We start from the raw sequence: 72,089 nt of genomic DNA on the forward strand, positions 1-72,089 counted from the left end.
AATCCATGATCATGCTTTGGAGGTATATCATTACTAGTTAAACCTCAGTGGGTTAAGCAGACATAATCCAGCACATAAAATCATAAGGGAACTACTGGTAACTCTAGACCATTTCCAATATGTTAATTAATTAGAGAGACAACTGAATAGTAACAAACCTTTGTATAATTCAGCCCTTATATCAATCTAAATGATATTGATTGAACCATCCTATGAGTGGTGAGGAAAAGCAACCCTAGCTAAAGTAATATGGTGTTAAATTACCTATAGAGCCTATACCCATATTTCCAACTAACTTGTGAATTACTTGATAATCACAAGTAAAACCCTAAACCATACCTCAAATCTAGTTTGTGTATCACTTGGGTGATCACAATTAAAACCTAAGCCATAATTGAGTTCCAAACCTTGTGCCATTAGGTGAATAGAATTAGAGTCCTAGAATTGCTCACTAGTTATATCTCATGCTTCAATTATTGAATATAAGAAACACCTAGTGCTAAACCCTATAATTAAACCATGGTGGAGATCAACCACTTATCCTTATAACCAAGACCAAACCATGATGAGAGTAGTACCTACTCTAGATATTTCAAGGTGTTATTAAAATATAATACTAGAGCTCACCTTGAAATAGGGATATGATAAACATTACAAGACCTTAATAAAAGGGCGATCACATAAAATCATATGTAAATTAACAAATTCTCAAATAAGAAACCAGTCCTAATAACAATCTCTAAAATACTTGGAGTAGAAATCCTCAACTCTAATAATTCAAACAGATTTGATTCCACAAGAAAAAGGGAAATTAAAATGAGTGCATAAAATCATGCTTAATGGAAATTGCAACAAAACTTAATATGTTAAATATTTATTTAGAACTACAAGACCATGTAATTACCATTGCTATCTTATTAGGTAACAGTATAACGTAACCACCTATGCCCTCCCACAGCGATTTGGCGCTTTGAACCGTCGGATTAAGTTATTCAACGCGCCAGATCATCTCAGGTCGCTCAAACGTCGCTGGAAAAAAAGTCCCACCGTTAATTCGCGTCAAAAGGCAGCCCAACATTATATGGGCCGCTTCTCTGCAAACCGACCTGGGAGTTATGTGGTGAACTGGGCCGGAAATTCCTTCAAACGGGCCGATTGGTCACCATCTGTTGCACTTCAGTCCTTGCCGGTAGTTGTGGTGCGACAGGACACAGGAGGAGCGAAGCGTCGGTACTGCTGCCAGGTTACGCGATGCGGGCGATTGAAACCGGCATTGAATTAACCTCTCTCATGGGGCGATGGCGATTGTACACCCAAAACCCTAGCTCCCTCTCTCGGTCGATGGCGAGGCGGCGGAATCGGCGGAGGCGGTGTGTGTGAGGAGGCTCCTGGCAGCCGAGGAGGTGTGCGCGGGTAGGTAGTCAAATCCTATCTCCGCATACCCAGGTTCGAACATGGCGGCGATGGGGAGGACCACGGTGAGGCTGCAGTACGGCCACGACTTCATCTCGGTAAGCAGTTATGTACAGTAACACGAATATTCCATGGATTTGAATCCCCGCCCCCATTTTTCCTTTCTGTAGCAGCAAAAAAAATTCCTAGGTAACCGGCCTCATGTGTTGGTGCTGAACAGGCTGACAGGTATGGTCTACTTGTTCCATCCCACGGTTTGATCTTCAGGTTAGATCTGGTCACGAAAGTGTCAATGATGTCTATGTATAATGTATTGTTTGGCAGATATAAGAAACAAGCTAAGAGGGGCTCAATTATTTAAATGATACTCCATGTTTGATATTTTAAGAAAAATCATCCACCGACAATTTTAAGCTAACTCCAGGAGAGGCCGCTTTGTCTAGAGGTCACTGAACTTGGTGTCCATAGAGAAGCCTGCTGGCTTCGTGGCCTCTTTTCGACAGTGGGCAAGTGCAAAAGAGGATAACGAAGAAGCAGCCGCAACTGCAGCTCCCACGCAAGAGAACACGAACCTGCCTCGCTGGTCCCGACTGTTTATTTACCTTTCTTTATTTCTGTGTATTGTTTTTCTTCTAGAAAATTGTGAAAGTTTGTCTTTGGCAGGAATACAACAGAGTGATACCATCAAACTATTGTGGAGCTGATTTGATTATGTTGCCTTCTCACCTATCAGAAGGCCACCTATAAGAATGTTCCAAGCTTTCAATTTAAAGAATGTTCAAAGGAATGCAGAGGACTAATTCTTATTCATACTATGCAGATAGATTTTTTGATCTATGTATTGTTGGTTCCAGAAGTATTTTGCACAATTCTAAGATATCCTTTGTATGGCTACTGTCAATGATCCGACTATCCTATAAGCTTATTTGCAATGGCATGTTTACCATGAGCGATGAATGACTGTCTTCTTCAGTGAAAAACTGTACCAAAAGAAAGAGGTATGTGCAGAATGTTGCTTATTCTTAGCATTTATTTAGTTGTTAGTGCATTGAATTCCTACATCAAGGTGCTTGTTCTCATGCATGTGAGCTATTGACTTCCGAATTCAGTTCAGATATTGGGTGAATATTGGTCCAAGAACTGTTATTTCGGGTTCACTACAAAAGGTTATTTTCAAATGCTTCTGTTTTGTTCATATTAGTACAAATTTATGATGTTTTATGGTTGCTTATATTGTATTTTTTTCAGGAGCTACGAGTTTTGTTTTCCTTGTATGATTGGCATTGTTTATGATTGCAATCTCCAGAACGATCGGCATATAACGCCTGCATCAACATGAAGGGATAAATATTCAGTTCAGATATTGGGTGAATATTGGTGCAAGAACAGTTATTTCGTGTTCACTACAAAAGGTTATTTTCAACTGCTTCTGTTTTGTTCATATTAGTACAAATTTATGATGTGTTATGGTTGCTTATAGTGTATTTTTTCAGGAGCTACGAGTTTTGTTTTCCTTGTATGATTGCCATTGTTTATGATTGCCATCTCCAGAATGGTCGGCATATAACGCCTGCATCAACATGAAGGGATAAATATGAGGTGGTAAGAGAACTGTTAAAAAAACTACATTTCGTTTATGTTACTAGAAAGCAATGATATCAAGAGGTAGCTTAGATACCATGTCCCCCCCATAGTTGACATTTTAATAGTTCGGTTTTGATCAAATAGTCTTGACAAAACAAAGTCTGTAAGGCCGCTTTGTCCGGAGGTCACTGACCTTGGCGTCCATAGAGAAGCCTGCTGGCTTCATGGCCTCTTTTCCATAGTGGGCAAGCGCAAATGAGGATAACGAGGAAGCAGCCGCAATTGCAGCTTGCCAAGCAATAGAACCGAACCTGCCTCGTTGGTCCTGACTGGTTACCTTTCTTTATTTTTGTGCATGGTTTTTTCTGCTAGAAAATTGTGAAGGTTTGTCTTTGGCAGGAATACAACAGCATGATACCATCAAGCTATTGTGGAGCTGATTTGATTATGTTGTCTTCTCACCTATCAGAAGGCCAACTATAAGAATGTTCCAATTTCTCAAGGTTGTATATGTTGTTGTAATTGTAGTCCTCTTTTATGCCCCTAACTTAGTATGGAAACAACCTGTATGAATGGTACTTGTGCAGAATGATGCTTATCCCTTGCATTTTTTTTAATTGTTAGCTTGTTCTCATGCATGTGAGCTATTTACTTATCAACTGCAGTTGAGATATTGGGCGAACATTGGTCCAAGAACTGTTTTTCCGTGTTCTCTACAAAAGGTTATTTTCAACTGCTTCTATTGTGTTCATATTAGTACACATTTATAATGTGTTCTGGTTGCTTATATTGTATTTTCTTTCAGGAGCTAAGAGTTGCGTTTTCCTTGTATCATTGGCACTTTTATGATTGCAATATCCAGAATGACCCCCTAAGCCTTATTTTCTTGCTACTATCTACTACCTCCGTCCCAAGGAATAAGGCGCACGCGTATTCCAAGACGAACTTTGACCATAAAAATTGAGCAACAAAATCTTGGTTATATTAGTATATAATTAGTATCGTTGGATTCGTATTGAAAAACACTTTCTAATAATATTAATTTTATACAAACAATCTTTATATATTTAAAGTAATACTTAGTCAAACGAAAAGCACGTAAAACGAGGGCGCCTTATTCCTTGAATCGGAGGTAGTAATAACCAATCATAACATTAGCACTATATTATTTGGAATGCCCATATTTGGTACTCTTATTTGCGAAAGTTTCTCATTTATTCAAAAGGGGCAGGAGAGGTACTACTCAGCTCATGGATGGAGAGACAAAGTAACTAACGTAGTACAATTATTCTTAAGCGAGGCGTATATCACACTTGCTGTAGAGCAACCAGCTAATCAAGTAGTTTTTTTTTACTGATGACATTTACACTATGGTGATACAAGTTGAGTTATGTATGATCTGCAACAGAAAGTTGTTGATGTAGGATATTTACACTGACAATTGACAAAACTACAACATAAGTATATGTGGTGTGTATTCTATTTATTACGTTTTGCGTTTATCAAGAAAAAGAATCGTTCATCAACTCGTTCACATGGATATGGACTACTTCGAAAGAGTTCTCCGTGAAGTCTGCATACTTGGCCTTTTTTGAGGGGTGTACTTTGTGGGCGTGGCACGACCCGATTTGGAAATGCAAGGCTCCTCTCAAATTCAAACTATTTGCGTGGAAAGTGGCGTGGAACCGTTGCTGGACGGGAGAACGAAGGCTTCGTCACGGCTTGACTAACGACGATTCTTGCACCTTCTGCTTGCAACACTCAGAGACTATTGACCATCTTCTCCTCCAATGCCCTTTCTCCCGAACCATCTGGTTCGAAGTCCTGAAGGGCTTGGACCGCACCTCCCTTCTCCCGACCAATGTGGATGACCTCCTCGAGTGGTGGCCGCGTGTGCTTGAGTCCTGGCCGACCAAGCTGAAGCCTCAAGCGCGCTCCCTCTTCTTGTTGGTTCTTAGATCGATTTGGATTGAGCGAAACAATAGGATATTCAAGAACAAATATAGGTCGGAGGCTCTTCTTCTCGACTCGATTGTCGAGGAAGCGGATAGGTGGAAACTTGTGGGGTTTTTGTGAGGAGTTTATTTTTCCTCTTTGGCCTTGGCCACGTGTGTTGTAAGTGTGGAGTTTGTATTTGGTTCTTCCTCTATCAATAAAAAAAAAGGCGTGCTTTCTCGCGCGTTCCTGAAAAAAAAAAGAATCAGAAACGGAAGTTGTAAGATATGCGAAAGCTCATAATTAGAATGCTTATTTTGACATTCTAATCATGCATAAGTTACTATATAGGGTACATATTGAACAAGAAGCACAAGGTCATAAAGTGAATATATTTTCCCGTTTTCACACACATAAAGGGGAGAATTTTTCCACTTTCACAATGTTGATTTTTATAAGATAGATTGTGATCACGAGATAAGTCTTCATATGTGTAGATAGTAATAAGATGCCAATAAGAACAGGCCCCGCCATCTATATTAAGCCAGTGTATTTCAAAAGGCTCAAATTTTATCATGTGTTTATATTGATCCACTTTACTCAAGTATTGTTTTTACATTTTTTCATAATGGACGGGCGCGGCAAAGCGCGCTTTCATGGTCTAGTATTTACTAATTGGAGACTCCCTAGGAGCTACCACAGTAATTCTAGAGAAAACAACAAAAATAACCATACGATTTTAACTGTGCGGTTACGATCAAAGAAGGGCCACGTTAGATTTTTTGCGGAAGGGAGAGACCTAGAGATGCAGAGGTCCATAATGTGTTAGCCTAATCTTCTTCATCCACACATCGCCGCCATCTATGATGGAATCCTCCATGGCTCCATGGCTCCGGCGACCGTGGCCAGACTTCCTAGATATCACCCGGAACAAAATCTGCTGTCAGCCTCGCCTCCTCTTACTCTCATATGGAACGCTCATGCATCTTCCCTGCAGGCTGCACAAAGTATTCCTTCCAGGTCGTCCGGACGATGGCTCCAATTTGCGTTGTAATTAGACCGCGGCCACGCTTCCTCGATCACCCGTCAGAGCTAAAGCACCGGCATCCTCTCCTCCTATTAGGCTCACACATCAACGCTGATGCATCTCCCGTACAGGCTCCACATGATCTTCCTTCCGGGTTGTCCGGCTGATGGTGCCAATTTGCGTTGTAATTAATCTAGAAAAAATGTGGCTATTCAGTCCAGCTTTTCCCTGATTTTCCTATACAATACTACAACCTTTGACTCTGCTCACCTTCCATGATCCAATCAATCGCTCAATTTTTTTTCAGAAGAATAAGAGATCTATTCATTATAGGTAGATCAAGCAACAAGGCTAAGTAGAGGAATTGTATTGCCGATTGATCTCGCAGGGATTCAACTCCTCGACGCTGTGGACAACCATTACTTCTACACATACTTCTGTAAGTAATCCTGTATGACTAAAGTTCCTGCTAAAGTCTCTGATTGTCTAATAACAAGTAAAACCGAATATGTATGTATCGTTTCCTAGCAGTGCACTTTCATCCTATTCTTTCCTGTAGGGAGCAGAGAAGACAAAGCTGGGCGTGGTCTGCATAACCTCCAGTAACACAAAAGACACTCTATTGTATGTCTGCATTAGCTAAATCAACAATTCATACTCCGGCCAGCCACTTCATCCTGATGTTTACCATGTACAGGGTTTAGGTGTTGTATTTATTTCTTCTGAATAGATGCCAAATCTGTTAGTTGCACGGTATGTCTCTTTTTTTTCTGCGTTGGGAGAAGGTATTTGGTGACTATACATTAAATAATTTCCTATACATTTTATTTTAACATATGCCAACTTTCCACACTTCTCACATTCATGTCTAATAGTATGCAATCTTTAATTTGTTAATCTGGAGGTCACAGTTTAAACATGTTGCTAATGCATAAATTAGGCTAACTGTAGTGACTACTTGAGCCGTACAGGTTTAACCATGGTTCCTATATATGATGCATGGTATCAGGATCAAGGAATGATGTCGTTTAATAAATAGAAAGAGATGTAAATATTATTGTATAATATTCCTACAATAGTAACACATATTTTTAGTTTTAGTATTTACATTTTTAGACATACTGCTTATAGAAAACACAATATCCAAATAATGTGGTTGCAAAGAAGACCATATTATTTTACAATTGTATATGCACGCCTTCATATTATAAACATTATATCTCATTTTTTGATTTGCCATGCTTAGGTTTTAACAGATATGTTGTGTTTACATGTATGCTCCAATTCAAGCTCGGCACCCCTATCAAATAGTTTCCTGTGACTAACCATGGTATGATGGTCAGTGCATACTATTGTGTACTATTTATGCGCATTGTGAGCATATCTTCCGATCGCTCCATAGGGTCTCCATATTCAGTGCTGCTTTTACATGTCTACACTGCTTAGTAGCCCTTCTCCCAGGACTAATTTCAGTTTTCCAACCACAATTCGTATGTGGTGCTAACTAAATTAGCCCCTTTAGTAAACATATTTGTGCCTTAGTATCTAAATTATGCATATCAGCAAAGAGTCGTACATCACTTTTTTTTGAAAATTCGTACATCACTTTTGCTTGGACAAGGAATCGGTTAAACAGATGTAGGTACGTACTTTGCTCCTTTTCAAAAGGCTATTAGACTATGCACTGCATTCTGTAAGATCAATCATCTATCGATAGAAGCAGCCACTAAAAATGTGTTATATTAAAGGGGTTCTTCTGCTCTATACGACATTAAAGGTTAGATAGTATCTGCCATACATCTTAGTTAACCCCTGAACAATGCACAAACAACAAACAGGCTATAAAGTGTTTCAGAATTTACTTCCATAAATTTACAGTCTATTTTTCCTAAGCAGAGAAGCCACGAGCAATACATTATAACCGGTTGTAGTATAATATTTGCTACCACATGGTTCAAACAAATTGAATGGATATTTTCTTACAATTTATTGTTTATGTATTTGTAGGTCAACATAAGAAATTGAATAGATATCTCAAACAACATATCCGGTTCTCAGATGGAGACCTTTGTTGGAACATGCGTGCAACAGTATTCGAGCATTTTTGCCTGGTGCCACTAAGTTGTGGGAGCATGATAAGCTTGACTGTGGAGCCCCTAGAGCAATGCTAATTCACAAATTGCATGAAATTTATTGTGAAGCAGTAGATGATATCAACGTCCTGTAGTAATCTCTGCGTATGCATATGAGATAAGAATGTGTGCATCCCTGTTAGTTCTGATTTAGAAAATATGATTTCTGATATGATATTGCCTTGAATAGTATGATCATTGAGACACTCATATCAGATGCATACATAATCCTATTGGAAATTTGCATGAATAAAAAGTGTATATCTAATAAAATTACTATTGTCCTTATCAGAACAAATAATATTAGAAGATCATAGAGCCAGTGTGAACAAATGATCAGGTTCTAAAATGAAGGATTCAGTTTTTCATTCTGCATGGACATAATTTTATTGTTGGGCATAAATCAAACAAATATAGTAACATATGGTAAATTAAAATAAGTATAATCATTTATAACAAAAGTTCAAATAATTCTGATAGTACTGATGTAGTAGCAAAGATATGACAAAGCAATCACATGTAAAAAATACACACATGCAACTACATATACATGCAAAAAATGTATTAATAATATAAAACATTTGAAAGATTATACATTCGCCTTTCCAAGTGACAATGTGAAATTGCTGCATATTTTTTCAAGTAACATATTGAACTTCTATGTAAATATGTAATTGAAGTGTTTTAGTATTTCCTTCACAAAGCTCCTAGACCGTGCCGGCGCACGGGTTGATGACTAGTTAAGTCCTAATTAAAATAGGTAGAAACTCCTGCAAAGCATAATTGAATTCAAATTTGAATTCAACAAATTAGAATTGAAAACCAGAAATAAAAACATAAAAGAAAAGAGAGAAGAGGCTCACCTGCCGCAACAGCCCAACTGGGGAGCCCAGTAGCAGCCAGACCCAGCCCCAAACCGCAGCCCAACACCAGCCCGTACCCCTTCGCTTCGGATAAATACGAAGTGGACGAGAGCGTCTTCGTCTCCTTCGTCTCTCGGAGCACGAGAGAGTGCCACGACGCCGACCAGCTCCACGTCCCGGCCGCCAAGGTGGACTCCCACGACCATCTAGTTTTATTCCGCATTTATTAAGCCATATTCTTTGAAGTTTTAAACCATCTATTCACCCCCTCTAGCCGGCATCCATGTCCTTTCAGTGAGTTAGTGTGTTCGAACCATCGTTGCAAGATGAAGCTATTGGCGGTGTCACCTTTGTAAGATGGTCATCGGAGCTTGCTCCGGCAAGCTATACCGTGCCAGCGAACTCCCCAGCGTGAACTAGCTAAAGGGAGCTACAGACTGCAACATGATGCAATAAAGGGTTCGGGAGATGCGCAAGTTCACTGTGGTGCTTCCCAGATGGTCTACGACGCCAATCATGGACGGACGTGAACTCAACTTCCCCAATACCTGCTAGCTTCTGTGAAAAGGAATGCTAAAATCCTCCTCCCTCCGAGTTCCTCTAGATGTCTGACTTCACCGAGATGATCACTGCAAAGAAGCACATCACCCAGACAACTCCACAAAACTTTGGGATGACCTTAATCGATGGCTAGCCAGAGTTAGGTCGGTGGCAACTTTCAGTGATTGTAGAGGTTAAAGAGTAGTAGTTAGATTGAGAAGAGGCAGCGAAGGATGAGGGTCGTGATGTGCTTCTTCTCGAGTATTTATAGACCTTGTAGAGGTCTAAATCGTCCGCTCACCGTTGGCTATGGTCTAGATGCGGTGGTGATATCGGCGTGTATCTAGGCAAGAATCGCTTCGTTTCTGGGTAAGAACGATTGAGAATGACTTTTAGACTACTCCAAGACGATCGCGTACGCCCGACGCAGTCCAAACAGCCGCCGGGATGTGGCAGTCATCATCACGTTGTCAAGCTCGCGAAGGAAGACGAAGACCTCGTCCTTCTCCGGTGTGCCCCGCCTTTTATAAGGCTGAAATGATATGTTGAACTGGGATTGCTTGTGCAGTTGTGCTGGTACGGGGCTTCTGGGCGATTCCTGGGCTGGTTCGTTCCAGGGGTTTGCATGGTCTGGCTCTCTCTCTTTTTCTTTTCTTTTTTGTTTTGTTTTCCATTTCCATTTGAATTAAAATTTGGTTTCGGATAATTTAAATGTGTGTATTCGGTTGGAATGTTTAGAGATGGTTCATAGATCATTATTTTTTATTTGAAAATATTTCAGGTATATTTGTATTGTTATAATTTGATTATAACTGAATATTTAAAATAGGTATGTTAAAAAGATTATATTTTTTCTCTTTCTTCCTGGGTTCAAATTATTTTTCTAATACTTGGACAACTACCTAGTGATATGTAATATTCATTTTGTCTCAACTATAATGAGACAATTAATTGGAATGGAGGACATTATTTGGTTTCTTGTTTGGAAAGTGTTCCCAAGGGAAATTATTTAGTTTCTTTTGAATTTCCTAACGATTTGGAAATTGCCTAGGTTTATTGCTATGCCATTAGGGGAGAGTCTTTTAGTTTGGATATTAAGAGATGATTCGTATTTCTTTGTTAGAAGAAAGATATATATATCTAGGGTTAAGATTTGTTTTGTAACTCACCTATTAATTTGGTCACTTGATTCATGGGATTGACATTAATTCTAGGGATTTCTATTTTCGTGCCCCTGGTTCGTTAGTTGTACTCAGTTTTCCCCAGTCCCTTAGTTTTTCCTCAGTTTTCCCCTCCCTCTAGTTTGAAACACGCACAAGTGCTGGAACGGCCGGTAGCCGTCAGGTCAGAGGCCTTGACCGTTGTGGTGACCCTGCATACCACTGCATGTTGTAGTATGCCAGTCGTTGATATAACATTCACGAAGTACCATTCCGCAAATATTACATCCCTCAGAGTAGTACAACAGAACATAGCAGGGTCCATAACTCATTCACTTATTATTACAACTATCATACACATGTCATCTTGGAGCTCCTCTTGGGTCCTAAGAGGAATACTCCTGGGTTCGAGGCGAACCCAACTTAACTTACAATACAAGAGTCTCATTAAACTAAACATTTATTTCATCGAGCAGCTAAATACTAAGAGTTCGGGCTGCTCGGTTACTACTACTATCGGATATCTCTAGGCTTGGTCTCCTCCGGAAGCCTCCCCGGATCCGTAGACTATGAGATAGTCTACGCCTTCAACACCTCCTGAGAGGTTAGGTTCATCATAGCCGATGATCTCGGCTCCTTCATTGTTGTCGTAGTCCTCCTCCAGACGATTCAGACAATCTAAGCATGGGATTTAAGAGTGGTATGAGTACGAGCGTACTCAACAAGTTCATTATAGATAAGAGGTGTTTAATGCACTAGCTACGATATTAGACCGGAAAGTCTAATACCAATGCAAGTTTTGGTAAACATTTCTTCAAGAGATTGCTTTTATTCCAAAGAGCTATGTCCGTCAGCCTTCACCGGTTTACTAGAACTTCATGGAGCTCCTTTCCGGCCGCGTTCGCAGTTCCTTATCCCGGAACGAGGAGTGACGAGTCACGGTTCTTTACACTCTGCAGAGGTGTGTTGCTTTACCCATAAGAGATCTTAACCTTGGTGCCAACCAGGCAGCTTTCCCGTCCACACTTCCTTCGGTGTGAGGCCCGGTATAAGGTCTAGCAAATCATGTTCCTCCGCTACCTCGAACACCCACCCTTTGTTGCATGCCCCGACCCTGGGTCCTCGCCGGTCCCATTATTCCCACTCACGGGTGGACCCCGACCACGACGACAGATTGGGATCGAACCAAACTCCTTCGCCGGTAGCTGCAACCCATCATAGACCGCAATACCGTGGGGACTTAAGGCTTCCCCAGCCAACCGCTTGCACTTCGAGCGACAAGTGTCTACGGACTATGCCGTGGGGACTTAAGGCCTCCCCGACCAACCGCTTGCCCCGACGGATACAAGTGTCTACGGTAAAGCGCATCCGTTGATGAACGAGAGGTGGAAACACTTTTGACTACTCCGTCCCACTCCGGATCTTATGGTTAACACGGGTATTACGGCACAAGAATCACTGGCGACATTTGTTGTTTAATCCTAGATGGATATAAACCCGTGCAATGGAACCTCCACCATATCAACACAATCCATGGTTCCATTGCCCACCACATAGTCATATTCATAGTTATGAAAGTAGTGATTTGGATTTTTATGCAATAGTGATAACCATAATACTTTGCAAGTAATTTGATAGAAATACTCAAATGACATGAGCAAGTGATGAACTTGCTTGAACACTGCAAATTTTTGCAGTTGGAAGGTGTGGACTGACCCTTGTCCTCTGTATCTGAAAAATAGCATCATTGTCCGATAAGGGCAATGGTTAAAGAAGCAATTATGCATGATTCCAGTTTTAGGGTTTGTTCCCCCCTTCCGATGTCGTTGTTATTTTATGAGAGGTTAATACTAAGATAGATTTGGAGATACTCTATTTAGGATAAATACAACCTTGAAATATTGTCAAGGTGTTTTTAAAGTCCAATTGCATTAATGGACTTATTTTTATTGTTGAAAATAATATGTGTGATTTAAATCATTATTTAAATCCTCAAATTAAGGCTTATTCTTAATTGTCTTCAAAAATTCTCTTTGATATTTTATTTAGATAGAGAATTTTATGCTGATCCATTTTCATATTTTTAATTTATTTTTTTGAGCTTCTAGGAATTTCTTATTTAATTTTAAAGTTTCTGCATTTATCTGAATTGTGAAATGACTGAAATACCCTTGGGCCCCACCTGTCAGGTGGCCTAACGGGTTAGGTCGAACCCGAGCCACCCTTTGGGCTCGGTCGGCCCATTTGTCCTCTCCTCTCTCCTCGCGCAGAAACCCTAACCTCTCTCTCTCCTCGCGCAGAAACCCTAACCTCTCTCTCTCGCTCTCGCGACGCCGTGGTCGCCTCGCCGTCGCCGAATTAAACCGGCCGTCTCCGACCAGCTCCGGCGACGAGAGTGGTGCCACTCGAAACGCCGTTCGACGGCGCACCGATTGGTCCGCGTCGATTTGCTCTCCCTCGCCGCCACCGTTCTTCCCCAGCACCCCTGTGACATGGCCGCGGGGGAATCGCCGCGATCTCGTCCTTGCCGACGAGCCTGGCGCCGTGGCGTGGCCGTGTGCCCCGCCGTGGTTGCACTGGAGTCCCTGCGCCCCGACGACTTCCTGGATTGGCCATGGCCTGGCGCCGTCGTTCGCCCGACGTGTGCCGCCGTGCCGCCATGGCCGTGCTTTCCTCCGTTACGCCTGTAAGTGCTCCCCTCCTTCTTCTTCCTCTAGTCCTTCTCCTAGCTGAGCTACGGCTGTCTCCCTTCATGGAGATGCCGTGAGGTGCCATGCTGCTGTGGCTATGTGCTGCGTCCTAGCTACTGTGCTTGCCCTAGGGTGTCTTCGCTCGTCGCGCTCTGCTTGCCATGGCCTCGCTCTAGTCTTGTGCTTGTACTGATGCTCTCCCCTCTCTAGCTTATGCTTGTGCTGCTAAGCCTATGCTCATATTCATGCGAGTTCTTCTTCTGTGCCGCCTCTATACTTGCTCATGAGCAAGCTGTGATGCTCATGGCTTGCCATGTTGCTCCAGCTGTTGTTGCTGTTACTGGATAACCATGTTGGTTCTTGCCCCTAGCTTGATTGTTGTAGTTAATCCTTGCATATTTGCAAGTGCCAGTGCCTCTGGGCTAGTTCATTGTGTTCAAATTCATTATTATGCTCAATTGAGCATTACTGTTGGCTTATCAGTGTGATTCAGTGATGATTTAATATGTGCTTTGCTTGTGTATTATGATCCGAGTGGTTCATCAAGCATTTAATGTGCTACTGGATACAATCATAAATCATTTATGTGATTATCCGTGAATTCAGTTATGACATGGTTGGTTTTCTTCGATGAATCGGTTATTTCCTGTTGCTGTACTTAGATGAGGCAATCTGTAGCAAGAGCTAGTGGTGCTCTGTTGATCAATTGATCGGTAATTGCTTGTGAGAAAGTGTGTGCTCCTCTCTCGTGGCTAACTCGGTGCTCATCCGGTGCTATGTGTGCATCGAACGAGGCTTGGCCTGTGTGTGCTGGTGCTTGCCCAAGCATCAGTGGATGCTTGCAATGATCCATTGGATCATCTGCAAGGCTCTGTACATTAGTAGCTTGTCTGTTTCATTTATCTGTTTATTTTGCCTTGTTAAATGGATGAATGATGTGAACTGTGATTCAGTGATGATCATTTCAATGAATTTGTTAGGGCTAGCTGGATGCCAACCACTGGTTTGGTACCCTAGCCCACTACTGAACCTTTCTGGTGATGATTTGGTGGTTCTAAGTGTTGGCTGTGGGTGGAGGTAGCCCTGGCAGCACGGTGATGCTGTCAAGGGTAGCTCCCCCTTTCTATGGCTTGCTGTGCATGGACAATTGCTTTCTGGCTGATCATGTTTGACTGCCAGAAGCCTTTTGATGTTGACAATACTAGTAGAAACTTGTATTTCTACCATTCTGATGGTGTAGCTAGACTGTTAGGTGCTTGGTGACTTTGAATGGCTAATTAGGATCAAATCCATGATGGATTTCTCCGGTTGTGTCATCGTGTTGACACAACCAGTGTTCCCTTGGTTGTTTTCCTTCTAGCCTTTGCTTTATTTACTGGCACCAAATGGTTTTGCAACCAAGTGATGATACATCCAGGGTTTCCTACCCTTATTTGATTCTGTGATGCAAGTGTATGCTTATTTATGAGCAAAACAGGGTTTTGCTCAGGTTGATCTTGTTTATACCTCACTCCAGCTCCTAGATGGTTTGTTGGTGTAGAGGATTGCTTCTGTGTTGTTCTTGTGGTTGATTTACTTGCCCTGCTCCTCCTGGTGAGCTTGATTCAGTACTGTGATGAGTTAGCAGATTGAACAATAGTGGCTGTTCCTGTGTTCTTGTGTTCTTGGTGACTTACCAGTGGAACCTGTCGATGGATATGGCTTAGGGTTTGCTTCTGAAAAGCTTATATTTGGTGCTCCCTTGCCCTCCCTGGTCGACAGCTAGGGTCTGGCACACTTGGTGACTCACTGATGATGTGTGTGTGTGTTGTGCTACATGCACACTCAGTGGCTTGGTGTTGAGCATGCACACATGCAGTGTGAGCTGCCTGTGTGTGTGTGTGTGTGCACTCGATACTCCGAACTTGGCTTGGAGAGGATCAGCTCGGCAGCTTGATCATATCCCCTTCATTTCCTTTATTTGCTAACCTGCCAAGTGGCTTTGCCACTTGGCTTAATTCTTGTCTTGCTTTGTTTTGTGCAGGGAATCAACAATTGATCAAAATGGATATGGAGGTCATCAAATCCAAGATCAAGTGAAGATGATCTTGTAGTATTTAGACTAGGATCCATCCTTGTACTTTTCTTTTTATTTTCTTTTATTTTCCAATTTCGCCAATTCTTGTAATGTGTTGTAATATTCATTTATTTTCATTATGAATATTGTAAAGACAATGTATCTTGTGTGTTAATCAATAAAGCTCAAGATTTTCTCTAATGAGCTTGTCTTAGTGTTTAAATTATTCATATGTGTGTTATGTTTTATTTACTTAATGAATTTCCTCACAATTCAAATATTTAGGGTAATTATTAAATATTTGAATTTGAAATTCATATTCAACTTTGGTTTGAATTTTAACCATGTCACTTAGTTTAGAATTTAATCATGCAACTTAAGTTTGATGCAAACTCTCCCCTCTCTTCTCAAAACCCTAAACTAGTAAAGTGAGATGCAAGTTTGTCGCACTCTCGAAACCCTAACCCTGTAAGGTGTCGAGAGAGAAACTTGTCCCCCTTCGATGCAGTTTTTGTTTAAAAGCGCGAAATTTCCCCAGAATTTGCAATGCAATGCACATCCCTTTCTAAAATCTACCCCTCGATCGTCTCTAAACCTGGGACATTACAACCGTTAGTCTGACCGGGTGGGGCCGCACAGGGGCAGCTCCTCCCTGACCGTCTCGTGCTGACGGGTAGGGTCAGGAGACACGTCGGAGCAGCCATCCATCTATCGCTGACGCGTGGGCCGTTTTATTTCATGATTTTATACGCGGTGCTGCCAATGACAAATGGGGCCGCTCTATAGGGCTGCCGCAGCCAATGACCGGTGGGGTCGTCTATTTTTCGAGGAAAAGACATATATTGCCGCTCCGTGGGGCTGCCGCGGCCAATGACCGAGTGGGGTCGTCTATTTATTTAGAGAAACTCATATATTGCCGCTCCGTGGGGCCTCCGCAGCCAATGACCGAGTGGGGTCGTCTATTTTTCGAGAAAAGACATATATTGCCGCTCTGTGGGGCTGCCGCAGCCAATGACCAGTGGGGTCGTCTATTTATTTAGAGAAAATCATATATTGCCGCTCTGTGGGGCCTCCGCAGCCAATGACCAGTGGGGTCGTCAATTTTTCAGGAAAAGACACATATTGTCACTCTGTGTGGCTGCCGCAGCCAATGACCAGTGGGATCGTCTACTTATTTAGAGAGAAAAAATCATATATTGCCGCTCTGTGGGGCCTGCGCAGCCAATGACCAGCGGGTCGTCTATTTTTCAGGAAAACTCACATATTGCCGCTCTGATATATGTCTTTAGAGAATATCATAGAGAGAAGCAACAAGTTCGCTAATTAATTATTCTTAAGCTAGACCGGAGAACCGCTGGCAGCTCGTTCCCCACCGTCGGACGGAGCAGCCATCGCCGGCGCCTCGTCGCGCCGCCGGCTCGTCCCCGGCGGCGTCGGACGAACTGCGGCGCTGCACGTCAACCACGGCTCCAGCACTTGTTTCGTCCGCACGCATTGTACCCACCGCAGGAAAGTCCGCCGCAAGCAGATCCGCCGCCCACGACGACCGGGATTTGTTCCGCGCACCAATTGGTATAGCTTGGTAAGACCTCCGCTTCTGCCTCCCCCGTCCCCTAATCGATTCGGTTCCCGTAATTTATTGGAGTTTGCAGGTACGAAATAGTCCTCAATGTCTGGTCGTAGCGGGTACACCGGCGAGGGTGGGGATTCGATCATGTCGTGGCCACGTTCTACTTCTCCTACCTCGTCGGAAGTGCAGGTATCTAGCTTCAGCTCTCTGTACTACCGGTGAATTTGAAGTTCCGCCATGGCCTGTTGGGGTGATTTCAGTTGTTCTTTTTTCCATTATTGTTACGGTTAGCCAGGCAAGCCGATGATCCATGGTACATTGCATACCAAGATGAATCAACCCAGTGGTGTAGCCAGAGGATGGATTTGGAGGAGAAGGTGGCCAATTTAGGTGATGAATTGGCTCGTAAAAACCTGATGATATTCGAGCTGAAGCGTATTGTGGAGGAAGAAAAGAAGAATTCAGAGCTTATTCGCAAGGAGAAGTTGAGAGTTGAGACAGATCTTGCCGTATTTGATCAAGTGGTAGAAAATCTAGAACATGAACTTAAAGTGATGGGAGAGGAGAAAAGTAGATTCATCTCGTGCAGTTTTATTAGGTGTCATCCCTGTCCTAGCAGCTTATGTGGTTCTGGTAGACGATTTAGTATAGAATTGTTATTCAGTAGATGGCTCTAACCACTGTATTTTGTTGTGGCTCTAAGCACTGTATTTTGGTGTACAATTTCCTACTTGTGCTAAGTAATGCGCACGATAATTTTAGAATGCATGAACATTTTATAAAAGTGAAGGGATCCCAAAAGTGAAAGCATGTACCAGCCTCCGGATCAAATACATATCAATATCTTCCCAATCAAGTTGGGATAGAATTCAAATCATACATACAGATGTACATGGACACATCAAGAACGTGGAGAAGCTTTTTTGAGACGGAGGTAGTAGTTCGAACAATTTTATCCCATTTGGAAATTGAAAAATACAAATTTATCATAATTTATCCCAATTTGCGGCGTCGAACACGGTCATCTGCGCCATCAAACGTTGAAGCGATGTTATCGGCGATGGCTTCAATGTTCGTGGCATCGATGACCGAGTGTCGGAACCGCCGCTGTCTTGGTGTACTTCATCAGCGACGGATCTGCGGAGGGCTGGATCGGCGGCTTTGCAGCGCGGTTGTAGACGATGGCTTCAATCGTCTTGGCATCGATTCGCACTCTCGGCACCAGAAGTGAGACATCAACAGGCTCTGACATTGAAGGCTGGGTCTGCGCCGTCGAAGCGATGTTGTAGGCGATGACTTCAATGTTCATGGCATCGATGACCACTGTCGGCACGGCCGCCGTCTTGGTGTTCTTCATCATTCAACAGATCTGAGAATAGAATCCTCACCGGTTAGAGACAGAGAGAGACAGAGAGAGACATTTCAACTATTTCTGACGGTTAGATCCTCACCGGCACTCTTAGATCCACGGCGCACGCACGGTTAGATCCGCGCCGCCGCACGCCGCCGCACGCACGGTTAGATCCGCGCCGCCGCACGCCGCCGCACGCACGGTTAGATCCGCGCCGCCGCACGCACGGTTAGATCCGCGCCGCCGCACACACGGTTAGATCCGCGCCGCCGCGACCGCCGTAGTAAGAGAGGAAATACGAGAGAGGAGGATGCGACTGGAATATGCGACTGCCAGGGTTGGTAGGTATGTGCTCTGCTCTTGTCTCCGTATGCGTCCATCGTGGTAGAGAGAGAGATACAGGCCGTCCGATCATAAATGATCGAACGGTGCAAGCGTTCGTTGAGCTTTCAACTAACCAAGATTGTCGGGGGGAAGACCCCGGGTAGGGCAATGGACGCGGAGCAGCCGGCTGGCCACTGGCCGGCTCGCGGCAAAGGCCGGCTGAGGAGCAGCCGGCTGGCGCCGTGGCCGGCTGGTCCGGAAGCCGGCTGGCTCTAGGTCCTAGTCGGCCTGGCTACGGCCGCCAATGCTGTAGCTGGGCCGGCTTCTACAAGCCATATCCGATTGGGGGTCCGTACCTCAGACCGACTCGAGGCTGGCGAGTCTTGCACTGGAAGGAACCGGGCTGGTGATCCGGGTTCCCAAAGTCCACGCTGACTTCATCTTCCGTAAAGCGCGGGGCACTGTGGAGCAATAGTGCCACGCGCCGGACAGGCCATCATGGCTAACGACGATCCGTACTGGCTACAGTGGCTGACGGCGACAGGGACACCTCCTCTCCATACCGCTGACCTGGGGAGCCGGATGGGACAGGCCACTACGCCTCAACGGCTCCTGACGTCACTACCTCGGGAAGGAGCGGAAGCCGGAGCTGGCCAAGCCGGCCAGTAAACTATAGGGTCTTATATGTAAAGTGCCGGTGCCTATATAAGCCGCACTACCCCCTCTCGTGCAGGGGATCGATCATTCTCACTTCATTCCACCCTTAGCGCTGCCCTGTGAGAGAGACCATCGTCTCCCTTAGCCTCCCAAGAGCAGCCGGACACGGCTCTAGGAGCACCATTGTACTCGTGTGATATCTTATACACTCTAGCAGGAGTAGAGGTTTTACCTCCACCGGAGGGCCTCGAACCTGGGTACGTCGCCGTGTCGCTCGTGCCCATACCCGCTTCCGGATACCGCCGTGAGATCTCTCAGGAACCACCTTCGATTAGCCACCCTATGGCATATGCCGTGACGATACCACGACAAAGATCCGTGTGACATACATCTCGACCAATCAGAGATCAGCCAGTGAGTACAAGTTAGGAAAACTGAGTAGAACTAAGAGGGGGAAAAGTGAGGAAATGTTTATCGGAAGGGCAAAACTGAGTATGACTGAGTAAAACAAGTGGGCCCGGAGGGGGAAAACTGAGTAACACTAAGTAAAACAGGGGCTCCCAAATAATAAACGGACTAAGGGAAATTGAAGCTTTTGGCATAAAAATTGTAAAATTGTGTTATTTGAACAATATATTACATTTTGGCCGACTAGATATTGTTTGCAACTCAAAGATACACAAGTGTGACGAATTTGGACTCATTTGGACAAAGTTTGTAAGCATAGTGGGTATTTGGGAGGTGTATTGAGCGAGAAAGCCCCGCATCTTCATATCTAGTAGCTCATGGACTAGGAAGTGGTTTTGAAGCTTTTGGCATAAAAACTTCATATCTCTATATTTTCTTTTCCATTATTATTTCTCTAGGTTGTAGGTAACATAACAAGGCTCCATGGGAAGGTTCCACCATGTTTTGAATTATTTTGAATTGAACCCTAAAACCCTAAAACCCTAAAACCCTAAAACCCTAAAATGATAAATGTGGCTTAAATGTGGCATACAAATTGTTCATACAAATTCAAATTGTTCAACACAAAGGGATCCCCAATACAAAGGGAACCACAATACAAATTGTTCATACAAATTCAAATTGTTCAACATCCCCAATACAAATTGTCCAACACAAAGGGATCGCCAATACAAAGGGAACCCCAATACAAATTGTTCATACAAATTCAAATTAGTTGTTCAGAATAAAATCTTTCTCTTGCTCCTGGTGTGACTCGCCGGGGCCACCACCTTACTCCGGGTAACCCTAACGAGGATATTACCGGTGTCTACCTTCCTTTTGCCCTCTTTCTTGTTCTTCTTCTTACGCAAAGCTTGTGCTTTTTCTTCTGCCATGTACTCTTCGAAGTTAGCTTGTATCATGGCCTTACCACTTTCGTGGCATTCTCGACTATACTATTCCCTCTCCTCTAGACTCATCGGTTGAAGCCATTCTACATCCATCTGTTCCCTCTGCTCTCCATCCAATGGTTCAAGCAGCTCTACATCCATCTGTTCCCCCGCTCTCGATCCATCGGTTCAATCTCCTCATGTTGAACTGCTGCTTCAATCTCCTCTGCATTTGCTGCTTCAATCTCCTCATGTTGAGCTGCTTGCTTCAATCTCCTCTCGCATTTGCTTGCTTCAATCACCTCATGTTGAACTGCTGCTTCAATCTCAAGTTGAATTGCTGCTTCATTCTCCTCTCGCATTTTCTACTCCCGCCTGATCTTCCATTCCAAAAGCTGGGTCAACTCCATTTTTACAAAGCCTAGCAATGTGTCCAGGGATTCCACAACGTTTGCACTTACGTTTTCGAATCGGTGCACCACCCTCCGCACTAGCTCGATCCTATTCTTCCTCGGCCTACCTGCCGGTCTAGTCAATACTTGGAGAGTACGGTTTGAAGCCTGGATCGACTTTCATCCATTGGTCTTTTCCCAACAAGGTAGGAACATTCATAGCATATGCAGCCCTAAATTTGGCAACGAGATAAATACTCGACACATACTGATCAACTTCACCATCTTCACCCCTATAACACTCATGAAAAACAATGCGTGTATGCAGGGTATCCCACGGATCTTCCATCCCCTACAATGGCATGTCCTATCAACCAAACTCACTGGATACCTCCACTGCCTGTTTTCTTTGTCAGTGTAGGTTACCTCAGCCTCCATTCCTTTTCTGACGCACTGCATCCTCAATTGTTTTGCCCTGGCATGCAAAGACTTAATCAAAGATGGGAGCATGAGATGGCCAACATAATTTGTGGATGCAATTCTTTGATGCAGATCGATCTTTATCATGATCATCTGCCTAATCTTATCAAATATTTGCCACAAGCATAAGCCCTTTCAATGACTTGACCTTTGAATTGAAACTCTCCGCAAGGTTACTTGTTACATAGTCTACCTTGCAAATTTCATTGAATTGGCTTCTTGACCACACCCTACCATGATGTTCATCCAAGTACTCCTTCACCCCGGGTTTTTGTTTATACAACACATCCAAATGAAACAGATGCTTCCTAGAGCTGCATGTGTATGAAGCTGGCCATAGGTTGTCAATAAAAACTTTACCCTTGAATTTCTTTGTAAAATTCTGTACCAAGTGTCGCATACATTCCCTATGCTCCACTCCAGGGAATACTGCTTCTACCGCAGTCTCCAAACCTTTGCAAGCGTCTGTGTGGATAACAAGTCCTGGTGGATGACCTATAAGGTCGCGCAAATTCTGCAGAAACCAAGTCCAACTTTCATGTGACTCAACCTCCAAAACCCCATAAGCAACAGGGAACATCCAATTATGTCCATCAACTGCGATAGCTGACAACTAGTCTGTCCTTTAAACCTGCCATGAAGAGCTGATGCATCCACGGCCAAATAAGGCACCGCAACCGTCCAAAAAGCCTTTCCAGCACGCTTTGAAACAAACAAAAGCCCTTCTAAAACATTCCTTGTGCATTACCTTCCCGCTTTTCAATTTGTAGGGAACTGTATGCTTGTCTATCGCTACAACACTGCCTAGACTAGCCATCTCCACTTCAGCTTTGAAAGTGTAAAGCAACTGAAAGCTTTCATTCCATGGACCATTGATCTTGTCAAGAGCCATTTCCTTTGCATAGAACATCCTCATGTAAGGTACTTCCATTTTATACTTCTCAACCACCTTTTTACGAGTGCTTCGTTGGACCAAGTGAAGGATTTTCTCTCAGCCAATCTAGGATTACATCTGCCAACCACCTAGTCTTCGCTAGCTTTGTTTTCAGCTCGGCTCTCCCCCTAGAGGTGGACACCTATGGATCTCATTATTCTTCTTTATCCGAAACATAATGATAAGGGATGTCGGTAATAGATAACAAATTTTACACCGTGATCTAAATACACAACCGGTTGGCGTAGTACTCGAACCAAGCCGCTTCGCGCATTGTGGATGCATGCAGCCTAAACTTACACCTTAGGTATGGGCATTTAATTGTGAACCTACCTGGCTCACTTTTAATAACCTCAAAATTATTCTTAGTGAGAATGTGATATGTAGTAATTGCATTACGGCAGTCCATCATCGTTTGAAACACGGTGCCTTCTACAAGCTGGGGTTTCTCCCTGTTCCACTCAATTGTTGGCAAGTCTTCACCTTCGTAATCGGCTAAAACGAGGCTGTCATCATTCTCATTCTTCTCTTCATCATCAGTGTCATCAAATCCGGCACCAAAAGCCATATCTTCCATGTATTGATCCTCCATTGCACCTGCTTCGCATCGATCTACCAATTCAGGAAACATCAACTCATCCTCATCATCTTGAGGAGGCTGATCCTCAATGTCCGCATCGTCCTCCACATCGACCGTACGAACGATCCGGCTACCACTAGCACTCGGGGACGAGATGGTGCTGCTCGTGGACCTACAAGGAGCGCCACGGCGCACACTATTAGCAGAGGCAGCGAGCAGTAGAGAGACATGATGCCCGACCACTCGATGATGCCCCGGCACCGGATGATGCCCGGCCCCTGTCCACATGGATACGAATTTTACCGAACCGGCAAGAAGCATTCAAAGCAAAAAGAAATCCCAGATCATCTTCGGAAATTAGTGGAACAAATCTTCCCTCCGAGCTGTTGAAATATTCGAAATGAACTGCATCGAGAGAGCTCCAGGTGTAGTTATCGTAGATGTTAGCTTTGAAATCCGTTAACGAGATGGTGGTTGCAACCACCGCAGGGAAGTTAAACCCAGTCTTACAGCGTTTAGAATCACGCGTAAAGCTAGAATCCAGCCTAACCACCAGCCGAAAAGCCAGCGCTGGATCCATCATATTCGAAAAGCAACGCAGTTAGTTGAGCAACAACGATTGGCGCTCAAAAACTGCCTACTGTTAATTCACATGGGATAGGCAGACGATGCTTACCCAGATGGAATCCATGCGTTAGATCCCTCCGATTCCCAATCTTCTCCACGGCTGGCGGGAATAGTCTGCACACCAGACGGAATTACAAAGAGGACATGGGTAGATCCAGATCTGGTGGAGGCGGAGCCCGGGGGTGGTGGTGGGGGCGGGCCGGCTCGGCGGCGGACGACGCCATAAGGTAGGTGGGCAGGATGGCGTGGCGGCGGAGGGGCGGTGTGTGAGCTCCTCCAGTCTCGGACGGAGGGAAAGCTTTGGGTCAGCTCTTCCGGTCAATAGTCAACACATTTCGAAAGCAACGGTCAAGTCAAAACCACCGCGGCTCCCTAGCCGTCACCGGTAACGGAAGGCCTCTGAACAGACGGCAACCCTCCCGTCCGAGCCTCTGAAAGGGGTTTCAAACTAGAGGGAGGGGAAAACTGAGGAAAAACTAAGGGACTGGGGAAAACTAAGTACAACTAACGAACCAGGGGCACGAAACTAGAAATCCCTTAATTCTAAGGATGGTTAATTGATCACACCATTTTGATTTGAGTGTAGGGCTTGGTACTAGGGTTTTCCTATGCTCACCAGAAGCATAAGTGTAATGGGATAATATAGATTAGGGTTCCAGATATGTAGATGAAAAGTTATAAATTATGAGAAGGTTCTGTCTCCCACCACAAGGAGATATTGATAAATTCTAAGATGTAGCTAGTGTGATTTAACTTCTAATCTACAAGAGCGTAGAATGTAGGTTTGTTTTTATCATTATCTTGATTACTTAGCGTAGTAGAAATCTTGTGCAAGGTTAAGGTTCTGCTCCTAGTTGCTATGTACTCACATAATTTCCCTTCTCTACATTTAGTTAGGATGATAACTGCTTATCACACTAGGGATTCCTATTTAACTTATTCACTTTATATGTCAAAGCATAATCAATGTACTTGACATGATCAACTTATTTATCATTAGTTTCCTTTTGTTATATTTTTCTATAATATTTACCTCTAGTTTTTATAACCTTGGCACTAAGGCTTTTAAAGGCTTGGTCATGGAGATTGTCTACTGTTAGATGTATATATTTGTCTATTGTAGTTTCCCCATATGTTAGGGGGCTTTCTGCATATGTGCACCTGTACATGTACTATATATTGTGGCCTTTGGCTCCCTGGTAATACATCAAGCATATTGCCCTAACATGGTATGAGAGCAAAACTTGGTCCTAGTCTGTACGTTGTCCCGGCCGTAGTTGCTGCTCTCCGTCCGGCCGTCTCCGCGGTCGTCTCCGTCGCCGGTCTTCTTCCTGGCTGTGCCCGCCCCGCCAGATTTCTTCCCTGGATCGGATCGGATCTTCTCTCCCACCCCGCGTCTTCTTCCCTACTCGATCGGATCTTCTGCCCGCCCCGCGCGCGCCCGCCCAGGCCAGCGCCGGATCGATCTGATCTCCTGCGCGCCCGATCGGATCTTCTGCCAGGCCGATTCTCCCCACGCCCGCCGATCCCGCGTGTGATCCACCCGTCCGCGCCGTGCTGCCCGCCTGCTCTCCCCGGATACGTCCCGCTCGCTGCCTGCTCTGTGCTGCCCGCCTGCTCCCCGGATCTCCCGTGCTGCGCTTGAGCGTGGCCGTGCTCCTCTCTCCCGTGCTGTGCTGCCCGCCTGCTCCCTGATCCGTGCTGCTCCACGCGTGGCCGTGCTCCTCTCTGCAGTTGACTTTCTTCTGAGGTAAAAAAAAAAGCAAAAAAAAACTATGTCTTCCTCGGGCTATGTTGCGATCCCTCGCTGCCCGGTGATCTTCGATGGCGCAAATTACCCTGATTTCGCTGCCTTTATGCGCGTTCACATGCGCGGTCTTCGTCTTTGGGGTGTGCTTTCTGGCGAGGTCTCCTGTCCGCCGCGCCCTGTTGCTCCTACGGTGCTTGTTGCACCGCCACCTGTTGCCCTTGCCCCTGATGCTACTCAGGCGGATAAGGATGCAGCCAAGAGCGCTGCTGACACTGCTCTGGCTGATTATGACCGGAAGGTCTAGGACCACTCTACTACCGTTGCGACTTACCGGCTGGATCTGACTGAGTACACTCAGTGGATAGATGAGGGTGCTCGTGCTGCTGCTGTTCTCACCTCCAGTGTTCTGCCTCAGTATGCTGCTGAGTTTATGGGTCTTCCCACCGCTGCTGCTCAGTGGGCTTTTCTTCGTTAGCGTTATCAGCCGTACGGGGATGCTCTTTACTGTACGTGGTCCGCCGGGAGCATGCCCTTCAGCGGGGTGATTCTACTATTGATGAGTTCTACACTCGAGTGCTTGCTATTTGGCGCCAGCTTGATTCTCTCCGTACAGCTGTGTGTGCCACCTGTCCCTGCTGTCTGACTGTGCGCGCGGATTTGGAGTTTCAGCGCGTTTTTAAGTTCTTGTCGCGGCTCCGCAAGGAGTTTGAGCCGCGCCGGGCCCAGCTGCTTGCCCGTGGTCGTGTTCCGCTTTCTGAGGTACTTGCTGAGCTTCGTGCTGAGGAGACTCGTCTTCGTGGTGCTGGTCTTCTTGAGGTTCCCTCTGTTCTTGCTGCTCGTGGTCCTCCTGTGCCGTCTGCTCGTGGACCTCCTATGCCGCCGACTTTGTTGTGGCCTCCGGCACAGCCGATACTTCCTACTCCTCCATTCCAGGGTCAGCGTCAGCCCCAGCAGCCTCGTGGTTCGACGTCACCTCCTTGCACCTACTGTGGCGGGCCCGGCCACACTATCTCTACTTGCCGGCGAGAGGGATCCTAGCTTACGCCCGCCGCATCTTACTCGTCATCGAGCTGGTTCTTCGGGATCTTCTGCTGTTGCGCTATCCGATCGAGGACATTATCCGTGGTCTTCGTGGTCTGCTCGCTGGTACAGGCTCTTCCTCGACGGGTAATGCTGGTTCTGTTCCTGGCTCTTCTGGCACCGCGCGACCACCACCTTCCACACAGTCAGGTACGTCATCCCCGTGGTATCTGGATTCTGGAGCTTCTTTTCATATGACCTCTACGTCTTCTATTCTTTCTGCTCTTCGCTCTCTTGTTTCGCCTGTTCATGTTATCACGGCTGATGGTACCTCTCTCCCTATTTCCAGTCGAGGCACCCTTTCTACTACCTCTTTCTCTGTTCCTTATGTTTCTCATGTTCCTAGTCTTAAGATGAACCTGTTTTCCGCTAGTCATCTTGCGATTCCGGTTGTCGCGTCATTCTTGACGCCGATTCTTGTGCTCGTTCAGGACCGCCGTACACGAGGCCCTGGTTGGAGCTGGCCCTCGCAGCCTTGAGTCCCCGGGGCTCGGGAGTTAGGGCGGCTTCGCGTTCCTTCTACGCCACTTCATCCGCCGGTTCTCTGCGGTTGCTTGCTTATGTCACTCTGGATCTTTTCAGCAGGTGGCATCATCGGGCTGGGTCACCTCTGTGGCTCCCGTTTATCGTCATTAGTTCGTCGTGGTCTTCTGGGGTCTGTCTCAGGAGATGTGTCTTTGCATTCGTGTCAGGGTTGTAGGCTAGGCAAACAGATTAAGCTTCCCTATCCTACTAGTGCGTCCGTATCTCAGCGACCTTTTGATTTAGTTAATTCGGATGTTTGGGGTCCGGCTCCCTTTCCTTCGAAAGGGGGTCATCGATACTATATTTTGTTTATTGATGATTTTTCGTGATACACCTGGTTGTTTCTTATGCACTCTCGCAGTGAGGTGCTTTCTATTTATCAGCGTTTTGCAGCCATGGTTCGTACTCAGTATTCCACGCCTATTCGTGTGTTTCGTGCTGACTCTGCAGGCGAGTATATCTCCCAACACCTGCGTGGTGTTCTTGCTGAGCAGGGCACCCTTGCCCAGTTCTCGTGTCCCGGCGCCCATGCTCAAAATGGTGTCGCCGAGCGTAAGCATCGTCATATTCTTGAGACTACCCGTGCTATGATGATTGCTTCCTCTCTTCCGCCGCATTTTTGGGCTGAGGCTGTCGCTACGTCGACTTACCTCATTAACATTCAGCCTTCTGCCGCCCTTCAAGGTGGCATTCCTCTCGAGCGTCTTTCCGGTTGCTCTCCGGATTACTCGACACTTCGTTTATTTGGTTGCGTTTGCTATGTTCTTCTCCCTCCTCGCGATCGCACCAAGCTGACCGCTCAGTCTGTTGAGTGTGTTTTTCTTGGATACAGTGATGAGCATAAGGGCTATCGCTGTTGGGACCCCGTTGGCCATCGGCTGCGCATCTCTCGTGATGTCACGTTTGATGAGACGCGTCCCTTCTATCCTCGTCCCACCTCGGGTACTTACCCGGTGGATGATATCTCTTTTCTTCTTTTTCCGGATGCACCCCCTGCTATCCCGTCTCCTCCCCCTCCTAGTCCTGATGCGCCCCCTTCGGCGCCATCCTCTCATCCGTCTGGTCCACCTAGTACTTCTCGTTCTCCGGTTTCGGATCCTTCTGATGTTGTCCCTTCTTCCTCTTCTTCTGATGAGTTGTCCTCCGCAGATGACCTTCCCCCTTCATGGCCTGTTCGTCAGCGTCGTGCTCCAGCTCGTTACTCTCCTAGTCAGTATGGTCTTTCTGTCGTTTCCGAGCCGACTTCTTATCGGGATGCCGAGCGTCATCCCGAATGGCAGCTTGCCATGGGCTGAGGAGATCGGCTGCGCTTGAGCGCACCGGCACTTGGGATCTTGTTTCTCCCCCTTCCGGTGTTCGTCCTATCACGTGTAAGTTGGTCTATAAAATTAAGACTCGCTCTGATGGATCTCTTGAGCGCTATAAAGCGCGTCTTGTGGCTCGTGGCTTTCAGCAGGAGCACGGCCGTGACTATGATGAGACTTTTGCCCCTGTGGCTCATATGACTATTGTGCGTACCCTTCTTGCTTTTGCTTCTGTTCGCCGCTGGTCTGTCTCCCAGCTTGATGTTCGGAATGCTTTTCTTAATGGCGAGTTGAGTGAGGAGGTTTACATGCAGCCTCCTCCTGGGTATTCTGTTCCCGATGGGATGGTTTGTCGTCTTCGACGTTCTCTCTATGGTCTCAAACAGGCCCCTCGTGCCTGGTTTGAGCGCTTCGCCTCTGTGGTGACTGCTGCTGGTTTCTCTCCTAGTCTTCATGATCCCGCCCTTTTCGTTCACACTTCTCGTGGACGTACTCTTGTTCTTCTCTATGTTGATGATATGATCATTACTGGTGATGATCCTGAGTATATTGCCTTCGTCAAGGCTCGTCTTCGCGATCAGTTTCTTATGACTGATCTTGGTCCTCTTCGCTATTTTCTTGGCATTGAGGTTTCCTCCACTTCTGATGGCTTTTCTATCTCTCAGGAAAGTACATTCAGAATCTTCTTGCTCGTGCTGCTCTTGGGGATGAGCGCACAGTCGATACTCCTATGGAGCTTAATGTTAAGCTTCGTCCCTGCGATGGTGATCCTCTTCCTGATCCCACCCGTTATCGCCATCTTGTTGGGAGTCTTGTTTATCTTGTTGTCACTCGTCCTGATATTTCTTATCCTGTTCATATTCTGAGTCAGTTTGTCTCAGCTCCCACCACTGTTCACTATAGTCATCTCCTCCGTGTTCTTCGTTATCTTCGTGGCACGATCACTCGTCGCCTTTTCTTTTTCCATTCCAGCTCTCTCCAGCTCCAGTGCTATTCGGATGCTACGTGGGCGAGTGATCCTACGGATCGTCGTTCGCTTTCTGCTTACTTTGTGTTTCTTGGTGGTTCGCTTGTTGCTTGGAAGACGAAGAAACAGGTCGCAGTTTCCCGTTCGAGTGTTGAGGCTGAGTTGCGGGCTATGGCTTTGTTGATTGCTCAGGTGACTTGGTTACGGTGGTTGCTTGCAGATTTTGGGGTCTCTGTTACGACACCCACTCCACTTTTGTCCGACGAGTACGAGTGCTATCAGTATTGCACTTGATCTGGTCAAGCATGAGCTGACCAAGCATATCGGTGTTGATGCTTTTTACACACATGCACAGGTACATGATGATGTTGTTGCGGTTCATTATGTGCCTTCAGATTTGCAGTTGGCGGATTTCTTTACGAAGGCACAGACTCGAGCGCAGCACGATTTCTTACTCTCCAAACTCAGTGTTGTGGATCCACCATGAGTTTGAGGAGGGGTGTTAGATGTATATATTTGTCTATTGTAGTTTTCCCATATGTTAGGGGGCTTTCTGCATATGTGCACCTGTACATGTACTATATATTGTGGCCTTTGACCCCGTGGTAATACATCAAGCATATTACCCTAACATCTACATCATCAAGGGCATCAGGTCCTCACCTTTTTTTTTTTGAGGGAAATCAGGTCTTCACCTACTTTTCCCTTGGCGGCGCTACAGGTTGACCATACTGGGCCGCAGCCCACCCTTTTGTTTGATTTTTAGCTAAATATATGGTATTATTTCAGCCCATGAACATGAACTGGCCTACTATTTATGCTGATTTAGCCCAGTTTAGCTGAACCGACCCATCCTTATTTTCCAGCTCCGTCACTGCCCTTGAGTGTCGAGTGCATTTCAGGTAAAAATGTATACTGGAATCTTTTGACCTCTTCGGCATGCACTTCTACAAATCACCTGCCGATGGACCGCGGAGATGGGGGGAGCGGGGTACGAAGAGGTGCCGATGCAATGGCGAGTCTCCGTCACTCCGTCAGGTGATTCACCTTCAGTCGTCCATGGCATCTCCCTCCTCTCCACTTTTGAGTGGAGACTTGTGGCAGGAGGTCAAGGACTCTTAACTGGTTGGACTCGGCGCAGACAATCCTGTGTCATCTTTTTTTTGAGGGAATAAACATGTGTCATCTTTTTGTTGAAGTCAGCGGATTAGTCTGTGGCGAGATAACTCACACACAAAAAAATCTTCTATGCCACACGCCACACGTAATGTACACTCAACTAAGCTGATGCTTATATATGTGATCTTGATGCCCTTGCAAATAACAAGAATCGATCTTATAGGTTACACCAGTAGTAGAGATATGGCAGTGTGAGAAATATACACAACTGTGCAACACTGCAGATACAAATGCAGCTTTGCTCCATGTTCTCAGTTCCTCCTTTCTTGCCGCCACGGTGAGTGCCGGTCGTTGGCCCCAGAGCCCGGGTAGTCCTCCAGCTCCATATCCATCTCCATCCTTCTGCTGAAGCCGCCGGAATTGGCCTCTCGTGTTATGACAGCCTGGGGTGATCATACCAAAGATTCAGGCCAACTACAGTTTGAAACCTGACTACCCGAGAGAGTGGTCTGAAACAGCTAGTACTACTTGCATGAACATGCGGTAAAATCTGGACAACACCTTACCAAAGTAATATAAATCTTAAAGAAAGTATCATGTAAATTAACTTGTGATCACAGATAGTTCAAGAGTATATCACCTGGCCATCTGCCCCACTTGAAGCTGGGATCGCCTCAGTCTCCCGCTGCACCATCGGGGCCGCTGACACATATAGGAATAAATTGGTCACAACTCATTCAGAACAGTAGAATTAAATATCTAGACGGGATGAGAAGGTTACCAGGTGGAAATTGAATCGCAGCACTTGAAGCATGGACGAGGCAGCAGAAGCCCAGCAGAGCCACCACTGCCAGGTGCAGCGCAGGCGATCTCTCCATCCGTGTCATCTGAAGCATTTTCTCTGACTGTTTCTACTCTTCTTCTGCACCCATGAGGGGTTCATGTAGAGGACCTGAACTCCAAGCTATTTATAGCACAGTTGGCAGTAGTCATGGAACAGATTGAGGCTTCTGAAGCATCCTCCACAACCTTTGTTAGTTGCTATATAAGTAGTTAAGCACCTTCTCTTAAGTGCTTCATTAGCTCACATGATGAGCTTTTCTATGACTAGAAAAGTAGGTGGCCAGCATTTCGTAGGCATGTGCTGTTTCTTGGAACTGTGAATTGCTATTTGCTAGGAACGCACGCGGAAAGGGAAGATATACATATCACGAAAAGGAGGGGGTGAGAAAAAAGGAGGCAACTGCGATTGACAAAGGAATGATTTAGGCCAAGAAGAGGTTGCAAGAGGTAATCAAAACAGGAATTTAGGATGGTGACACGGCGCAGATGATTCTGAGGATTTTTCCAATCTGGTACCGGATTTTCTTATCCTGATGTAGGCAGAGTGGGCTGCAGACTTCAGGTAAAGTAAAGTTGGCCCCTTTATTTTGAGCTCATAGTGGATTCAGCACTTAGCCAGATAACTTGTGAGCCTCCACTAACTCACCTGATGAAATAAAAGTGCACCTAGCAGCTCATCAAGTCGGTTTTGCCCAGTTGAAGCTTGACACCTTGTAGAGGGCATGCTACGAGCATCTCCAGCCACCCCCAAAGCGTCCCCAAAAGGTTTTTCTAGTGCCGTCGAGCATTTTTTTCGGCCTCAGTCGCGGCCCCAAATCCTCCTTCCACCTGGCGTGGTCAAATACGGTGTCTAGCGCCCCGAGCCCGTCTTCGCTCCACAAGAAACGCTTCGGGCGCGCTGGACATAGCGAGAAGCAAGGTGGGGAGTGGCGGTCCTGATGCGTCATTGGCACACGAACGACGCCCAACCGTCGCCTACCTTGCGATGAAGTTATTATTGACGCGCAGCGACGGTGCAGTTGCAGGAAGGGGAACCGCCGCAGTGGCAACTGCGTCGGTCGAAGCAAGAACCACCGAAATGGAGCGCGAACTCCGCAGAAGAGCAACCACAGCCCTCTTCGATATCTGCGCCGTCATTCATCCATGCTCAATAAGACCCCTACGTCTGCACATTCCGACCTCCAACCCGCTGGCGCCCTTCATCTCTACGACTGATCAACCTCTCCTCTCTGACCATGAGCAACCTCTCTTTGTCATCGAACACCGTGTTATCACCAGAATTTAACCAAGTCTGGAGATGAGCCGTGATTAAATGGGCTTAGAGGATATGCACGGAAAATATTCCTGAACCGGCCTTGTACAAGAAGTTTGGGCTAGACTGCCCGTGTATCTGTAAATTATAGTAGGTTACATGTCGGTTAGAATTAAGAGATAGAGTTTAGCTCGTACACGGTTGGGTTTATTCCCAAGTTAGAAAGTCTACGGACTATAAATATGTATCTAGGGTTATTGAGAAAGGAGGACGATCACGTTCACAACAAATCAATCTAGGCGCATCGCCACCCCTTGTTTCGAGGGTTTCTCCCGGGTAAGCATCATACTGCCTAGATCGCATCGCATCTTGCGATCTAGGCAGTATCAGTTTATTCGTTATTGGTGTTGCTCGTGCTGAAGCCTTTTTGATGGCGAGCAACACCCTTATCTTAGGTATTTTGGGGCTGACGTCGATGGTTTCACGATACACTTGTTTAGCTACGCTGCCCCTCGATATCTAGCTGCCCTTACACCTATCTTAGGTGTAAGGGCAGCATCTTGCTTGTTCTTTATTTAGTAGATCTAATCCGTTGTAGTTGCTCCTTGTTCTTCAAGGATTGGTTTGATATCCGCATGGTTAGGCCTTATAAACGGGTTGAACGATCCGGTAGTGCGTAAGGTGTGGTTTATTAAGCCCTAGAGGGATTGTTCCGGGGATCAACTTCATGTTGGTTTTTAGGCCTCTTTAGGGCTGGTTTTCCATCATCTTACGTATCTGCTAGGCTCAACTACGCGTAGGATGTTCCGATTATACGGTGAAAACCCCAAACTGTCGTAGATTAGTTTAGCTTGATATCGATATAGCAGGATCCCCATGTCATCATAAATCTAACATGAACCATGGGGCAATCGGCTCTTTGAGCCGATCCACATGGCAACCTAAGAGCCGATCAGGGCTCGTATTTAATGTTTACGTGTTTGCCATGCAGGAAACTAGTCGAAGCAGTCCATCACCTTCCTGACCAGGTATAGTTCAGGTGGCACGCCCTCGTAAGCACCAGGACGTGTGCCAGAAGGCATTGCGGGCCGTTGCCCGAGGGACCAGGGTCCACCGCAGTCCTGGGAGCCTCCCGGTTCTACGGTGTTGCCCGTCGCTACTCGTCGGTGGGTTTTTGACAGCAACACATTCTGGCACGCCCGTTGGGACGCTCTACAACAACCACTGCGTCGACATCTGCAGCAACCATGTCAAAAGCTGCGGATGAGGTGGTGGGCGAACCAGTCACGTACGCAGATCTGCCGGAGGAACACAAGAAGAAGTACGATGAGATGAAAGCCATCTTGGAAGCCGATCTCATCGGCTCTTTCATGAAGACCCGTTCACATGGCATCGGATGGAAAGGGTTCTCCCCGAAGGTGCTCTCGATGAAGTAGACCTCTCTACCTCTTCGGAGGAGCGCACCGAGCTCTACGCCGAGGAGATTAATTACATGGTGGCTCATTCTCTACACCGCCATTCTGAGAGCTTGGTGAACGATTTCGAGCGCGTTGCGGTCCGAGTGGTGCAAGAGATCATGAAGCATCAGTACTCTCCGTCAGGACCTACCCTGGGGACTCACCGGGGAGAGATACCGCTCCAGATTAGACCGCCGCTGCCATTCGCGCTTGCAGCGCCAGAGCCGCCGGGTTCACCGGCGTACGTTGTCTACAAGGTTGGAGGCGATCCTAGCGATTGCCAATTCCTATATGAGCCGCCTAAGGAGATCCCACATGGATACGTGTGCACATACGTGCCGAACCGCAATGCCTTGGCGCACACGAGCCAGATTGCACCAACGGGGATTTACGGAGCGAGACGTCGACAAACAAGCATGGCTAGCTAAATATGCTACTTGGAACGAGTCATGAGGGCTCGGTCCCTACGGCTAATACCATGGAACAGATCGGCATCATCTTGAGAGACCGGTTCGGCATCTTGCCGAAGAGGAAAACAATCGGCTATTCCAAGCCGTACCCGACGAGTACGATCCGATCCCGCTGCCACCCAAATATCGGCTCCCTGAATTCTAAAAATTCAATGGAGCAGAAGGGTCTAGCTCAATAGAGCACGTAAGCCGATATTTGGCACAGCTGGGCATGATTTCAGCGTCAGACCCATTACGTGTGAGGTTTTTCGCACAATCTCTTACGGGATCAGCCTTTGGGTGGTACACGTCGTTGCCACCAAACTCGGTCCGGACGTGGAAGCAAATGGAGGAGCGGTTTCACGTGCAATATCACTCGGAAGCTACCGAGGCCGGCATTGCCGATCTAACACGGAGTGCGGCAGAAGCGGGGAGAAACAGTGTCTGAATACATCCAACGTTTCAGGACTGTCAGGAACCGATGTTATTCGGTTCGTTTATCTGAGAAAGAAGCAATCGAGCTGGCAGGATTGGGCCTCGCGACACCGATCAAGGATCTGGCTTCCCAAGCAGTTCATTGTCGCACATGGTGCAGAAACTCACATCGTATGAGCAGCGGCACCCTGAATTGTACCAAGACAAGTTCAAGCGTCCGGTAGGCCTGGTCGAGATGGAAGAAGCTGAAGATCCCGCACCGGACACGGAGGTGGGCTGTAGGCTGAATGGGCTCGGGGGCAAATCCCGTGTCCTGCAAATGGGTAAAACCACAAGGGCCTGCAAGAGGGTTTGACTTCGATTTGAGCAAAAGCTGAGCAGATTTTCGATCTGTTGCTTAAGGAAAAACAGCTGAAGTTACCCGAAGGCCATAAAATCCCTACAGCACAAGAAATGAACGGGAGGCCGTACTGCAAATGGCATCACTCGTTCACCCATACCACCAATGACTGCAAAGGGTTTCGTCAGCAGATCCAAACGGCGATAGAACAAGGCCGGCCGATCTTTAGCCGGTTTGCCATGAAAGTGGACACACATCCGTTTCTGGCGTCAACATGGTGGAACCCGATCACTCCGCGAGGCGTCGACTAGATTTCTCGTTCGATGTTAACATGGCAGGGCACTGTACGCCACCATGGCAAGGATAAAGAAGAAAGCGGTCACTCCCGCGGAAAGGAAAAGGAGGAGGCCGATCCACGCGACCGGCCCCGATATGATGACGAACGGTACCTCACCGAGGAACAAGTGAGAAGCGTGCGATATCAACGACCACTCTCCACGCATCTCCTTAACAAATATGAGTATCGAGTATGACCGACGTCGGCAATGACGAGAGGACGATCGACGATGAGACATAGAAGGCACCGCGGCTAGAGGCGAGAGAGTCAAAGGGAGCAGGGGAGGACATGGATAGACACTGGGACTGTCCCTTCTTTAAACACTGCTGGGATTCAGGGATGAGCCGATTGCCTACAATCGACAGCTGCCCGGAGTGTAGACGCCGGAAGAAGGGCGCAGGGGAAGTTTCAGTTTTCAAGCGTCTAGAGCCTCTCCCGCCACAGAACAAACGAGCTGGGTCATCTCAAGATGAAGACTTTGAGGAGTCAGAAGATGAAGAAGAAGATAGGTACCACCGGCCAAGATGGTGCCCTGATGGACTCAGCCACTCCCAAAAGCGTAGGGTTCGGCGGCTACGTAGCTTGGAGCAAGCCGAAGCGCGATACTTGCACACGTTGAGGAAAGCGCGGCCCGATCTGGCCGTGAAAATTCAGCAGACTTTGGACGAAGAGAGTCGTCCACCAAAGAAAGTTTGGCGTCCCAAGCAAGAAAAAGCAGATGTGAGTACATCGGCTGGCACAAACATGGTGTTCATCCTTCCATCAGAGTTTCGTGCCCCAGGAGCTGAAGAAGTGCCGATAGCACAGTTTGACTGCGGTCCACATCCAGTCATCTTTGAAAAGCCACGAGAGAAGGGCTACAAACACATGAAGGCCCTGTACTTAAAAGGTTATATCAATGGGCAGCCCGTCGGCAGGATGTTGGTTGACACGGGAGCGGCGGTCAATATAATGCCATATTCCATGCTACGGCGTTTGGGACGCTCCAGTGCCGATCTGATCAAGACCAACGTCACACTAAACGACTTCAACGGCCAAGCATCAGGGACGCAAGGTGTCCTGAACGTGGATCTAACCGTAGGCCAAAAGACGATCCCAACAACATTCTTCATCGTCGACAGCAAGAGCACCTATGCTGTCCTGCTAGGAAGGGATTGGATTCATGCCAACTGCTGCATTCCATCTACAATGCACCAATGCCTGATACAATGGGATGGAGACTGATACGTCTCCGACGTATCGATAATTTCTTATGTTCCATGCCATATTATTGATGATACCTACATGTTTTATGCACACTTTATGTCATATTCGTGCATTTTCTGGAACTAACCTATTAACAAGATGCCGAAGAGCCAGTTGTTGTTTTCTGCTGTTTTTGGTTTCAGAAATCCTAGTAACGAAATATTCTCGGAATTGGACGAAATCAAAACCCAGGGTCCTATTTTGCCACGAAGCTTCCGGAAGACCGAAGAGGAGTCGAAGTGGGGCCACGAGGGGCCACCACCTGTTATCACCAGAATTTAACCGAGTCAGAGGTGGGCCGCGATCAGGATGGGCTTAAAGAAATATACATGGAGGATTACGTGAATCGGCCTGTTATACCAAGTTGGGTTTAATTGCCCGTGTATCTGTAACATATTAGATCGTATCTTAGTTTAGAAAGTAGAATCTTACTCGTGCACGGTTTGGTGCACGCCCACATTAGAAAGTCCGCTGGACTATAAATATGTACCTAGGGTTTATGGAATAAACAACAACTCACGTTCAACCCCAAAACAAACCAATCTCGGCGCATCGCCAACTCCTTCGTCTCGAGGGTTTCTATCGGGTAGCGACATGCTGCCTAGATCGCATCTTGCGATCTAGGCAGCACAAGCCCCACGTTGTTCATGCGTTGCTCGTATCGAAGCGCTTTTGATGGCGAGCAACGTAGTTATCATTAGATGTGTTAGGGTTAGCTTTGTTCTTCGTTTAAGCATGCTTACGTAGTGCAACCCTTGCATATCTAGCCGCCCTCACGCCTATCTCGAGTGTGGGGGCGGCACCCCGCTTGATCATTATTTAGTAGATCTGATCCGTTACGATTGCTCCTTGTTCTACAAGGATTAGTTTAATATCTGCAATAGTTAGGCCTTATAAAGGGGGGGAGGATCCAGTGGCACGTAGGGTGGCGTTCGCAAGTCCTAAGTAGGATGTTCCGAGGATCAACTTCATGTTGGTTTTTAGGCCTTGTTTAGGATCGGCTTACGAGCACCGTGCGTGGCCGCGAGGCCCAACCTGGAGTAGGATGATCCGATTATGCGGTGAAAACCCTAAATCGTCGTAGATCTAATTAGCTCTATCTTGATCAAGCAGGACCACCAAGTATTCGTGCATCCCGTACGAATCATGGGTGGATCGGCTCTTTGAGCCGATTCACGAGATAACCTGAGAGCCGATCGAGGCTCGTATTTAACGTTTATATGTATGCCCTGCAGAAACTAAGCGAGGCATCCTCATCACCTTCCTGACCAGGTATAGGTCGGGTGGCACGCCCTTGCACTTCGCATCGCCGCGTGTGACCAGAAGAGCATTGCGGGCCGTCGCTCGGAGGGGTCTCAGCCAGCCGCAGCTCTAGGCTCTTCCCGGCTCTACGGTGTTGACAAGGCCGCTGCCCGCCGGTGGGTTTTGGCAGTCAACACATCTCGGCACGCCCGGTGGGACTATCGTCTACATCAACCACATCGCCATCTACATCCGAGATGGCGGACGGCACGCCGATCACCTACGAGGAGCTGCCTGACGAGCTCAAGAAGCAATACAACGAGATCAAGGCCACCCTCGAAGCCGACCTCATCGGCTCTTTTCAGAGAACCCGTTCCCATGGCATCAGGTGGAAGGGATTCTCACCGCAAGGTGCTCTCGATGGGATAGACCTCTCTGCCCGTCGGAGGAACGCACCAGGGGACTGCGGCAGGAGATCAACTACTTGGTGGCTCACTCGCTACATCGCCACTGCGAAAACTTGGTCAACGTGTTGGAGCGTGTCGCTCCGCGCGTAATCCAGGAGATCATGAGCCACCGGTACTCGCCGTCGGGACCAGCTCTCGGGACTCATCAAGGAGAGTTGCCATTCCGGTCCCGTCCACCGCTGCCATATGCGTTGGCAGCACCTCGCTGAAGTGCCGACTACACCGGCATTCCTCGTCTACAAGATTGGTGGTGACCCTAGTGACTACCAGTTCTTAATGGAGGCGCCTAAGGAGATCCCTCAAGGATACGCGTGCACGTATGTGCCAGATTGTGGTGACTGGGCACTCACAAACCAGGCCACAACATCGGGGACTCCGGCGAAGACAGGAGGGACGTCAGCGACAGAGCTTGAGAAGCAGACGTGGCTAACTAAGTACGCCACACCGACGAAACTCCCGAGCCCAGCTCCTGCAGTTGGCTCAGAGCTGGAAAAACAAACATGGCTGGCTAAGTACGCCACCCCGACGAATCTTCAGAGTGCAACTCCTACGGCCAGCACAGCGGATCAGATCAGTACCATACTGAGAGACCAGTTCGGCATGGTGCCGAAAAGAAGGGCAGTCGGCTATTCCAAGCCGTACCCCGACGATTACGAGATGATCCCGCTGCCACCTAAATATCGGCTCCCCGACTTCTCCAAATTCAGTGGATCGGATGGCTCCGGCTCCATCGAGCACGTCGGCCGATATTTGGCTCAATTAGGACCGGCTTCGGTGTCGGATCAGCTTCGCGTGAGGCTCTTTTCACGGTCCCTCACGGGATCGGCTTTTGGATGGTACACCTCTTTGCCGACAAACTCCATCCGAGTCTTGGAAGCAATTGGAAGAACAGTTCCATATGCAATACCATTCGAAGCTTCCGAGTCCGGCATTGCCGATCTAGCACAACTACGTCGAAGCGCGGGAAACGGTGACGAGTACATCCAGCGCTTCAGGAATCTTAGGAACCGATGTTATTCGGTTCGTATAACTGAAAAGGAAGCGATCGAGTTGGCGTAGCCGGCCTTGCAACACGGCTCAAGGACATGGCCTCCCAAGCAGATTATCCTCGCCGGCGCACATGGTTCGAAACTATCGGCATATGAACAGCGCCACCCGGACCCGTACCAAGACAAGTTCAAGCGTGCGAGTAGTCATGGTCGCTACGAGAGGAAGATGAAGTGCTCGCGGGAGACCAAGAAATAGCAAGTGGCTGAGTGGACTCGGGGAGGAACCCCGTGTCCTGCAAATGGGTAAAGCCACCGGGGCCGCCCGGGGGATTTGATTTCGACGTGACCAAGACCGAGCAAATCTTCGACCTCCTGCTCAAGGAGAAACAGGTTGACGATTCCTGAAGGTCTCAAGTTCCCCACGGCGAAGGAGCTAAACGGAAAGCCGTACCGCAAATTCCACAACTCGCTTTCCCATGCCACCAACGACTGCCGGGTGTGGCGTCGGCACATCCAAGCGGCGATAGAGAAGGGGCGGCTAATTTTCAACCAGTACGCCATGAAGGTCGACACCCAACCCTTCCCCGCCGTTAACATGGTGGAAGTCACCTACCCCGAGGGTTGCCGGCCAGGTCCCTCGTTCAGCATCAACATGGTAGGACCCGGGAACCACTCGGCAAAGATGGAGATGAGGGCAGCTGCTCTCATAGCAAGGATACAGAGGAGGCCGCTCCACGCGATCGGCTCCGTCATGATGGCAAGCGCTATGTCACGGAGGGAGAGGTGAAGAATATAAGATATCAGCGACCCCTCTCTCGATCACCTCCTCAACAAATATGTGAGTCGGTATGACCAACGCCGACGGTCCAATTATGATGAGAGAGGAGATCGTCCGGCTAGAGAAGCCGGAAGATATCGTCGGCGAGGATCGCGATGAGGAGGAGCACGAGCGCCGTGCCACGGAAACATCAAGGGAGCAAGATGACAACGCCGGACACTGGGACTGCCCCTTCTTCGGACAACTCGCTGGGATTCAGGAATGAGCCGATTGCCCACAATCGGCAATTGCCCAGAATGCAACAAGAAGAAGAAGGAGGCAGCCAACGTGTCTGTGTTCGAGCGCCTAGGGCCTCTCCCGCCACAAAGCAAACGCGCTGAGTCACCTCGTTGGGCAGACCTTGAGGATTCGGAAGACGAGGGAGAAGTAGAAGAAGACAGGTACCACCGGCCAAGGTGGTGCCCTGACGGACTCAGCCGTTCCCAAAAGCGCAGGGTTCAGCGATTGCGCGGCCTGGAGGAAGCCGAAAGGTTATACCTACATACGCTAAGGAAGGCACGACCTGATCTGGCTGCAAAAGTTCAGCGAGCCCTGGATGAAGAGGGTCGTCCACGGAAAATGGAGTGGCGCCTAAACAGAGGAAAGCCGATGATGAGACATCGGCTGGTACAAACATGGTACTCGTCTTGCCGACAGAGCTTAGTACTCCACGACTCTACGGTGCACTCAAGGTGGACGACAGCAAGCGCATCAAGTCAGAGGTTGGGTTGGTTTTATCCAGCCTGACCAAGTAACAAGATTGAACCAATGAGCAAACCAGGCGAGGCTGATCCTTGTGATCGTCCCCAAAAAGTTTATGAAGGGACATTACAGGACCTTCAGTCAGCTCTCCAATGAATATGGAGGCCGATTCCAGCAATCGGCCAAAATTACTTTCACCACATGTTCTGCTTGCATTCAGCACCGATCTACTGAGCAGTGGCCACGTCGGCAGACGAGAGTCAGCGTGGATTTTTGCGGAGCCGACGTACAAGTGCAGTGCCCTGGCTATCCATACAAGCCGATATCTGCAGTCATCCAGCAGGTATCGGCTCGGGGGGCACATAATCAGACGAACATGTGCAGATAAAACATGTGAGAACATACGTGCAATGAAACATTGGGGGCCGATTAAGAAAAATCGGCCAAATAAAAAAAAAACAAACAAATTTTTTTGCAGCCGATGCGTAGCCATCGACTTTAGTGGAATTATGCAATGTTTATCGAGTCTCCACCAGATCTAAACCAACGGTGGTGCCTTCTGTTGCCTCGAGGGAGTAAAACAATGGAAACTTCTCCAGCTGCTTCGAGCCGATCCGGGTTCCTGAACCTTTTTGTCAAGGATTTCCAATCTTTGGGGCTAGTTTAGCTGAAACGGAAGATTATCGGCTGTCGAAGGAAGAAAGAGGATCGGCTGTGGCGCATTCTCTCTGACATTCTCGCCTCGAGTGAGGCTCGGGGGGCAGCAGGCTCGAGTGAGGCTCGGGGGGCAGCAGGCCTAGTGGATACGCTGTTTAAAGGACCGATGGGGATACCATCGGCTGATCCTTCATTGCAACCTTCTTCACAATGATGGGTACTGAAAAGGATTATTGGGTTTGGTTGGAAAAGTTCGAAGGTTTTCCGAAGATCCTGCATTTTCCACCAGATTTAGAAAATCATCAGCTCGAAGAAGAGAAGGGTGAATTTCAAAGGACCGATGCGGTGCGATCGGCTCATTACGCATTGGCAAAAGGGACGAATCGGCAAGGTCGGTAGGAGAGAGAATCGGCTCAATTAAACTCGAAGGAATCGGCAAAATCAAAATTGGGGAAAAGTTCTTCATTGATTAAGATGAGATTTCTTACATAAAGAGCTAATTGCTCTCAAAAGGGAAATACTAGGGGATCCATTGCCCCATCTGCTACTACTGGCCCTATTCTAGAGGTCCTATCTATGGGCCATCACTGCCCTAGTCGTCGCCGTCGTCGCTACTATCGGCGCTGCTCCCGGCGGGCTCGTCGTCGCTCCAATCGCCGCCGACCGGGCCCTCGTTGTCTTCATCTTCTTCGTCAGCGTCGTCCTCGTCGCTGTCGAAGTCGCTAAGATTGCCCGGCCAAGGGCAGAACCTCTTGGCCGGCGGCTCGTCGGAGGAGCTCTCGTCGTCGTCCTCCTCCTCCTCTTCCTGCTCCTCCTCCTCCTCCCCGGAAGAGGTGAAGTCGCAGGAGAAGCTGTCGTCGTCACTCTCCTCCTCCGTTTCCCCAACGGCGAGGAAGCGGAGGTCGCTCTCCCCGTCCGTCAAGGACTGGTCGTCCTCGGACCAGATGGAGAAGTCGTGGTCTGACTCCTCCCCGGCCGCAATGGCGCGGCGGGTGTTGGCCGCGTGGACCGCCGCCGCGTTGTACTCCGGCGTCGGCTCACGGGACGTGGAGGATTGGCTGGCAAGATCCGATAGGGCAGAGGAGGAAGAAGACATGATGGCGCAGGAGGACTTTTGGACTGCTAATGCGAGGGGGATGCAGAGCAGAACTGTTCATAGCGGTTAAATAAAAGGGGATATGGTGAAAATTCAATGCCACAGCAGTTTCCGAGGAAGTGGTGTTTGAAATAAAGAGAAAAAACTGCCAGGTCACGCGGAGAAGTTGAGAAGGCAAGGCATCATCATGAGGGATACTGCGACGGTTCTGCCACGACATGACCCGACGAAAGAAAGCGTAATGATTTTGGAAATACCATTTCCAAAACCAGGGGGGCATGTGTTATCACCAGAATTTAACCGAGTCAGAGGTGGGCCGCGATCAGGATGGGCTTAAAGAAATATACATGGAGGATTACGTGAATCGGCCTGTTATACCAAGTTGGGTTTAATTGCCCGTGTATATGTAACATATTAGATCGTATCTTAGTTTAGAAAGTAGAATCTTACTCGTGCACGGTTTGGTGCACGCCCACATTAGAAAGTCCGCTGGACTATAAATATGTACCTAGGGTTTATGGAATAAACAACAACTCACGTTCAACCCCAAAACAAACCAATCTCGGCGCATCGCCAACTCCTTCGTCTCGAGGGTTTCTATCCGGTAAGCGACATGCTGCCTAGATCGCATCTTGCGATCTAGGCAGCACAAGCCCCACGTTGTTCATGCGTTGCTCGTACTCGAAGCGCTTTTGATGGCGAGCAACGTAGTTATCATTAGATGTGTTAGGGTTAGCTTTGTTCTTCGTTTAAGCATGCTTACGTAGTGCAACCCTTGCATATCTAGCCGCCCTCACGCCTATCTCAGGTGTGGGGGCGGCACCCCGCTTGATCATTATTTAGTAGATCTGATCCGTTACGATTGCTCCTTGTTCTACAAGGATTAGTTTAATATCTGCAATAGTTAGGCCTTACAAAGGGGGAGGATCCAGGTGGCACGTAGGGTGGCGTTCGCAAGTCCTAAGTAGGATGTTCCGAGGATCAACTTCATGTTGGTTTTTAGGCCTTGTTTAGGATCGGCTTACGAGCACCGTGCGTGGCCGCGAGGCCCAACCTGGAGTAGGATGATCCGATTATGCGGTGAAAACCCTAAATCGTCGTAGATCTAATTAGCTCTATCTTGATCAAGCAGGACCACCAAGTATTCGTGCATCCCGTACGAATCATGGGTGGATCGGCTCTTTGAGCCGATTCACGAGGATAACCTCGAGAGCCGATCGAGGCTCGTATTTAACGTTTATATGTATGCCCCGCAGGAAACTAAGCGAGGCATCCTCATCACCTTCCTGACCAGGTATAGGTCAGGTGGCACGCCCTTGCACTTCGCATCGCCGCGTGTGACCAGAAGAGCATTGCGGGCCGTCGCTCGGAGGGGTCTCAGCCAGCCGCAGCTCTAGGCTCTTCCCGGCTCTACGGTGTTGACAAGGCCGCTGCCCGCCGGTGGGTTTTGGCAGTCAACACCACCATAGGGCGGCGCGGCCCAGGCCCTGGCCGCGCCGACCTGTGGTGTGGGGCCCTCGTGTGGCCCCCCACGTTGCCCTTCCGCCTACTTAAAGCCTCCGTCGCGAAAACCCCAATACGAAGAACCACGATACGGAAAACCTTCCAGAGACGCCGCCGCCGCCAATCCCATCTCGGGGGATTCTGGAGATCTCCTCCGGCACCCTGCCGGAGAGGGGATTCATCTCCCGGAGGACTCTTCACCGCCATGGTCGCCTCCGGAGTGATGAGTGAGTAGTTCACCCCTGGACTATGGGTCCATAGCAGTAGCTAGATGGTTGTCTTCTCCTCATTGTGCTTCATTGTTGGATCTTGTGAGCTGCCTAACATGATCAAGATCATCTATCCGTAATGCTATATGTTGTGTTTGTCGGGATCCGATGGATAGAGAATACCATGTTATGTTAATTATCAAGTTATTACCTATGTGTTGTTTATGATCTTGCATGCTCTCCGTTATTAGTAGAGGCTCTGGCCAAGTTGATGCTAGTAACTCCAAGAGGGAGTATTTATGCTCGATAGTGGGTTCATGCCTGCATTGATATCTGGGGGAGTGACAGAAACCCCTAAGGTTGTGTTGTGCTGTTGCCACTAGGGATAAAACATTGATGCTATGTCCGAGGATGTAGTTATTGATTACATTACACACCATACTTAATGCAATTGTCTGTTGCTTTACAACTTAATACTGGAAGGGGTTCGGATGATAACCTGAAGGTGGACTTTTTAGGCATAGATGCAGTTGGATGGCGGTCTATGTACTTTGTCGTAATGCCCAATTAAATCTCACTATATTTATCATGACATGTATGTGCATTGTTATGCCCTCTCTATTTGTCAATTGCCCGACTGTAATTTGTTCACCCAACATGCTTTTATCTTATGGGAGAGACACCTCTAGTGAACTGTGGACCCCGGTCCATTCTTTTATACTCGAAATACAAATCTGCTGCAATACTTGTTTTTACTGTTTTCTCTGCAAACAATCATCTTCCACACAATACGGTTAATCCTTTGTTACAGCAAGCCGGTGAGATTGACAACCTCACTGTTTCGTTGGGGCAAAGTACTTTGGTTGTGTTTTGCAGGTTCCACGTTGGCGCCGGAATCTCTGGTGTTGCGCCGCACTACATCCCGCCGCCATCAACCTTCAACGTGCTTCTTGGCTCCTCCTGGTTCGATAAACCTTGGTTTCTTTCTGAGGGAAAACTTGCTGCTGTGCGCATCATACCTTCCTCTTGGGGTTCCCAACGAACGTGTGAGTTACACGCTATCAAGCTCTTTTTCTGGCGCCGTTGCCGGGGAGATCAAGACACGCTGCAAGGGGAGTCTCCACTTCTCAACCTCTTTACTTTGTTTTTGTCTTGCTTTATTTTATTTACTACTTTGTTTGCTGCACTTATATCAAAACACAAAAAAATTAGTTGCTAGCTTTACTTTATTTACTCGTCTTGCACTCTATATCAAAAACACAAAAAAATTAGTTTACTTGCATTTACTTTATCTAGTTTGCTTTATTTACTACTGCTAAAATGGCCACCCCTGAAAATACTAAGTTGTGTGACTTCACAACCACAAATAATAATGATTTCCTATGCACGCCTATTGCTCCACCTGCTACTACAGCAGAATTCTTTGAAATTAAACCTGCTTTCTCGAATCTTGTTATGCGAGAGCAATTTTCTGGTGTTAGTTCTGATGATGCTGCTGCCCATCTTAATACCTTTGTTGAATTATGTGAAATGCAAAAGTATAAAGATGTAGATGGTGACATTATAAAATTAAAATTGTTTCCTTTCTCATTAAGAGGAAGAGCTAAAGATTGGTTGCTATCTCTGCCTAAGAATAGTATTGATTCCTGGACTAAATGCAAGGATGCTTTTATTGGTAGATATTATCCCCCTGCTAAAATTATATCTTTGAGGAGTAGCATAATGAATTTTAAACAATTGGATAATGAACATGTTGCTCAAGCATGGGAGAGAATGAAATCTTTGGTAAAAAATTGCCCAACCCATGGACTGACTACTTGGATGATCATCCAAACCTTCTATGCAGGACTAAATTTTTCTTCGCGGAATTTATTGGATTCAGCTGCTGGAGGTACCTTTATGTCCATCACTCTTGGTGAAGCAACAAAGCTCCTTGATAATATGATGGTTAATTACTCCGAATGGCACACGGAAAGAGCTCCACAAGGTAAGAAGGTAAATTCTGTCGAAGAATCCTCTTCCTTGAATGATAAGGTTGATGCTATTATGTCTATGCTTGTGAATGATAGGACTAATGTTGATCCTAATAATGTTCCGTTAGCTTCATTGGTTGCCCAAGAAGAACATGTTGATGTAAACTTCATTAAAAATAATAATTTCAACAACAATGCTTATCGGAACAATTCTAGTAATAACTATAGGCCATATCCTTATAATAATGGTAACGGTTATGCTAATTCTTATGGGAATTCTTACAACAATAATAGGAATACACCCCCTGGACTTGAAGCTATGCTTAAAGAATTTATTAGTACACAAACTGCCTTTAACAAATCTGTTGAGGAAAAGCTCAATAAAATTGATATTCTTGCTTCTAAGGTTGATAGTCTTGCCTCTGATGTTGATCTCTTGAAATCGAAAGTTATGCCTAACAGGGATATTGAAAATAAAATTGTTACTACAGCAAATGCCATCCAAGTTAGAATTAATGAGAATATAAGATTAATGGCTGAACTAGCGTGCTAGGTGGGATAGAGAAGAAAATGAAAAACTAGCTAAAGAGAAAAATGTAGCTAAAGTTTGGACTATTACCACCACTAGCAATGCTAATGATTCACATGTTGCTGCACCTCCTACTATCAATAATAAAATAATTGGTGTTGGCAATGTTTCTACTCCTAGTGCAAAGCGCGCAAAATTACCCGAAACCGCTAAAGCTGCTGAAACCGCTCGTGATAAAACTGCTGAAATTTTTTCCAACCTTGGGGATGATAATCCCATTGCTTTAGATTGTAATGATTTAGATTTTGATGATTTCCACATCTCTGAAGTTATAAAGTTCTTACAAAAACTTGCTAAGAGTCCCAATGCTAGCGCTGTAAATTTGGCTTTCACAAAACATATTACAAATGCTCTCATAAAAGCTAGAGAAGAGAAACTAAAACTTGAAACTTCTATTCCTAGAAAGCTAGAGGATGGTTGGGAGCCCATCATTAAAATGAGAGTCAAAGATTTTAATTGTAATGCTTTATGTGATCTTGGTGCAAGTATTTCTGTTATGCCTAAGAAAGTCTATGATATGCTTGACTTGCCACCATTGAAAAACTGTTATCTGGATGTTAATCTCGCTGATAATGCTAAAAAGAAACCTTTGGGGAGAATTGATAATGTTCATATTATGGTTAACAATAACCTTGTCCCCGTTGATTTTGTTGTCTTGGATATTGAATGCAATGCATCTTGCCCCATTATATTGGGAAGACCTTTTCTTCGAACCGTTGGTGCTACTATTGATATGAAGGAAGGTAATATTAAATATCAATTTCCTCTCAAGAAAGGTATGGAACACTTCCCTAGAAAGAGAATGAAGTTACCTTATGATTCTATTATTAGAACAAATTATGATGTTGATGCTTCATCTCTTGATGTTACTCGATATACACTTTCTGCGCCTAGCTGAAAGGCGTTAAAGAAAAGCGCTTATGGGAGACAACCCATGTTTTTACTACAGTATTTTTGTTTTATATTTGAGTCTTGGAAGTTGTTTACTACTGTAGCAACCTCTCCTTATCTTAGTTTTATGTTTTGTTGTGCCAAGTAAAGTCTTTGATAGTAAAGTAAATACTAGATTTGGATTACTGCGCGAGAAACAGATTTCTTTGCTGTCACGAATCTGGGTCTAATTCTCTGTAGGTAACTCAGAAAATTAAGCCAATTTACGTGAGTGATCCTCAGATATGTACGCAACTTTCATTAAATTTGGGCATTTTCATTTGAGCAAGTCTGGTGCCCTAATAAAATCCATCTTTACGGACTGTTCTGTTTTGACAGATTCTGCTTTTTATTTCGCATTGCCTCTTTTGCTATGTTGGATGAATTTCTTTGATCCATTAATGTCCAGTAGCTTTATGCAATGTCCAGAAGTGTTAAGAATGATTGTGTCACCTCTGAACATGTTAATTTTTATTGTGCACTAACCCTCTAATGAGTTGTTTCGAGTTTGGTGTGGAGGAAGTTTTCAAGGATCAAGAGAGGAGTATGATGCAATATGATCAAGGAGAGTGAAAGCTCTAAGCTTGGGGATACCCCGGTGGTTCACCCCTGCATATTCTAAGAAGAGTCAAGCGTCTAAGCTTGGGGATGCCCAAGGCATCCCCTTCTTCATCGACAACATTATCAGGTTCCTCCCCTGAAACTATATTTTTATTCCGTCACATCTTATGCACTTTGCTTGGAGCGTCGGTTTGTTTTTGTTTTTGTTTTGTTTGAATAAAATGGATCCTAGCATTCACTTTGTGGGAGAGAGACACGCTCCGCTGTAGCATATGGACAAGTATGTCCTTAGGCTTTACTCATAGTATTCATGGCGAAGTTTCTTCTTCGTTAAATTGTTATATGGTTGGAATTGGAAAATACTACATGTAGTAACTCTAAAATGTCTTGGATAATTTGATACTTGGCAATTGTTGTGCTCATGTTTAAGCTCTTGCATCATATACTTTGCACCCATTAATGAAGAAACACTTAGAGCTTGCTAATTTGGTTTGCATATTTGGTTTCTCTAGAGTCTAGATAACATCTAGTATTGAGTTTTGAACAACAAGGAAGACGGTGTAGAGTCTTATAATGTTTACAATATGTCTTTTATGTGAGTTTTGCTGCACCGTTCATCCTTGTATTTGTTTCAAATAACCTTGCTAGCCTAAACCTTGTATCGAGAGGGAATACTTCTCATGCATCCAAAATCCTTGAGCCAACCACTATGCCATTTGTGTCCACCATACCTACCTACTACATGGTATTTATCCGCCATTCCAAAGTAAATTGCTTGAGTGCTACCTTTAAAATTCCATCATTCGCCTTTGCAATATATAGCTCATGGGACAAATAGCTTAAAAAATATTGTGGCATTGAATATGTACTTATGCACTTTATCTCTTATTAAGTTGCTTGTTGTGCGATAACCATGCTTCTGGGGACGCCATCAACTACTCTTTGTTGAATATCATGTGAGTTGCTATGCATGTCCGTCTTGTCTGAAGTAAGAGAGATCTACCACCTTAATGGTTGGAGCATGCATATTGTTAGAGAAGAACATTGGGCCGCTAACTAAAGCCATGATTCATGGTGGAAGTTTCAGTCTTGGACATATACCCTCAATCTCATATGAGAATAATAATTGTTGCCACATGCTTATGCATTAAAGAGGAGTCCATTATCTCGTTGTTCATGTTGTCCCGGTATGGATGTCTAAGTTGAGAATAATCAAAAGCGAGAAATCCAAAATGCGAGCTTTCTCCTTAGACCTTTGTACGAGCGGCATGGAGGTACCCCATTGTGACACTTGGTTAAAACATGTGTATTGCGATGATCCGGTAGTCCAAGCTAATTAGGACAAGGTGCGGGCACTATTAGTATACTATGCATGAGGCTTGCAACTTATAAGATATAATTTACATAACTCATATGCTTTATTACTACCGTTGACAAAATTGTTTCATGTTTTCAAAATAAAAGCTCTAGCACAAATATAGCAATCGATGCTTTCCTCTTTGAAGGACCATTCTTTTTTACTTTTATGTTGAGTCGGTTCACCTATTTCTCTCCATCTCAAGAAGCAAACACTTGTGTGAACTGTGCATTGATTCCTACATACTTGCATATTGCACTTGTTATATTACTCTATGTTGACAATTATCCATGAGATATACATGTTACAAGTTGAAAGCAACCGCTGAAACTTAATCTTCCTTTGTGTTGCTTCAATACCTTTACTTTGATTTATTGCTTTATGAGTTAACTCTTATGCAAGACTTATTGATGCTTGTCTTGAAGTACTATTCATGAAAAGTCTTTGCTTTATGATTCACTTGTTTACTCATGTCATTACCATTGTTTTGATCGCTGCATTCATTACATATGTTTACAAATAGTATGATCAAGGTTATGATGGCATGTCACTTCATAAATTATCTTTTTTATCGTTTTACCTGCTCGGGACGAGCAGAACTAAGCTTGGGGATGCTGATACGTCTCCGACGTATCGATAATTTCTTATGTTCCATGCCATATTATTGATGATACCTACATGTTTTATGCACACTTTATGTCATATTCGTGCATTTTCTGGAACTAACCTATTAACAAGATGCCGAAGAGCCAGTTGCTGTTTTCTGCTGTTTTTGGTTTCAGAAATCCTAGTAACGAAATATTCTCGGAATTGGACGAAATCAAAACCCTGGGTCCTATTTTGCCACGAAGCTTCCGGAAGACCGAAGAGGAGTCGAAGTGGGGCCACGAGGGGCCGCCACCATAGGGCGGCGCGGCCCAGGCCTTGGCCGCGCCGACCTGTGGTGTGGGGCCCTCGTGTGGCCCCCACGTTGCCCTTCCGCCTACTTAAAGCCTCCGTCGCGAAAACCCCAATACGAAGAACCACGATACGGAAAACCTTCCAGAGACGCCGCCGCCAATCCCATCTCGGGGGATTCTGGAGATCTCCTCCGGCACCCTGCCGGAGAGGGGATTCATCTCCCGGAGGACTCTTCACCGCCATGGTCGCCTCCGGAGTGATGAGTGAGTAGTTCACCCCTGGACTATGGGTCCATAGCAGTAGCTAGATGGTTGTCTTCTCCTCATTGTGCTTCATTGTTGGATCTTGTGAGCTGCCTAACATGATCAAGATCATCTATATGTAATGCTATATGTTGTGTTTGTCGGGATCCGATGGATAGAGAATACCATGTTATGTTAATTATCAAGTTATTACCTATGTGTTGTTTATGATCTTGCATGCTCTCCGTTATTAGTAGAGGCTCTGGCCAAGTTGATGCTAGTAACTCCAAGAGGGAGTATTTATGCTCGATAGTGGGTTCATGCCCGCATTGATATCCGGGGAGTGACAGAAACCCCTAAGGTTGTGTTGTGCTGTTGCCACTAGGGATAAAACATTGATGTTATGTCCGAGGATGTAGTTATTGATTACATTACGCACCATACTTAATGCAATTGTCTGTTGTTTTACAACTTAATACTGGAAGGGGTTCGGATGATAACCTGAAGGTGGACTTTTTAGGCATAGATGTAGTTGGATGGCGGTCTATGTACTTTGTCGTAATGCCCAATTAAATCTCACTATATTTATCATGACATGTATGTGCATTATTATGCCCTCTCTATTTGTCAATTGCCCGATCTGTAATTTGTTCACCCAACATGCTTTTATCTTATGGGAGAGACACCTCTAGTGAACTGTGGACCCCGGTCCATTCTTTTATACTTGAAATACAAATCTGTCTGCAATACTTGTTTTTACTTGTTTTCTCTGCAAACAATCATCTTCCACACAATACGGTTAATCCTTTGTTACAGCAAGCCGGTGAGATTGACAACCTCCACTGTTTCGTTGGGGCAAAGTACTTTGGTTGTGTTGTGCGGGTTCCACGTTGGCGCCGGAATCTCGGTGTTGTGCCGCACTACATCCCGCCGCCATCAACCTTCAACGTGCTTCTTGGCTCCTCCTGGTTCGATAAACCTTGGTTTCTTTCTGAGGGAAAACTTGCTGCTGTGCGCATCATACCTTCCTCTTGGGGTTCCCAACGAACATGTGAGTTACACGCCATCAGAGACGACGTGGAAGTCGTACATGCAGATGACTCGATCGAGGTCTCAATAGCCGGCATGAACATTTGGGACTCGGAAGACCAAGAGCCGCTCTCTGGAATTAGTTTGGATAGCTGTGATCGCATCGAGGTGACAAAAAACGGGGTGAGGCTGGTCTTATCCACTGGCCTGATAGAGTAGCGAGAGCAACGTCCATCGACATACGTGGCAAGGCCGATCCCTGCGATCGGCCCCAAAAAATAAAAAGCAAGGATCTCACTTCAAACATGTCACGTAGTCGTGGTAGGAAGACTCCCTCCTGTAAGGGAGCACATACAAGTTGTAAACCTTCATCGAGCAGTTCAATCAACATGGAGGCCGATTCCAGCAATCGGCCAAAATTATCCTCGCCATACGTTCTGCCTGTGGTCAGCATCGACTTAACAGGCGACGGAGAGCTAGGGTATGGGTTTACGTCGGCTGATGAGCTAGAAGAGATCGACATTGGTCCTGGGATAAGCTACGACTAACATTCATCAGAAAGAGCCGATATCTTCAATCACTTGAAAGATTCGGCTCGGGGGGCACCTAATATGGAATAATGAGTAATAAAATATGGGGGCCGATGCACGAAATCGGCCAGTAAAAAAAATTAGCACAGCCGATGCACAGACATCGACTTTAGAACTAAGAAACAAAAAGCCGATGCACAACCATCGACTCTAGAGTACAAGCTCAATAATGCAGTTTTCAAATTACACAGGGAGACTCTACTGAAGGAACATCTCAAGGGCACGGAGGGCATCAGCGCGAACATGATCCACCTCGGCGATCTCGGCCTCATCATCTTCGTCTTTGCCTGCCACCAGCTGCTTGTTCAAGGCGCGGATTTCGGCCGGATCGGTCTTCGGTTCAGCTTTGAGGCCTTCTCGCTTCCTCGAGGGAGTGGGCGATAAGAGCTTCCTTAGCTTCGATGAGCTGTTTGGTTGCCCGGACCTTCTCTTCAAGGGCCTCCAACTCTTTGCGCAAGGTCGTCAGTTCAGCAGTGACGACAGAGGTGTCGGTTTTGGCGTCCAAAGCTGCCTTTTTCTCATTAAGCCGTTGGCATTTGTCTGCAATATCGGCTTTCAACGGAAGCTGGGCGTGGCGCAGGTCGATTCTCTGACGAGCCAATTTCACCCTAGACCTGTAGGCAGACAGAGTCACAACTGGCCAGAGTTTCACCTGCAGCGTCACCGGGAGATGAGGCTGGATGTCTTCCAGAATTCTCTTCACTGCCTCGGAGTCTTCAACCAATGTCTCAATGGAGGAGGAGAGCAGGGCCTTGAGATGCTGGAGTTGACCATGTGTAGCGCTGGGTCCCGGCTCTTCGCTTGCTTTAGCAGTAGCCGGTTCGATGGACTCAGGGTCAAATGTTAGCAAGCTTGAGAGATCATAACCCTGAGAAACAACAAGAAAAACGTCAGGAGACAGCAAAAGAGTAGGGTAGAGCTAAGGGAAAGGATTGTACCTCTCCTAAGACCAGAGGAACAGCCGATGAAGAGGTGATCGGCTCTTGTGTTTCTGCTGTGGGCTTGGCCAAGTTGGCCACCTTGTCAGCTACACTTTTAGAAGTTGCTAGGTCCAGGGTGGCGGATGGCATTGGTACCTCCTCGACTTCCCCACTGGAGGTGTCATCAGTCTGCAAAGGGAATGGTTAGCCGATGAGAACAGCAATGGGTTAGCATGAAATATGAGCCAAGGAGAGTATGGAGGGGATTACGTTTGAAATCTCCTGGTTTGATGAAGAGGCTTGCGGTTCCTTGCGAGCTCTCTTGATGCATCGGCTCTTTGTGCGTAGACTGCCCTGCCCTGCTTTGATGGGAGTTTGGGAGACAGCAGGTTCAGGGGCTGACCTTTTCTTGGAAGCCGACGGCGGCAAGTCTGGCTGGCTCTGCGTGGTGGTTTTCCCAGAGTTGCCCGAGCTCGAGTCCCTTCGACTGGACTGTGTGTCCTCACTGGAGTTTTCTTCAGTGGAGGTCTGTAAAAGAAATACAAGCATGCTGCAGAAGCCTAGAAGGATAAATGAAATCAGCCAAAGCATGGATAAACTTACGTGCAAACTTTCTTGAGCTAGAGCAGGGCTTTGGCGCTTCAAAGTCTTCCTGGCAGCTACCTTCCTCACTGCTGTTCTCGCCTTGACTGAGGCTCGGGGGGCAGCTGGCCTAGAAGACACTCTGCTTTTGGAAGCCGATTTTGGTGTCATCGGCTGGCTCTGCATCACAACCTTTTTCAAAGATGGTGAGTTTTTACAGAAGAGGACCACCGGAGCCGGTGGGAGGAATCTGAAAGGGGAGCCATCATCATCTACAGGATCTGGACCGTCTTGTTGCTGCAAGGAGACAGAGCAAGGTTATAAAAGGAAATCATTATAAGCCACTTCAAAATAATTTGTGAGTAGTGGTACCTGTTCTGCAGGGATGTCATATTCAGCATCAAGTTGTTTCAGCAATGGTCCCAGAGCTCTCCTGAAGGCATGAGTTTTCCACATTGACCACCAAGTCTCAAAACCATCGGTTGATGAGGTGAAAGAGAGGTTGTGAGGAATTGGGATGGCTAGAGCGTCAAAGAAGGAATAACACCTCTGACTGGTGAGGACATCAGGTAGCTCAGCTCTGCTCTCTGTCAGGTGGTGCAGAAAGAAATGGGGAGATACCTGTCCAAGACCAAGTTGCCGGGCTGCTACGACCGGCTGATAAGACTCATAACCAGGTTTGATGATCCTGTTTGAGGTGCTCATGCCAACTGGAAGGAAGCAGGGACGGATCATGATGGAATACAATTACCAAGTGCTGGCGTCATCGGCAAAGCTATCTAGCCTGAAAGAGACTGGATTTTCAAAATTTTCAGACTCCGTATAGGGAAAGAAGAGAGGATTGTCCAGGCCTTGGTAGAAAGTTCTGAACCACTCTGATGCTCCCTTGAAGGTCAGTTTGCTGCCTGGAAGGCTATATAGAGCTTGGCCGTAGCTAGTGCATCGGATCTGCCGCCCATTAGTATCTGGGAAGGTGCAAGTAGCCAAAGGTGGAAAGTTTGGGGTCTGGTTTTGGAAGTACAGCTGAGCCCATAGCTGAATAAACCACCAGGGACCTCCGGTTTTGACTGTCTTTTAGAAGAACAGTTTAACAGACATTAGCTGAAGATATCTATAGACCTCTCCAAGAAACAGTTTGCCAATGCCAAGCTGAGTGCCTCTGGCAAGTTCATAGGCCAGGGAAAGGTAATTCTTGGTTGGAGCAAGTGAAGGACCACAGAATATGAAGTGTTCCAACCAGAAATTCAGGAAGGCCGTGTGTTCTTTCTCTGTTACAGGACCTTTGTTTTTCATGTGGCGCCGAAGGTAAGCACCCCAATTTGTGCACTCTGTTTTGGAAGAAAGCGTGAAAGGGACCTTTGGCAGCCTGAAGGCAGATGGGCTTGGGGATGCAATGTCTAAACCAGTGATCATGGCCACATCTAGTAAGGTTGGTGTCATGGGGCCATGGCCAAACATGAAGCAATTCAAAGCATCAGACCAGAAGTAGCCGATGGTTTTCAGAAGGTTTTCATGTTTCTCAAGGGGAGATAGTGATAAGGCTAAGGCATCGGCTATTCCTGCGATTTCCCAGGTGGCTTGGTGGGTTTTTGATATTCTATTGTACATGGAAACCCAATCTTCAGGAGGATTAGGCCAGGCTCGTAAGCAGTCGGCCCAAGAAGTTAGATCTAGGTTCTGATTCACGAAGGGGATTCTATTGGCCTCGCATGAAATTAAGTGGGCAGGACTCTCGGTAGAACGAGGACCAAGACAAAGAGAGTTTGGAAGAGAAGGATGCGGCAGCAGAATGTTCGATACCTAGAAATTAATGACGGAATGAGACATTAATTCGGATGTTTGTTGTTAATTCTAACACTATGTTCGGACAGACGAGGAGCGGTTGAGGATTACCTTCGAGCCGGAGACCGTAGCGTTGGCGTTGGATGATTCCGCCATTGGGTTCACTACGGAGATGAGCCTGCGCGATTAAGATCTGAGGTTCGCGGGGCCGTGAGTTGGATCTGTTCGAGCGGCGATTTGGGGATCTGAGTGTTGCTCTTTCAGATAAGTTGCAGGTTACCGTTTGAATAGGCAACTGAGTTGGCCTTACTCGCGTTTTATGGCAAAGGCCGATGCGCTGCCATCGGCTCTTGGTGCGTTGAATTGCTTTGACAATCGGCAAAAAATTGATGGGAAGGCAAAATCGGCTTAGAAATATTTTCTTCATTAATAAAGGGGCTTTTACAGAGAAGAGCCGATTGCTCAAGGAAGAAAGAACAGAAGCCGATTACTACTACTACTAGTCCTATACTAGTAGTCCCTAATCTAAGGGCCGTTGCTGCCCTCGTCGTCGTCGTCGCTGCCGCCGGCGCTGCTGCTGGCGGGCTCCTCGTCGCTGCTTCCGTAGCCCTCTACGGGAGCCTCTTCCTCGTCGTCGTCGTCGTCGTCGTCCGACCCGGCGCGGAAGCGCTTCGCCGGCGGGTATTCGTCGGAGGAATCGTCGTCCTCCTCTTCTTCCTCCTCGTCGGAGGATGTGAAGTCGTCCCACGAGAAGCGGTCGTCCTCGCTCCCCACCTCCAGCTCCCCGTCGACGAGGAACTGGAAGTCATCTTCTCCGTCGGTCAAGGACTTGTCGTCCTCGGACCAGACGGAGGAATCATGGGACTCGATGTCCCACTTCTCCGGGGCGCGGAGGTCGTACGCCGCCAGCGAGTCCCACTCCGGCGTGGGCTCACGGGAAGAAGAAGATAAGGAGGAGAGACCCGATGAGGCAGAGGAGGAGGAGGAAGACATGGCTACAGTGGAAGGGGGTTTTTTGCCGACGGCTAGTACGGAGCAAGAGGATGAAGAGGCGAACTGCTCGGCGCGGTTAAATAATGGGGATATAGTGGAGATTTAATGTTATAGCGGTTTCCGAGGAAGTGGTGCCAAAGAACTGTCAAATCGTGCAGAGAAGTTGAGAAGGCAAGGCATCATGATAAAGGATACTGCGACGGTTCTGCTCTGCCACGACGTGACCCTACGAAGCGAAAAACAGAGTGGTTTTGAAATTATCATTGCCAAAACCAGGGGGGCATGTGTTATCACCGGAATTTAACCAAGTCTGGAGATGGGCCGTGATTAAATGGGCTTAGAGGATATGCACGGAAAATATTCCTGAACCGGCCTTGTACAAGAAGTTTGGGCTAGACTGCCCGTGTATCTGTAAATTATAGTAGGTTACGTGTCGGTTAGAATTAAGAGATAGAGTTTAGCTCGTACACGGTTGGGTTTATTCCCAAGTTAGAAAGTCTACGAACTATAAATATGTATCTAGGGTTATTGAGAAAGGAGGACGATCACGTTCACAACAAATCAATCTAGGCGCATCGCCACCCCTTGTTTCGAGGGTTTCTCCCGGGTAAGCAACATGCTGCCTAGATCGCATCCTGCGATCTAGGCGAGTATCGCTTATTCGTTATTGGTGTTGCTCGTGCTGAAGCCTTTTTGATGGCGAGCAACACCCTTATCTTAGGTATTTTGGGGCTGACGTCGATGGTTTCACGATACACTTGTTTAGCTACGCCGCCCCTCGATATCTAGCTGCCCTTACACCTATCTTAGGTGTAAGGGCATCATCTTGCTTGTTCTTTATTTAGTAGATCTAATCCATTATAGTTGCTCCTTGTTCTTCAAGGATTGGTTTGATATCCGCATGGTTAGGCCTTATAAACGGGTTGAACGATCCGGTAGTGCGTAAGGTGTGGTTTATTAAGCCCTAGAGGGATTGTTCCGGGGATCAACTTCATGTTGGTTTTTAGGCCTCTTTAGGGCTGATTTTCCATCATCTTACGTATCTGCTAGGCTCAACTACGCGTAGGATGTTCCGATTATGCGGTGAAAACCCCAAACTGTCGTAGATTAGTTTAGCTTGATATCGATATAGCAGGATCCCCATGTCATCATAAATCTAACATGAACCATGGGGCAATCGGCTCTTTGAGCCGATCCACAGGGCAACCTAAGAGCCGATCGGGGCTCGTATTTAATGTTTACGTGTTTGCCATGCAGGAAACTAGTCGAAGCAATCCATCACCTTCCTGACCAGGTATAGGTCAGGTGGCACGCCCTCGTAAGCACCAGGACGTGTGCCAGAAGGCATTGCGGGCCGTTGCCCGAGGGACCAGGGTCCACCGCAGTCCTGGGAGCCTCCCGGCTCTACGGTGTTGCCCGTCGCTACTCGCCGGTGGGTTTTTGACAGCAACACACCGGTAGCGAGGGGAAGCCGCCAGGATGGCGCCATTGGTGGGAAAGAACTGCCGCGCCTAGCAGCTCTAGTTCCCCGCCGACGGACGGCTAGGAGGAGGAGTGGGAGGCCGTCACCGACGACAGCCAAGAGGAGGAGGGGGAGGCCGTCGCCGACGACGGCCATGCGGAGGAGGAGGAAGAGGATGGAGATGTCAGGTGGAGACGACTGGAGGCGGAGGAGGAGGAAGAGGATGGAGATGCCAGGTGGAGACGGCTGGAGGCGGAGGAGGCGACCGAGGAGGCGGCAACAACAAAGAAGGAGGCAAGAGTTCGGGCGAAGGCAAAAACGCAGCCAGCGAGCACCGATGACGACGAATACACCAAGGACTACACGTCGGAGGGGGACACAAGCTCCTCAGACGCGTCAAACGTCACTACCTCTTCGAAAGAGGTGACGAGCAGGAAGTATCTCCATGAGGACGACGAGGCGAGACCATCAAAGAAGAAGTAGCTCGTAGTTTAAAAATTAGTTTGAACATTACTTTTATGTTTAATTTGTTTCAATATGTTGCACTACCTTGAAAATCTCGATTCTACCTACAAATTCCTTCTCTCTATTAAAATGAAAATGCACAAAAAAAAGTTATTTTAATGTTTGGGGGCCGTGGCTAGGCAGCGACGCGCCCCAAACGTGGTACGAAGCGGAGGCGTCCCCAAACGCTCGATCCGCGCCGTTTGGAGAACGCTTTGGGGACGTAACTGGAGATGGTCTAACACGAAAGTTGTTTCTACGGAAATTACGACAAGCATTAGGTCACACATGCATGCAGACAAGGTTTTAATCTTGAAATAAAGTATCATGTCACTGTTACAGGTTATAACTGAATTCCACAGCGTTCATGAGTCACAGGCACTAGCATATATCTTGCTCGCATGGCATCCAAAAGCACCAATGAATTATTTTCTCCTTTATTAAGAGTTCAGACGATAGTGTCCACGCAGTGAACTTGTCATTTCCACGCAGAGAAAGAGAAGGACTTTATCTGACAGAGATATATGCACGCGGTGCTTAGACTTGACGAAGCAACTCACCTTTTTTTTATTAAATTAGTACGGCAGACATTAAGGAGTAAAGTAAATATGAAGGAAAGTGTCTGTAAAAACGAAAATACTTTGTTGACTGACAGTTTCTTCAGTCAAATATCAAAGACTGCGACAGTACCCTCCGAAAGTTTCTACGTAAGATCTTCAAGGAACAACTGATTTCCTGGATGATCATACACACATGATAACGATACTGGTATGATACTAAATTACTAACTCATAACCTACAGCTAAGTACAAGTCTAGATCTTCATCGGGGAAAAGAAACCAGAATCATGCATAGCGATCTGTAAGATTTGAACCAGACAACAAACTTTGATACTAATAAAATATAAAATGAGTGGAGATTTTTGGCTCCCAGGCACCAGTGATCCTGTTATTTTTTACGAGTTTCAAAGAAATTTGAGAAAAACTCCGGATGTAGACAATAGTTTATCCTACAAACGTGCCAAATATAAATTTTAAATACTACTTTATATTCTAAGTTGCAGAAAAATAACAAACATGTGGATCTGAGTATATATATTTTTAAATCTTCAAATTTGATCAGATTTTGTCATTTTTTGTGTAGCCCATAATATAAAGAATTCCGCATTGTGAGTTTTCATGTTTTTATGTTACATCATTGACCATGTTCATATTTTTTTTTAACTTATAAATATCTCTGGACGGATCACTGGAGCTTGGGATCCAAAGAAACTTTCCGTAAAAAAGTCATTTATTTTTGGTTGCGCTACACCCACTTCTGAGGTCTTGAGTCTTCCAGATGTCCCCTCAGGTCTTGAGTCTTGTTTTTTTTCCCCCAAAGAATGACAGAAATATCACCTTCCTGCCTTACCCGAAATTTCTATGTAAGCAACATCCATACTCAACTTGGGAAAATGTAGTCAAACACTACATATGTATATTTTATTTAAAAAATTCATGACTTAGTATTGAAGACCTAATCAATGGACCACCCAGCTCTGGCACTTTGAGCCGGTCCATTTTTGGCCCTCCCTGTACACATTGTGACCCAAGTATCAGAACGTGGCTTTTGATCCGGAGCCTGTAGCACTTACCCCTACTTCAGCCTGGCTTGCCCGGCCAATTCATTTAATGTATATGATATGAACATTTATTACTTTTTGGTGCAAAAGAACCATGAATTACTCATCATGTTCGATGTGTTCTGAAATATGTTTTCATGTTCTGTATGTTTCCCAACATGTACACGACGAATTTCCGCGAAGAAACATGTACCAAACCAAGGAGCACAGAACATGCATTAGACTTTTGTGTGTGAGAGCAGAAAGGGAGAAGGAATAGAACTCATGAACCATCTCTTTCCAGGAAGCATCTAATGGAGTAAAAAAGATTAAAAGAGCCAGTAAGAACCAAGACCATAGACTCTCTGAATCTCAGGCTAACAAGTGTCATCTTGCTGTTTACTCTTCTTCCATAACGTTTTCCAAAGTGGAAATATCCTCTGACCTGCCTGGATCTTTCATATTGATTCTCTTGAAGCTACAAGTTAGGCTACAAAAACCAACTAGTTGGCTTCCTAGTTCCTATATAATCCTCCATTGGTACATCTTCCCTTCAACAAAACAACCAGACTTCCGAGTTCACAGGTGAAGCCAGCAACAATGGAGAAGTCCCCAGCCACTGCAGCATGTCATCATGAACCAATTTTCCAAGAAGAACTCGGTATTCTCATCCTTTTCACTATCCTCACCTGGTCCATCTCAAAGCTTCAGAGGTTCTTCCCCAGTTATTTCCAGTCCTGCAGTTGTCCTGTCTCCAACACAACCTCGACGCCTGTCCTCGCCAACACAGAGATATCCAAGGCACCGAATAATAATGAACACAATGAGGTAGATAAGATGCAATCTGATGCTGAGATAGCAATGAGAAAGATGGGGTTCAATTTTGATCAAGAACATAGTGTGGCCTTGAACGCAATTAGCTCTGAATGTATCTCTACGCTGTTCGTGGACGAAGAACCTAGCTTGCAGGAAGTGAAAATGGCGTTCTTGCTGTTTGATGAGAACAATGATGGGTACATCGACGCATCGGATTTGCAAAGAGTTTTTCGGGACCTAGGATTAGGAGAAGGAGTAGGGTTAAGTGAGTGTGAGCAGATGATTTCTAGATATGATATGAACGAGGACACGAGGATAGATTTTATAGAGTTCACCAATGTTTTGGAAGCCAGCTTTTGCTAAAATTATTCCGATGTATATATTTTTTCTTACACGCAGTGATTTGTATTTAACATTTTGTGAGTTACCGACTTAGTATTCCAGTTTAGTCGAGAATCCAATTGTAGATCTTTGACTAAGCTATTACAAAGGCAACTTCTCGTCCAACAGGACCTATTATGCCAGTTTGGCATACAATGGGCAGTTCCCTCATTGTCTAATTGCCTCCTCCTCCCCCCCCCCCCCCCACCCCACCCCCGCGCCGCGCGAAAGGTCATTTCTACGCCTAGCTTTTCATGTAGACTTTTGTCGTTGCATATTCGACAGTATTTCGGTGAAAGGGGGAGCCACGGGGCGAGGAGTCACCGGGAAGGGGACACACGAGTTACCCAACTTCAAAAACCACACGACAGGGGAGAGATCCTATTGTTGCTTGTCTGGAATTATTAGGCAACAAGTACGAGATTACAATGAGTTGTGTCGTGCCTCTAGGGCACCTAGTATCCGGCTTATAAAGGTGTCTGGATCAAGGATTACAATGGTACAGATCCAATCGGATACGACTACGCTTAAGCTAAGCTAAGTTATCTTGTCGTGTACATCATGGATCCGACTGACCTCTACTATGGGCCGGATCCGACTACTTCTATCCAAGCTAGATTCCTCCATATTGATTCTCCAGCAACTAGGCTGCCATAGGCCTCACCACCATCTGTGGACCAACGCTACATGCAGTTTCACTCTTGTTGCTTATTAGTGTCCTTTTGCATTGCAACTCTGAGGCTTGTGCACTTATCCCCTGTTACCCCCTACAACATATGCTGTTCACAGGTCCATCCAAGTACCGTGGCGGCGCCAAGGTCTAGCCTCCTTCTCGCCGTCACCGAGAGCAAGAAGAGCAAGAGGAGATTGTCTCCCCAAGGACCACCAAGGGTCAAAGGGCGACAGCAGCTAGCAAGAGGACCACCTCGGGTCCCCAAAAACCTATGAGTGGGCTCAATAAATCCCAATTCTTGGAGGTGAGGGGTGTCAACCCCTATTTGGTACCAAGGAACCCTCGGCTATGCCCCAACAACTTCTTCTACCACGCCAATCAAGAGAGGATCTACAATAAAGTCTATGGGGCCAAGGAGTTCAATTGTTGCCCCCAATTCTCCATCAACATGGACAAGCTCCGCTCCAAGCCCGAATACTTTGGGGAGGCTCTAGAGATATGCGAAGAACAAGGACTTGTCCCCTTGATGACCTTCACCCACAACTACTCCAAGGAGGTGATATGTCAATTCTATGCCACCGCGGTGTTCCTCCAAGAAGAGTCCGGTGCCCGTTATATCAAGTGGATGACCAAGGAGCACGTGATGGAGGCCACTTGGAATGAGTTTGCAAGGGGCATTGGCTATCAACTCCCCGGCAATGACACCAACTACTTCCGGATTCACCTCCAAAACAAGCCTATGAGCAAGAACAAGATGGCCAACCTCTACCTTCCCGGGAGAATAATGTGTGGAAGTTCCCATGACCTCCTCCCCACTTATGACATCATGAATCACATCTACCGCAACACCATCAACCCCAAGCATACCAACCAAGATGAGGTGTATGGATTTCTTGTGAACCTCCTTGTGCGCACTCATGAGTTGAGGGGCAGCGGCAAGCAACTGGACATCATGGACTACATTTGGCATGAGATGCAAGATTGTGCCTTCCTCCGCAAGCTTCCCCAATATGCACCATACATCATGAGTCTTATTTGCCTCAAGTGGGATGCAACCGGCCGTGGAGACCTCCTAGAGCTTTGCTACCCCATCACCATCCACAAGGAGCGCAGCCCCGCCGTCAAGAATCACTCTCTTCTGAGATATGGCAAGAATTCCCCCAAGGACAAGGAGGAGGAGGAGGAGGAGGAGGCCGATAGTGATGACTCCGACTTTGTGCCCAACTCCGTCAAGACCAAAGGCCTCTTCGCCAAGCTCACCGCTCGCCTCAAGAAGTCTTTTTGCTTCAAGGAGGACCTCCAAGACAAGATGTACCAAGCTCACCACGACAACAAGAAGATTCGTCAACGCCAAAAGGCTATGATGAGGCACATGGGTCTTCCCGTCTCCGAGGACAACACCACCCCGCGGTGAGTGGAAGTCCAAGCACACTTGGTCGAGCTCCGAAGACTCCATCCCCAAGCGCATCATTCGCCCCTCTCCACCACCTCATGGCAAGGGCCAAGTTGAAGACGAAGACGACAATGAGGAGGACGAGGAGGACGAGGAAATGCAAGGTGATGATGAGGAGGATGATGAGGAGGACGAGGAGGATGAAGACGAGGATGATGATGACGAGTGATCTCCTTGGGGCGTTACCATGCTTCTTCTCCCTTTTTGGTGTTCCGATGCCAAAGGGGGAGAAGTTGATCTATTAGGACGGGTATTTGCATGGGGATGCCAAGGGCTCGCGTTTCGTTTTGGTTCTTTGGCCTTGACATCATGTTTTACCTCTAGTTATTCGAGAACTTATTCGTATGCTTTCTACTCTATTCGTGGATCTCCTCCGTTTGTAATAAGACCTATTTGTGGTAGCATATATTGGTCTTCGTTGATTATCTATTGTTGGCTACACCAATTCTATGGAGGCATTTATTGGGAGTTTGGGTTTTCTCAAGGCAAAGGTATGACAAATCCACCCAAAGCTCTTTGCATGATCATGTGTTGCCTCCATAGTGTGCATATGCCATATGGATATGTCATTTATCATTGTTGCATATGTGCATGGTTTGTAAAACCTAGGGGGAGTCATATCTCTAGGATGTGTGTATGTGTATTCAAATGCATATTCCTATTATGCACACGTCTAGGGGGAGCTCCGTCTAGCTTTTGCAAATCTAGAGCCCTATCATAATATCTTATGCTATTGCAAATTCTTGTGTTGTCATGAAACACCAAAAAGGGGAAGATTGAAAGAGCAAGGTCTACACCCTGTGTTTTGTGTGTTTGATAACAACACTTGAATGAATTTAACAGTGTGCATAGATTGTCTTTGATAGATTTGCAGGTGCACGGTGCCCTCGCTGAACACATCATGATCGGAAGACTGAAGCGTAGCTTATAGGTTTTATGGTTTTGTGTGTGTGTGATGACCCACAAGTATAGGGGATCGCAGCAGTCTTCGCGGGTAGTAAAACCCAATTTATTGATTCGACACAAGGGGAGACAAAGAATACTTGAAAGCCTTAACAGCGGAGTTGTCAATTCAGCTGCACTGGAAACAGAGACTTGCTCGCAAGAGTTTATCGATAGTAACAGCTTTTATAGCGATAGCGATAGTGAAATAACAGCAGCAGAGTAACAGAGACGAGTAGTAGTGATTATAGTAAACGAGCAGGATTAAAATATCGTAGGCACGGGGACGGATAACGGGCGTTGCATGGATGAGAGAAACTCATGTAACAATCAAGCAGGGCATTTGCAGATAATAATAAAACGGTGTCTAAGTACAAAGTAATCAATAGGCATGTGTTCCAATTATAGTCGTACGTGCTCGCAATGAGAAACTTGCACAACATCTTTTGTCCTACCAGCCGGTGGCAGCCGGGCCTCAAGGGAATCTACTGGATATTAAGGTACTGCTTTTAATAGAGTACCGGAGCAAAGCATTAACACTCCGTGAACACATGTGATCCTCACATCACTACCATCCCCTCCGGTTGTCCCGATTTCTGTCACTTCGAGGCCATTGGTTCCGGACAGCGACATGTGTATACAACTTGCAGGTAAGACCATAAACAATGAATATCATGATGAAATAATAACATGTTCAGATCTGAGATCATGGCACTCAGGCCCTAGTGACAAGCATTAAGCATAACAAGTTGCAACAATATCATCAAAGTATCAATTACGGACACTAGGCACTATGCCCTAACAATCTTACACTATTACATGACCAATCTCATCCAATCCCTACCATCCCCTTCAGCCTACATCGGGGGAATTACTCACACATGGATGGGGGAAACATGGATGGTTGATGAAGAGGCGTCGGTGGTGATGGCGGCGATGATCTCCTCCAATTCCCCGTCCCGGCGGAGTGCCAGAACGGAGACTTCTGGCTCCCGATGCGGAGTTTCGCGATGTGGCGGCGTTCTGGAGGGTTTCTGGCGACTTCGACTTCTCTCCGTGCGTTTTTAGGTCGAGGGCGATAAGTAGTCCGAAGGAGGGCGTCGGAGGCCGACCGAGGCCGCCACACACTAGGGCCGCGCGCCCCCCTCCTGGGCCGCGCCGCCCTAGGGTGTGGGGCCCTCGGGCCTCCACCTGACTTGCCCTTCTGGCTCCGTAAGTGTTCTGGGAAAATAGGGCCTTCTGTAAAAATTCCGAGGTTTTTCCTGAAAGTTGGATTTCTGCACAAAAATGAGACACCAGAACAGTTCTGCTGAAAACAGCGTTAGTCCGTGTTAGTTGCATCCAAAATACACAAATTAGAGGTAAAACAACAGCAAAAGTGTTCGGGAAAGTAGATACGTTTTGGACGTATCAACTCCCCCCAAGCTTAGCTTATTGCTTGTCCTCAAGCAATTCAGTTAACAACTGAGCGATAAAAGAACTTTCACGAACACATTTGTTCATATGATGTATATATTCTCATGCTATGGCTAACACTTAGGCAGTTCATAATAAGATACATGCAAATAGGATCATCTAATAGCTATATCAATCATGGAAAGGTACCAACAATTAATAATAAGCATCATGAATCATGTATATAAGCAAGATTGCAATGTTCATAAAAGAGTATGATAGAGTGGTATCTCGCTTGCCCATATTTGATCAGCAGAAACATAAATGCTCGAGCACCTCTGAAGTTCATAGAAAGACTAGAAATAGTGATTGTCAAAGATAAAAGCATCAAAGTTATACCACAATCAATCATATTTTGAGACAAGCATATTATACTAAGAATGACAGTTGTGCTCTCAAGAAAGTGCTCAAAGAAAGGAACACAACATAAAAGTAAAAGATTGACCCTTCGCAGAGGGAAGCAGGGATTAACATGCGCTAGAGCTTTTCATTTGTAAAGCAGGAGTAAAATTGTTTTGAGAAGTGTTTGTTGTTGTCAACGAATGGTAATGGGTACACCAACTACCTCGCCAACCGGACTTTCAAGAGCGGCTCCCATGAGGGACGTTATCTCTACTAGCAAGGTAGATCATCCCTCTTCTCTTTTGTTTACACACGTATTTTAGTTTTATTATGGGTGACACTCCCCCCAACCTTTGCTTACACAAGCCATGGCTAACCGAATCCTCGGGTGCCTTCCATCAATCACATACCATGGAGGAGTGTCTATTTGCAAACTTAAGTTGCTTACTGATGAATCAGAGCAAAACATGTGAAGAGAATTATTAGTGAAAGTTGATTAATTGGGGCTGGGAACCCTATTGCCTGCTCTTTTTGCAAAATTATTGGATAAGCGGATGTGCCACTAGTCCATATGGAAGTCCGTCAAGAGTAAATGACAAGGTTGAAAGTTAAACACCACATACTTCCTCATGAGCTATGAAACATTAACACAAATTGAGAAGCATTTTGAAGGTTTAAAGGTAGCGCATGAGAATTTACTTGGAATGGTTTGAAATGCCATGCATAGGTATTTATGGTGGACACTCTGGAATAACTTGGTTTTCATGTGTTTGGAAGCACGAGCAGCGTTCCCGCTCAGTACAAGTGAAGTCTAGCAAAAGACTAGGGAGCGACAAATCAAGAGAGCAGTCATAATCATGCTTGCGGCAAAATAAATTAACTGAGGCATAAAAGTGATACCAGAACTCTGAAACGATGTAAATCATTGAGGCTTAATTGACTCTTGTTCAGTCATATGCATGCGTGAGCATGTGCCAAGTTAATTCAAACGAATTATTCAGAGGAGATACCACAATATCATACCTATCTATGAATAAAACAATGCAAGCAAACATCCATGACATGCTACTCATATTAATAAATTGGAGCTAAACATGAGAGATCATGAACTACTAGACTTTCTTAAATGACATATACCTCACATGAACCAACTAAGCATGCTCACATGGATGAGTATATGTACAAAAATGAAAACAAATAGAGTTCATACCAGCCTCTCACCATAATCAGATCGTCGTATATCGTCATTATTGCTTTTTCACTTGTGTAGCTTGAATAATATGGAATGAAAACCACGCTCCAGCCACCGAAGACCATTGAACTCATAAAGAACTTTACAAACCAAAGAAGAACAGCAAATATTTTTGGTGTTTTCGAATTTGAGAACAAGAATAAAAGGAAACAAGCAAACAAAGCAAAATCTTTTTGGGTTTTCTTATAGCAAACTAGCAATAGCAAATAAAGCAAAACAAATGCAAGAAACCAAAATAAACAAATGGTGAAGAGAAACAACAGAAATATTTTTGGTCTTTTTGTGTTTTAGTAAAGAAACAAGGCAAAAACAAGAAATGGCAAACTAAAAGAAACACAGAAAAGCGAGATGGCAGAAATCTGCCAAAACCTCGACATGCAGATACGTAAATCGATTTTTAAAATAATCTTCCGTTGCTCAGCTCGAAAAGTGTTCAACTAATGAAAGTTAGATAACAACCTGGGGAACATGCACAGAAATTGGCAGCTCAAAATAACGTTCTGGCTGTGCGCACGAATGTTTCTAGTAACAGTCCAGAATCTGTTTTTCATGCAGCACTTCCCCAAATATCATCTCCCTCTCATTAGAAAACCACTCAAAGAAACTAAACAAGTATGTACAAGTATACAGCAACCATAATATGCAAAGAATGAGTGATGCCGGTATACCTCCCCCCAAGCTTAGGCTTTTGGCCTGAGTGGAGATCAACCCCAACGAGGGTCTGGGTTCCATGCCGGTGGATCGTACATGGAGTAGTCATAATAAGGTACCGATGCAGAAGAAAAGCGTGGAGGCTCCTCATGCCCAACTTGTTGATGCGAAGAGCTTGCCGCATTCGATGACGAGTCGAGGTGTTCCTCGACCTCATCCGTATTGTCTCTTGCACGATGGCCATCTCTCTCTATGTATGCCTTCGTTCACCTTCCGTGATTGACCAATCCTCCCCGGAATCAAGGTTAAACGAGCATGTGCAGGCAATCCTACTAATTTTTCAGTTTTCTTAGTTATTGTCCAAGATTTCTTGTAAAATGTTATTCTGTAAGACAAGGTTGCTCAAATTAGACGAATCGTAAACAAATTCATGCTTAATCATGGAGACTATGTCAAGTTTCTCTATGGGGAGTTGAATATCAAGATGGTGAGGTTCTACATTATGCATAGCTAATAAGCGAGAGGCGATGAGACCTCCACAAATTCCTCCCTTCTCACGGTTAGTAGCAAGTCGGTTGGCTATCAAAGCACCCAAGTTATAAGTCCTATTACCTTGTAATGCAGCAGCTAGAAAGGCTAGATCCTGGATAGATATTTTACTTCCATTCTTTCTTGCTAGAACGCACTTGGTAATGAAATAAGCAAAGTAACGAATAGCTGGGAAATGAATGCTACCGATTTTACCACCATCCTCTGAGAAGCTTCTTCCATGACAAATCATCTTGAAGAGGTCCAAGAACTCTTGCGGCGATCCCTTTATCTTCTCGCATGATCCCCACTGCGGCACTCTGATTGCTGCACAAAAATCATTGAATGGCAAGTTGACAGTTTTATTATAAATTTTGTATTGGACCATGGGGTTAGATCGTGACCAATTGAATTTAAAATCCTGCACTACTGACATAGTCAGTTTTGCATATTGGCATGGTTCACCATCAACAAAACCATCCAACCCTGCACTAGAGATTAAACTTTGAACATCCTGCAAGATCCCTGCACTTCTCATAAAATCCACGCACGGATAGTAAGTGGGGTATACTCCTTCTTCTCGGTGACTCTCATGACCTGTTGCACCTCCAATTCCTGTTGGTCGAGTTGGTGCCTACTCCCTTCCATTTTCTGAAATTTTTCAACAAACAATATAAAACTTGATTTGGTGACATATAATCGAGGGAAACTACCATAGGAACTTGCTAGAGTACTAATCATGCATCAAAACTAGTTTCTACCACTTAGAACAAACATGCAAGCTCACTAAACATGTTACCTACAGCAGCAAAATATTCAAGATATACTCCACCAAACAAAATTCTACTTGGATAATCGAAGGAGTCACATACCGAAGAGCAAATGTGCCAAATTTCGGACTGAAATCCGGGATGAGCAAAGAGATCGAGAAATCTGGAGTTCTTGAGCAAAAACACGAGTGAGAGGAAGCCGGTGTCGATTTTTTCGGGAGAGAGAAGAGTGTGGGAGGAAGAGATGCTAAAGTGGGGTAAAGGGGGCCCACACACCGGGGTGGCGCGCCCCCTTGCCGGCCGCGCCGGCATGTGGGGTGCCACCCTGGGGTGCCCCACCGGTCACCCCCGAGTGCTCCCGGTGCCTCGTCGAAAAATAGGACCAACGGTATAATTTTTGTGAATTTTTGAAAACTTTGAAAAATGCACATTTCCGGGTATTAAGTTTATTATTACCGGCAGGAAATTTTTTGAATCTCTAAATGACTAAGGAACTTTGCAAAATAAAAGTGCTACAGCAACTAGAGCAAGTGGAGGAAGAAAGAAATGTTGTTTACCTCCTCTATGCATATAAAAAGTATTTGTTAACAAGGTTGATCAAGTCTTGCCACCAAATAAATTTTACATAGCATAAGAAGAAATAAACCTCAAATCAATCATGTTACCTTGTATTGTATTGATATGGATCCAATCACAAGAGTTTGATATTCTTCTTTAGGCTCATATATTGGACAATCTATAGTTCCCACTTTGATAGTTCTCACATTAGAAATTGTATTAACTCCACATGCTTTTTCAATTCTCTTGGGGAAATAGACGGTGTGCTCCTTATCATCAACATTGAAAGTAACCTTTCCTTTATTGCAATCAATAACAGCCCCTGCGGTGTTAAGAAAAGGTCTCCCAAGAATAATAGACATATTATCATCTTCAGGCATTTCCAACACAACAAAATCAGTTAATATCAAGCAGCTTATTAGTAACTTGAACAGAACATCCTCACATATACCAACAGGAATAGCAAGTAGATTTATCAGCCATTTGCAAAGATATATCAGTAGGTATCAACTTATCTAAGTAAAGTCTCTTATAAAGAGAAAAAGGCATAACACTAACACCGCCTCCCAAGTCACATAGAGCAGTTTTAACATAATTATTCTTAATAGAACAAGGAATAGTAGGTATACCTGGGTCGCCCAACTTCTTTGGAACTTTGCCATTGAAAGAGTAATTAGCAAGCATAGTGGAAATTTCCTCATTGGGGATTTTCCTTTTGTTAGTAACAATATCTTTCATATACTTTGAATAAGGAGGCAATTTAATAGCATCAGCCAAAGGGATTTGCAAGAATAAAGGTTTCATCCAATCACAAAATTTATTATAGTGTTCTTCTTCCTTTGATTTTAGTTTGTTAGCAGGAAAAGGCATTTGCTTTTGCACCCAAGGTTCCCTTTCATTACCATGTTTCTTAGCAATAAAATCTTCTTTAGTATACTTTTTATTTTTATCTTGCTTTTCAGTGTTCATCTTCAACTTCTTCTTTATCGAAACATCATTCTTATCATTACCATTATTATTATCATGTTCATTACCACTTTCAGTTTCAGCATCGGAAATAGAAATACTATTAGGATCATTAACGAGTTCAGTAGGATTCTACAACATTTTTATGTTTCTTCTTCTTTTTCTTAGATGGAGCACTTGGTTCAATGCGTTGAGAATCTTGTTCAATTCTTTTGGGATGCCCTTCAGGATATAGAGGATCCTGGGTAGAGACACCACCTCTAGTTGTTACTTCATAAGCATGTTTCTCTTCAGAATTATTTTGCAATAAGTCATTTTGTACTTTAGTGAGTTGATCAATTTGAGTTTGAACCATTTGAAAATGTTTAACAAGCATCTTAACATCATTGGAGGTTCTCTCCACAATATCATGCAAATTGCTAATAGCTTGAGAATTTTCCATTAGATGATTCTCTACTCTCATATTAAAATTTTCTTGCTTAACAATATAATTATCAAACTCATCTAAGCATTGCGCAGGAGGTTTTGAATACGGAATATCTTCCCTAGTAAAGCGCTGAAGGGAGTTTACCTCAATCATGGATGAAGGGGGAATTATCTCACATATATCTTCTATGGGAGGTAGATTCTTCACATCTTCAGATTTAATACCTTTCTCCTTGAGAGACTTCTTGTATTCCCTCATATCTTCATCATTCAATTTAATTAAACCCCTCTTCTTTAATATTGGCGTTGGAGTTGGTTCAGGCGTAGTCCAATCATCATGATTCCGGCCTATTTTAGCCAATAATTCTTCAGCTTCGTCTGGAGTTCTTTTCTGAAAACACAACCAGCACAACTATCCAAATATG

The 72,089-nt window shown here is 45.9% G+C and overlaps 2 protein-coding genes across 2 annotated transcripts; one reads left to right on the forward strand and one right to left on the reverse strand.

Moving 5' to 3' along the window:
* Positions 1 to 30,546: 30,546 nt before the first annotated feature.
* On the reverse strand, positions 30,547 to 31,529 carry LOC124698965. Its single transcript, XM_047231344.1, has 3 exons — positions 31,179 to 31,529; positions 31,038 to 31,099; positions 30,547 to 30,840 (listed from the first exon to the last, which is right to left on the reverse strand). Exons 1-3 carry the CDS (start codon positions 31,291 to 31,293, stop codon positions 30,709 to 30,711), a joined length of 309 nt encoding a protein of 102 aa, XP_047087300.1. The 5' UTR covers positions 31,294 to 31,529; the 3' UTR covers positions 30,547 to 30,708.
* A 29,522-nt stretch (positions 31,530 to 61,051) lies between these two features.
* LOC124700177 (probable calcium-binding protein CML46) lies at positions 61,052 to 61,630 on the forward strand. Its single transcript, XM_047232343.1, has one exon. The coding sequence runs from the start codon at positions 61,052 to 61,054 to the stop codon at positions 61,628 to 61,630; it is 579 nt and encodes a 192-aa protein (XP_047088299.1).
* Positions 61,631 to 72,089: the final 10,459 nt, after the last annotated feature.

Source organism: Lolium rigidum, chromosome 3 (genome assembly GCF_022539505.1).
Source record: "Lolium rigidum isolate FL_2022 chromosome 3, APGP_CSIRO_Lrig_0.1, whole genome shotgun sequence".
NCBI lineage: Eukaryota > Viridiplantae > Streptophyta > Magnoliopsida > Poales > Poaceae > Lolium > Lolium rigidum.

What these genes read in the sequence shown, in the direction of transcription:
- LOC124698965 (XM_047231344.1), bottom strand. Translation starts at nt 31,293, where the DNA reads ATGCTTCAGATGACACGGATGGAGAGATCGCCTGCGCTGCACCTGGCA. An exon ending in TGCGATTCAATTTCCACCTG is followed by an intron (nt 31,100 to 31,178) that starts GTAACCTTCTCA and finishes TATATGTGTCAG; the next exon opens with CGGCCCCGATGGTGCAGCGG. An exon ending in CAAGTGGGGCAGATGGCCAG is followed by an intron (nt 30,841 to 31,037) that starts GTGATATACTCT and finishes TGATCACCCCAG; the next exon opens with GCTGTCATAACACGAGAGGC.
- LOC124700177 (XM_047232343.1), top strand. Translation starts at nt 61,052, where the DNA reads ATGGAGAAGTCCCCAGCCACTGCAGCATGTCATCATGAACCAATTTTC.